Source organism: Panicum virgatum, chromosome 5K (genome assembly GCF_016808335.1).
Source record: "Panicum virgatum strain AP13 chromosome 5K, P.virgatum_v5, whole genome shotgun sequence".
NCBI lineage: Eukaryota > Viridiplantae > Streptophyta > Magnoliopsida > Poales > Poaceae > Panicum > Panicum virgatum.
Genome location: NC_053140.1, coordinates 60852186 through 60924274, shown reverse-complemented (window position 1 = coordinate 60924274; position 72089 = coordinate 60852186). Strand labels below are relative to the sequence as shown.

The window sequence follows — 72089 nt, the reverse complement described above, 5'->3', positions numbered from 1 at the left end:
TTAGCTATTCAGCTAATATTAATTTTTATCTAGTGGTAATGCTATATTTTTAATTTGATAATTCAGAATTTTCCTATTTAGTAATTGTATTCAACATGGACTATTTGATTAAGCCCTAATTTCCTTATTTTTTTAATTCCGAATTAAACTATTTACTAATAGTATTCAACATGGACTCTTTGCCATGTCTTAATTTTCCTTAATTTTTTAAATCCGAAATTAGCTATTTATTAATCGTATTTGATATGAACTCTTGAGTTAGTTTGAACCGTTAGATCTTCATAAAATCCAACGGTGCAAATTCTTCTCTTTTTTAGATTAATGTGGGAATTTCTAGACCTTCTCGGCGAACGTGGTGGCTTCTTTTAACACTCCTTTAATAATATAATAGATGCTCTAATGTTGTTAGCAAGTGTGCATTTTTGGTTCCTCACCTAGGTTACCTTTTAGCCTGTCTAGTGGATAGACACCAGATTAGCTGAACATGCATACATACTGCCTTAGAATTTCGTTGTCTCACTTTCCTTGTTGAGTTGCTAAATTCACTTTGTTTGTTAATGTTGCTCTTCTGTGTTGGGAGTATTAGTTTAGTCTGTATAACTGGATTTGTTAATTTGTCTACATATTTCATAAAGCGGAACATGGCTCTTCATTTGGTTGATTACATTGGTATTGGTAAATAGGATTGAATTAGGCGTTTGTTTTTTTTAGTTATTGCTTGTTTCCTTCTTAACTGTAAAATCTGATTGGAGATGGTTTACTACTCTGCAGTGCATATTACCATCTGTTTATTCTATAAATCTCAATTGGTTCTATCATGGAGTAACATCTTTAGTGTCCTGTGCCATTCAACTACAATTTTAAGAAATGCTATAGAATGGATCCGGTTTATCTGTATGTGCACTAGTTAATGGGTCATGTTTGTATCAATGCAGCCAAAAGAATCTACCCTTATAGCGTGAAAGAAGCGGTTTCCGTGATGTTTGATCTGAGCTACATGAACTCCTTCGCCAAGGTGTCTACCACCCTGTCTGATCAAGTGACTATCAGTCTTTCATCCAAGCTGCCCGCGGTGGTCGAGTACAAGATCGCAGAGATGGGCTACATCAGATATTATATGTTGCCAAGGGAGGAAGTTAATATGCAGAATGAGGGAGATGATGAGATGCAGAGGATCGCAAAGGAAGATAAGATGCAGAATGAGGGAGTTGAGATGCAGAAGTGATGACTAGCGGGGGCATGTATGGTCATGTTGCCTACTTTGTCTTTCCACCATCAATTGCTTGATTATTGTTTGCAAGCAAAAAAAGATGTTATGTCTCATCTGTTTAGGCCAGACAGTTTTAGCTGCTTGTATCAGTATCTGCTGTGAGGCCTTGGATTTACAGTGAATTTAGATGAGTGGATTTGTGCTTTGTGCATTGGTATATACCGTGCTGTTTGATCCGGCACAATTTATTTATTGGGAGGGCAAAAATGTGCCTTTTGTTTCTTTTACTGCCGTAAATTTGGAGAGACCGACCCGCTCGGAGGTGCTCCTGATTTCTGCGCTTCAGGGCGAAAGGATGCGCAGGCGGGACCGAACCGACGGCCTATCCCTCCCACTAAAAAGGTCTCAAGTGGCTAATTTGTTAGGTGCTGGTTAATTCGTCCCCTAATTTTAATGAAATGAATTAGATAGGACTAGAAAAACTGGCGCGGCGTCGCCACGCCTTCCTTGGAGCGTGCCAGTGCCAAGGTAGTATGCCTATATCTTAGGTCAGGGAATGAATATTATTTTTTTGGCTGCCGTGACTTCATTTATGTATACCACATCAATATTTCCTTTGCAGCATGAGAAGTAGAAATGTATCAGAAATTAAGCCGCAACAATTATTTGTTAAAGATAAGTTCAGCGGTTACTGCATTCACAATTGTGTAGTGTCATGTTTCGCAAAAAAAAAAAATTGTGTAGTGTCATGAAACTACTTTGTTACAAATAGAAATGACATGAAAATACCACTCGCATAAGGACAACATCACAGATTTACAGGTCAACGGAATTAGCGTGTCAGAACTTTCTTGATTTATTTTTTCAAATATGAATGGAATGTCCCAGGTTATTCTAAGTTTGTACTCTTGGAAACAAAAAAAATTGATACGACTCAATCCATCATAGAAGCATTTGATGACCATTTAAGGAAATGATGGATAGCATGCAGGCAGTGCGGTTGGAAGGGCAGTGTTTAGATGGACGAGGTGGGTCCATATTCCGTGATTGATTTGTAGCAACCGGTTGTATGACTGTTTTCACCTCCACCCTGAGAGCTCCTGTAGGTGCAATCATACAAAAAGTCATCAAAGTAATCTTAAGAAATCAAAATGCAAATATGTGTATTGTATGCTAAGTATAGGGAGTTATTTATAAGAAAGGTATGCTTTACTGTCAAGTTTCGGTGATTTTTTTTACTACTTAGTTTGAATGCATACCTGATACAGCATCTTGTGACCCCGTGAGGACTGGTTAAGGGCAAATTCCTGTTTTTTACGGTATGCCTTATTGTCACTACTATTACCCTAATTCAGAGATGTGCAACTAATTAAATTTTCTGCAATGGACACAAACATAATTGTAGAAAAAAAATGAATCTCTCAGTTTACAGATCATCACTAGAATCCCTACACCACATAGTACAATCTCAATGCAAGGAAAGAGTCAAATCAAGAAGCTGGGTGCCTCTGTTGTAAGCACGATGTCAGCTCTCCCTTGCAGCCAAATAAATCACACAGATGGTAAAACCTCGAGAGCCAAAATCGACTCATAATTATGCCATACTCCATGGCTGATGTAATGATGTTGCCGTATGACATTCTCATTGGCTAACTTTTTCCAGGAAATAAAAACAGGGCTCAGTACCGTACCTGAGGAAAAATAATTTGAGTGATGTTATAAGCTGCAGTGCCCTTACTAATTTCACTAGCAAGGATTTTGCAAAAAAAAAAATCACAAGCAAGGGTATAAAATTTCCTAAACAAAAGTTATAACACACTCAATAATACTGTAAAATGGTTACCTTATATTGCATTGAGAAGTGAAGGATCACGTGTAAAGATGAAGCATTATTTGTAAAAGTTTGCCTTGTTACGTGGTTATTACAAAACGTAGACCTATCGTGATTTAGTTATTTAATCTGACGAAAGATGCTAGCTATGGTATATGAAGCTACTAAGGAGAAACGAACTGCCAAACTCTTGTGGCGACCGCCAGAGGAAGGATGGATTAAAATTAATGTAGATGGAAATTATGTTGAAAGGACAGGTCAAGCCTTTGCAGGTGTGATAATCCGAGACCACAACGGATATGTCCTTGTCTCTGCATGGAAGTACCTGTTTCATTGCTCCTCTGCAGAAGAAGCAGAGCTCTTTGCATGCAGGAAAGGCTTATTGTTGGCCCATCATTGGTGTAATGGTCCAGTGATTATGGAATCTGATTGTTCTAGTTGTCTTGCTGCTCTTGGTAAGGAAGGAATTAATCGTTCAATTCATGCAAGTTTGGTACACGATGTCAAAATGATCATAACAATGTTGCAAAATGTTCGTCTTGTCAAGGTCACTAGAGAGCAAAATAGAGTAGCACATGATTTGGCACAGCATGCTAGACGTGTTTGTAGCACCGCTGTTTGGTTAGGAAGTGTTCCTAGCTGTATTGAACATGTTGTGAGTCTAGATTGTAATGTCACCTGATCATGCTTAATGAAAAATCTATTTCCTCGCAAAAAAAATGAAGCTAGTGCCGTGCTAGCGGGCGGGCAGGCTAGCGGGCGACGTGGTTCAATGAAATATTAGAGCTTGGCTCTGATTTCGTCTTGGAGAGATTTGTCAACATCTAAGTTTTGAATAATAGCTATTTTTCAGCGTCTAAGTTTTAGTCAGAGGATATATGACACTAGGCAGAGTGTGCGCCGTGCTTGGAGAGGCAGTTTGGGCCAAGTTAGTTTGCAGAGAGTCTGTTAGCGACAGGTCTCCTCCCGGAGGCCGTCGCCGAGCGATCCGCCTAGTATTGGAGGCTGCGGGTGCCATCAGAGCAACCGTTAATAAATTTGGGATATTTTTTAAATCTAAAAAATACAGTTAAATTGGGACGGAGTGAATGCTACTTTGTGGCAAGATTCACATACTCCCATGCGGGCAGCGGCAACACAAGCAGGAGAGGCATACATAGCCGTGCAGTGTTTTTTCTCACATTAAATTAGCATCTATTAATTAATAATATTTTTTTACAATAAATTAATACCAGCCACGTCTAACCAGTCGACAAGAGTGAAACGGCCAACGGTTGGTGCGGAGCCGGAAGCAACCGGGAAGCTGCCATGCGCCCGGGCCCATGCGAACAAACCAATGCCTCGGATCCTTTTACCTCTCTCTCTCTCCAGCAGTCAGCACACACTCTCTCTCCAGCAGTCAGCGCACAGGTTACACAGCGACCGCTGCGCATGGGCACAGGGCACGCGCGGACAGGAAGAGGCTCCGGCAAAAGACGATTGTACTACTCTGCAAAAGTAAGTAAAGGTCTCTCGCTCGCTATTCTGGTCTTCCCGTTGGTGATTCAGCTTGTTCAAAGAGCTAGGCTAGGCTAGGCACACCCATGCAATGCAAACAAGACATGCTTGCTAGGTGTCAAAACCTGTGCTGTTAGGTTAGGTCAAATACAAGGGTGCAGAGAGCTGTCGTCTCTTTAGAATAAATAGATAATTTAAACAGACAGCTTATACAATAAGTTATCTGTTAGCTGTCTGCAAGTTGTTTAATTTATTCTTTAGCATAAAAATTAGGGCAATCTAGTGCATACTTGATTCTTGTTGATATTTTGTTGCATACGTGAGAGAATGCACAGTACATTTAGATAATTCGCATGCCTCTTACCGATTGAAAAACTCGAGCTCCTCCATAGCTGGCGGACACAAGCTCATTGTGAGTCAAATTGCCGATAATTCAGAGTATGAGAGGATTTGGAATGTGGAGAAGAAAGAGTACGATAAGGGGTTCCGTTTTACCTCTTACTTTCTGCTGGAAATATATCATGGTAGCCGAAATCTCGCGTGGGAGAAGACGTCGGTGGTCTCCTCCATGGCTAGCGGACAGAAGCTCATTGTGAATCAAATTACCGATGATTTAGTGCATGAGAGGGCTCGAAATTTGGAGGAAAAGAAAGAGAACACGGAAAAATTCTGTCTTATTTGCATCTGGATGCATCATGGTGGCCGAAATCTCGTGAGGAGAAGGTGGTCTGCGGAAAGCAGGTGAGCAGATTGTGACGGTGCAGGATGTTGCGTGCATGGATGGGGCACTGACTTGGTCGAACCTACCGCGTAGTGGATCTTGTGCCTCCATCGTCTACCCGCATCGCGGCATACAACGGCCAGCCTCCTCGTCGCTTCGTCTAGGAGCACGGGACGCAGCCGTAGATAAACGAATCGATGCGTGGAGAGTAACTCCACGTCGTGAGGAGGTTTTGCAAAAAAAAATTGTTGCATGGCTACGACTAACAACCGCCCGTTTGACGTGCCCTTAGGGCATGTACAATGGCAATAAATTCCTCGTCTACGAACGGTTTATTTTGATTACCGATGGAGAGTTATTGCTAAACCGGGAGCTATCGTCTCACGAGAGGACGACTTCGGCTCGTGGCCCGAGCGCGAAGCAACTCCTCGGCGACCGCTGTACGAGCGCGGCGGCGACTCAGCGACGAAGGCCCTGATCCGCTGCTCCCCGTGCCGATTTTGGCGGGCAGAAGCGCGCGCGAAATCCCCATGGCGGCAAACTCTGCAGGCACGCATTCCTTTCCCCCCTTTTTTTCCATCTGTTCCCAACATATCCTCCAACAACAGCAGCAATCGGCGGATGCAGCGGGGCCATGGGGTCGGAGCAGCAACCGGCAGCCGCGGGTGCGTCCATGGCGTGCGAATAGAAGGAGCTTGCGGCACCGGCACGGGGTCGAAAGCTCGGGACAAAGGCGACGGCGGTGCGGGGCGAGAAGACTACGGCGGCTGCGATGGCGGCGCATGGGAGGAAGGCGGCAGCGGTGCGCGGCGACAAGTATGTGACTACGGCGACGATGGCGCATGGGCAGCAGCGTCCTCCCGAAGAGCCAAGGTTCGCCGGCCTTACCCTTGCCTATGGCCGATTCAGCACTAGCCCAAGCTTTGCGGCCCCTCCACACGGCGGCAGGATCTTCACGGCCACCCCAAGGTCCAACAGCGGCATCAACTTGTCCGGCAGCCCCAGCTTGACGTCCTCAACCATGGCCAGGCATGAATCACTTACTTATGTCGATCCGAGAGAATGGTAACCATATTCCTGCCCCCTCCTGTTTCTGAATGTGAGATTGTCTGATGCTTACTAGTTCTGCATGTGAGCTGAATGTGAGATTGTCAAACTATCAATGGGTGAAGCTGAATGAGATTGATTTTTTTCTAAGTGAATGTTGTTGTGGAATTTGGTCTTACTATGCAGGGATGTTTGCATGTTTGCCTGAAAGTGGGATCTAGTTAGTGTATAAATTTTGTTAGTGCCAAGTGTTAAATAGTATAATCAGTGAACTATTTTCTGAATGTTGTGTACATGACAGTAGCATGAATATTAGTGAAATTGCCTAAGATTTAGTTCATTGGTCTACATTTGGACCAATGCAAGATCTGTTTTTGTTCTGTATGCACAGAACAATATTTGGGCAGCCTGAATTTCTGGAGCTTTGCAAGGTCTTTCATGTGCATAAGCCTGAAATGTTATAGGCATTTTTGCTCTTGAACTGTTACAGACATTTTCTGGAAAAAGCTAAGAATATTGAATTTTTTCTTTGCTCCTGCATTATTATGTATAAGCAGATCCCAAGAGATATTGGACATGTGTACAATTTTTTTCCCTGAAAGCACCACTTTTCACTTAATGGTAGATCTGTATTTGAACCATGACTTCTTAAACTTTTGACTGACCTGACCTTTTTCAGGTTATATTGTTTCACCTATGGGGCTTATGTTGTTGCAAGGTCAGTATCGCCATCATCTATGCTTGACGTTTTAGTTGCATTATTTGTGCTCCTGAGCTGACAACAATTCAATGTGCCTTACAGGTACAAGAAGGAAGGCAAAATTTGAGCAAAATGATACACTGCCTGAAGAGATAGGAGGCTCTGTTGTTAGTTTGTCATTGCTAAAAAATTGAGAGTTGTTTCTGTCATTAGTCAAAAATTGAGTTGTATCTGAAAATGAGTAGTCAAGCATGTTCTATGTCAAACTGAAGCTATTTGTGAATGTGAACAGGCTATCTATTTGAATAGGTCTCTGATTTGTGAAATGTGAATAGGTAACTGCAGTGTGAATGGGGCTGTATGAATGTTAATTGCTGCATGTGGACTTTCACATTTTGAAACTAAAGTAACTCAGGCAAGTTACTTGTCACCTGTGTATATATAGAAGCACATCCTGGCGCCTATGTGTTTTATTTCTCATCGGCATCTTAAGCAAGTAACTCAAGGAAGAAAATGTCATCGGCATCTGAAAAAGATGACAAAGGTATGCATCTCAATTTGCATCCATATGTCCTGCCGCCTGGGGTTCTCCTGTTCTGTCACCTAGCACAAACATCTATACAAATTGCAGGTCGAGCCAAGGCTTAAACACTACAGTATTAGTACCAACTTACTGGTATCTGTGTTGGTTTAGTTTGAGTATTCTATTGCCGATTCTGAAATTGGACAGCCTGTTGATAGTTGCCTGTTAATTCTTGATCTTTAGCAGGGATGCAACTCGACTATGAAACAAAGATCCCAGGAAATACACTACATTCTATCAAGCACAAATGATTTATTTGCGTGTGATTTATTTTGCATATATATTATCATCTCTTAAAAATATCCATGTGATTTATTTTTTTAGATAAGGAAATATATTAAGCATATTTCAACCGCTGTATCGATTGATACATATAGATAAGGGAATATCCATGTGATTTATTTGCATTCACAAATGATTCTTCCATGTATGCCACAAACCAATACACAAAGATCCATTTCACATGTTTGATCATCACGTTTTATGTGCCTAGCCATATATTAAATAGATTGTAAACAGCCATACAGACACACCATTGTACATGTTGTCTATTCTGTCGTCTGCGTGCGCTATTCTAGACACATACAGACAGCAGCCGTCTAATCATTGTACATGCCCTTAGACATGCTTTCCTTGAGATTTGGAGGGAGCTTTTCCTAAATCCACTTGCCAGTCGCCTGCAGTTCCTGACCAATCCATCCATCCCACCCCCAACTCTAAACTAAAACGTCGCCAGGGCAGGCAGCCGCATTGGCAAGCACAGCCAAGCTCCCTACACATGCAATCACTACTACAAAACAGGCCTTTGTTCCTGGCCATTTGTCCCGGCAGCCTTTGGGCCCGGGACAATAGGTGGCTTTTGTCCCGGGTCCAACGGCTAGCCGGGCCAGCGGGGGGACGGGGGCCTTTTGTCCCGGTTGGAGACACCAACCGGGACAAAATGGGAGACTTTTGTCCCGGTTGGTGGTTCCAACCGGGACAAAAGGCCCGCGTAGCCTTTTGTCCCGGTTGGAACCACCAACCGGGACAAAAGTCCCCCCTTTTGTCCCGGTTCGTGCCTCCAACCGGGACAAAAGGCCTTCCCTTATCCCCTTCCCTCTCCCCCCGCCCGAGCCATTCAGCTCACTTGTTTTCTCTGTTCTTGGCTCGGGATAGAGGAGTTCTTGCTCATTTCTTCACCACATTTGTGAAGATCTTTGATTCCCCGTCCATCCATCTGCTCTAAAGGTTTGGGGCTTGTTTTTCTCTTCTTCCTTGGCTTGTATAGCTCATTTCATACTTTAGAAATAGAGAAAATGTGTAGCTAGCTCATTTCTTGGACATTATTTTGCTAGCTAGATTGCATATATATGTAGGCGTAATTTTCTTTTAGATTTAGATGAGTATATGGATAGTAGAAATTTTTAGAATGAGTGTAGATACTTCATGTGATGTACTTGTATATATGACCATATTGTGGATAGTTGATTTTTTTATTCGTGAATGAATTAATGAAATGAGTATATTATAGAATTTTTTGTATTATGAATGGATTATTTTGACACTCTAGTGATGTATTTAATCAGGCTCACATTGAAACCATCTAGAAGCTAAAAAAATCTTTATTTCGAAACAAGTATACGTCGTTAATCTCCATCCAACGGTGATGGCACTACCTTTCAGGGATACACGATGCGCTATAAGGACGTCGCAAATCGGTTGGTCGCATCACCAGCACTTCCGATTGATAAGAAGACAGCATTTGACGCAGTCAGCATGCCGTTGTTGTACTGAGAGCATATGAACGAGCATGCTGCCTGTGCCAAGTGCTGTGCCTATTAATCGTAAATGTTGGTGCTGCGACTAGCCGATTGGTGACATCCTTGTACCGCACCGTGTCCCCCCGAAAGGCAGTGTCATCACCGCAGGGTTGAGGTTACTGACATATACATTTTCAGAAATAAAGGTTTATTTTTCTTCTAGAGGGTTTCTGGATATTGAAAAGAGTGTACTCCTGGAACTGAAGGGTGTCAAAGTAATTAGAAGTTATAGAGATTTCTTTCAATTAATTAGAGATTTCTTGAGGATTAATGATACATTTCGTCTTTTTTTATATAATTTCATTGTTATTTGCAAGAGTTATTAATCTGATCATTGTAATTGTAATAGTAAATAATTTTTGCTTTGTAATGGTAAGAATTTATAATTTTGTGGAAAATAAAGGTATTTTTCAGTAAATTATGGCTTCAACAGCTGGAGGGAGTGGCGCCGGTGGGGGTGATCGTTGTCCTTCTGGAGAGAAGGGCACAACTCGAGTAGGTCGTCGGTCCAAAAAACCTAGTGCTTTTCATAGGGCAGCGCTCCGTTATTTGGAAAAAGAATATAGAGAATGCATGGCAAGGGGCGAGGAACCTCCGTTTGATCTTGAGGATTTATTGCGGCGTTACGGTTCGTCACCACCAAACTCGGAGGTTTCAGCTCCGCCATCTTATTCTGCGCCAGCAAGAAATCCGTTAGAACATTCTGCGTTCCAACGCAAGGACGGTTGAAAACCTATGTGTTGTTGACCGAATTTTTAAATTTCATGTATAGTACTCCTTTGTTAAGTTCTGTAATGGATTAAGTACCCCTTTTAATTAATCAAGATGTATGATAGATATTGCATATCTTTTAATTATTCATGTTATGTTACATTTAGTTTAATTTAGGTTTGATATATTTTATTTATTCGATACGTGTAAAGAATTCAAATCGATTTATTTAAAATGCAGATGGACCGGCAATGGATGTACAATGCTGACCGACGTTCGAAAGAATTCATTGATGGCCTGCATTATTTTTTGTCTGTGGCTGAGGCAAACAAGCAGAATGGTTTTATGTGCTGCCCGTGTGTTCATTGCAACAATAACAAGGATTACTCATCTTCAAGAATCCTACACAGCCACATTTTCGCAAATGGTTTCATGAAAAAGTATGTTTGTTGGACGAAGCACGGAGAACAGGGGGTTACCATGGAAGACAATGAAGAAGAAGATTTTGACGACCACTTTCCCGGGAATGCTGGAATCGGTGCATTCGATGACGATATTCCCATGGAAGAGCCCGAAGTAGATGTAGCAGAAAATGATCCCAGCGACGATCTGGGGCAAGCATTGCACAATGTGCAGGCAGACTGTGAGAGTGAAACAGAGAGGTTGAAGTTCCAGAAGTTGTTAGAGGACCACCATAAGTTGTTGTACCCAGATTGTCAAAATGGATTTAAGAAACTTGGCACCACCTTGGAGTTGCTGCAATGGAAGGCGACAAATGGTGTATCCGACAAGGGATTTGGTGAATTACTCAAACTTGTTAAAAAAATGCTTCCTAAGGACAATGAATTGCCTGCCACAACGTATGAAGCCAAACAACTTGTTTGCCCTTTGGGACTGGAAGTGCAAAAGATACATGCATGCCCCAACGACTGCATCCTCTACCGAGGCGAGTACGAGAATTTGGATGCATGTCCCGTATGCAGTGCATTGCGTTACAAGATTAGAAAAGATGATCCTGGAGATGTCGAGGGAGAGCCTCCCCGGAAGAGAGTTCCTGCGAAGGTCATGTGGTATTTGCCTATAATACCACGTTTGAAGCGTCTGTTTAGAAATAAAGATAATGCTAAGTTGATGCGATGGCACAAAGAGGAACGCAAGAAAGACTCGATGTTGAGACACCCCGCTGATGGGTCGCAGTGGAGAAAAATAGATAGAACGTACCCTAAATTTGATTTGGATGCGAGAAACATAAGGTTCGGTTTGAGTACGGATGGCATGAATCCTTTTGGTGAGATGAGCAGTGGTCATAGCACTTGGCCTGTGACTCTTTGTCTGTACAATCTTCCACCATGGCTCTGCATGAAACGAAAGTTCATCATGATGCCAGTGCTTATCCCGGGTCCAAAGCAGCCCGGAAATGACATTGATGTGTACCTAAGACCATTGGTCGAAGAACTCTTATTGCTCTGGGGCGATGAAGGTGTACGGATGTGGGATGAATACAAACAGGAAAACTTCAACCTACGAGCATTGCTGTTCGTAACGATCAATGACTGGCCTGCTCTTAGTAACTTGTCAGGACATTCGAACAAGGGATACAAAGCATGCACACACTGTTTAGATGATACCGATAATATATGGTTGACTCACTGTAAGAAGGTTGTATACATGGGTCATCGTCGGTTTCTTCCCATCAGGCATGCGGTACGAAAGAAGGGCAAGCATTTCAAAGGCCAAGCGGACCACCGAACAAAACCGATGCACCGTAGTGGTAAAGACGTCTTCAACATGGTAAAAGATCTAGAAGTTGTTTTTGGAAAGGGATCTGGTAGCCAACCTGTTCCGAACGAAAATGGAATGGCGCCCATGTGGAAGAAGATAATTGACCCGGAGAATTTGATAAAGCTGCAAAACGATGTGGTGCAATGTCTTGTTGGCTTTGAGCTGATATTTCCACCATCTTTCTTCAACATCATGACACATCTTCTAGTGCACCTTGTCAAAGAGATTGATATTCTCGGACCAGTATTTCTACACAACATGTTCCCATTCGAAAGGTTCATGGGGGTACTCAAGAAATGTGTTCGTAATAGAGCTCGTCCAGAAGGGAGCATCGCCAGTGCGTACGGAACTGAGGAGGTCATTGACTTTTGTGTTGACTTTATTGATGACCTTAAACTGATTGGAGTCCCTGAATCGCGATATGAGGGGAGACTATCTGGAAAGGGTACATTAGGAAAGAAATCTTATGTCTGCACAGATGATTTCTCATTCAAGAAAGCGCATTATACGGTTCTTCAACAATCATCCTTGGTTGACCCATATATCGAGGAACACAAGAAAATTCTGCTCTCCAATTTCCCGGAAAAGTCTGAGGCATGGATTACACGTGAGCACATGAACACTTTCTGTAGCTGGTTGCGGAAGCATCTAATGCATAACATGGATATAAGTGAACAACTGTTCTTATTGGCTAGGGGACCATCTTGGAATATCTTAACATACCAAGGGTACGAGATAAATGGAAACACATTTTATACGATAGCCCAAGATAAAAAGAGTACCAACCAAAACAGCGGTGTTCATATGGATGCCACGGACAATAATGGAAAAAAAGACACATATTACGGCTACATTGAAGAGATATGGGAGCTGGATTACGGTCCCAATTTCAAGGTGCCTCTATTTCGTTGCCAATGTGTTAAGCTATCTGGAGGAGGGGTAACAAAAGATGAGTATGGGATGACAATAGTTGATCTCAACAATCTTGGGTATAGAGACGAGCCATTTGTCCTAGCCCAGGATGTCGCTCAGGTTTTCTACATTAAGGACATGTCCAGCAAGCCAAAGAAGGGGATCAACAAGCAAAAGGATGAGCCTAAGCGACACATAGTTCTATCAGGAAAGAGAAACATCGTTGGAGTGGAGGACAAGACAGACTTTTCAGAAGAATATAATAATTTTGTTGCCATTCCAGCTTTCGAAGTAAATGCTGATCCATGCATCCTGCTAGCCAATGATGATGCTCCATACTTGCGCCGTGATCATAATCAAGGGACATTTGTGAAGAGAAAGTCTGTTACCGCTAATCCTTCATGTACTTGAATCATTTTATATTATTGTATAAAAACATAATCGCAATTCGAATACTTTTATTATATATGTACTGTACAATTATATTTTATGTGTTCTTTATATTATTTTATATATTTTTCACTTAATTACTAGACTCAATTATAATTTTCATTCAATAATGGATTACTCAACTAATTTTATTTATTTCATGAAATTACATTCACATTAACACACTATACTCTTTCACTAACACACACAATCTCACTAACACACACTATCTCTCAAACTCACACACACTACTCATTAATATCATGAAATTGCTTAATTTTATCTAAAATTCACTTTTTAAACGTTAATATCGTGATAGAATCCACTTTCTATCGAAAAGCAACAGTTTGAAAAAAAATTTCACCTAATATATTTTTGCATGGTCAAAATAACAAATATGATTTCAAAAAAGTTAGATATTTCATTGACCCAATCACTTGAATGAAAATTAATTATTTTTGTTGCGTGTATCAAGTTTATATAGAGATAATAAGAAATTTTGTTCCATAATTTTTGGAATCATAATTTTATTATCTGAATTAACATATGAAAGCCAATTTTAAATGAGAAGTAAAAAAGAAACAAAAACAAACATAACATTAGGCGGGCACGAGGGAAAACGGGCCCCTTTTGTCCCGGGTGGTAGATCCACCCGGGACTAAAGGTGGGCCGCGGGCTGGGAATTTTCCCGGCCCGCCCAAAAACCCCTTTTGTCCCGGGTGAAGCCACGACCCGGGACAAAAGGACCTTTTGTCCCGGGTCGTGGCTTCACCCGGGACAAAAGGCCCCCCCCCCATATATTTCCTTCCTCCTTCGCCCTTCTCCTAACACTTGGTTTCTCATCTCTGCGCCCGTCCTGCTCCCCCCACCGCGCGAGCCGATCGAGCACCGCCGCCATCGACGTCGCCGCCGCCCAGAGCCCCGACCTCACGCCGCCGCCCAGAGCCACCGCCGCCGCCGTCCTGCTCCCCCCACCGCGCGAGCCGAGCACCGCCGCCATCGACGTCGCCGCCGCCCAGAGCCCGCCCCGACCTCACGCCGCCGCCCAGAGCCCGCCCCGACCTCACGCCGCCGCCAAGGTGCTCAAATTTAGTGCAAAGAAGTAGTAAAACTTTTGCATCGTTAAGGGAGTTAGAGGTTCAATTTCGGCACCTCATATTTTTGTACAACAATATTCTTATGCAAAAATTTTATTGTGATTTGAGCAAGATATTAAATTCGTGACGATTTCTACTTTCATTTTGTGATGTTTTCAGATGTTTGCCACAGAAACTGGGCCCAAACTAGAGTCCATATGGATTATTTGCAAATATATAATGAAAATTTATAAATTGTCATAGATCCTGTCTATTTATGGCAGTTTTCGTAAATTTCACCAAAAATCTATCATACATTTAAGGATTTCTTGTAGCAGTAGAAATGAGTTATTTTTTGATTCGCTCCTTAAAAAAAAGGGGTGTTCCTACAAATTATTTTTGTAGTAGTGATAAAAGGGTACACTAATAAGTCTTTAGATAGATGAAGTTTGAACAGGGGTGAAAAGACATATACTTAGGGTTCCACAAATTACTACAGAATATCAACAACGGTATTATGTAAAAAAATGAATAAATTAAAAGAGAGAAACAGTAAAGATATCAGCAGAAGCAGTGATTTGACGACTAAAGTACTAATTAACCCAGTAACGGAGACTAAAGAAATACAATTATTTTGTTGCAATTGGGTTCTCCAACGGAGAGTTAAAGAAGATGATTCATTATGTCGATTCACAAAGCAAATAGCCTTCTCTCAATCTTGAGGGGAATTTCAAAATAGCATCCGTACGAGATCAATACAAACACAGGTACATCATAAACTGGCCCAGCTTAGCTGGCACATGCATGACTCTTCAACAAACGCGCACACATGCAAACAATTCTCCGTTACTTAGTCAAATGCTCGCAAATATGTGGATTATTTAGATAATTTTTTAAGGGTTTTATTTGTATTCATATTTTAGTTACGATGGACCCGCGACACACAGACGCGGAAGACGAACAGTTCTTGTTGAATATGATTGGCGAAGGTCAAGGAGATGTCGCTGAACAAGCTGATGATGGCAGCAATACCGACATATATTTGAATATGTCCGGTGATGGAATTGAGGCACCATCTATTCAGGATGACGCTGCTGCTGAACAAAGTGCTAATGTACATATCACAACTATAATTATTTGTAGTGACAATCATATTTTCATCTGAATCTATATGAATACTATGAATGTTTTTTTATAGCCGTCTGGATCATCGTCGCAGCAGAAAAAGACGAAGCGAGGCCCAACAAAAAACTGGAAGGGCGGTTCATTATAACGGAAGTTGGTCCAGATGGCGAACCGATCGCTCCAGAAGCTGCCGCCAAAAAATTCATAAGACAATCCGGATGTATTGTCAGGGACCACATCCCGATCAGCTTCAAGCTCTGGAAAGCTTCCAATCCAAGCGAGGAACGGGATGCGGTACCCGAAAGAGAAAAAGAATGGTGCTGGCGGGAGCTTAAGAAAAACTTCACGGTTCCAGCTGAATCCGAAGAGATATGCAAGCGCTGGACCCTGAGTAAGATGGCCGAACAACTGCGATCATTCAAGAAAATTTTGACGAAGAAATATATCAAGACCGGGACCACACCCGTATTTACCGGCGAGCTCGAAAAGCTCAGGGGTCACTGGGATGCATTTGTGGAATACAAGTCTTCAGAGCTTGGGCTTCAAAAGGTGCAGAAGGCCAAAGACAACGCCTCGAAGAAAGTGTACCATCACACTCTAGGCCAAGGAGGCTACAAGCTTGCAGTACCCAAATGGGAGAAGATGGAGCAGGATCTGCTTGACAGAGGCATCCGACCTGCGACCATGAACTGGCCTGAAAGGTCAAGGACCTGGTTTTATGGTCACGGGGGAAGCTTGGACCCAATGACTGGTGACTGCATCTATGGGCCAAACATCCAGCGAGCAGCCCAGAGACTACAGGAGGCCATACAAGCAGCGGCCGAGGGAACATTCCAGCCAGATAGAGAGAGGGACGAGCTGACTTACGCCCTTGGGAATCCAGAGCATCCGGGCCGCACAAGAGGCAAAGGCGTGGTTCCGTGGAAGTATGGGTTCAGGGATTACATTGATTCATATAGAAGCCGGCAAAGAAGAAAGAATGATGAGCGGGAGCACCTGCGAAGGCTAGAGGAACGGCTCATGTCACACGATCAAAGACTGGAGGAAGAGGTACAACGCCAAGTGGCCGTAGCAATGAGCCAGCAACAGCAAGCGCAAACGTTGCCTCCAGAGCCTAGTGTCGCAGCCGATCACCTGTCTCAGCGGAAAAGTAGCTGCGCTTCCACAGACGTCGCCGCTGCCGAGCCCACGGGGATCCAGGCCGCAGTTGAAGCGTCGGCCCCGCAGCGATTTCCAGTGGATGAGATCACCCACCGGACACCTTGTGACCTGCAGACTGCCGTTAAGAACTTAATGTTCACTGTTGCGTACGGTACCGCCATGCCAACCGAACCAGGCGACGTGTACCACGGGCAGCAAATTCCGCCTAGATACACAAGAGTTGGCGTGGAGCAGGTGTGCCAGGGTTGGGAGACGCTCGAGCTTGATATTCCTGGAGGCGATGGGGAGAGGACACTAGCAGAAGCCATTCATGGCTACATCCTATGGGATAAGCGCTACATTGTCCTAAAGTCGGATGATCAAACACCAAGACCGGCATCTCAGCATGCCTCTCCAAGACCGGCATCTCCGCAAAACTCCCCAAGGGCAGCACTGTCTCGGCAAGGTTCACCGGCACATTCTCCATCACCATCATCTCATGCGCCGATGAACACTCAAGCGTCACCGTCGCCTCCATGGTCACCCCCTCCGCCGCCGGCAAAGAAGCAGAAACGGCCGCCGGCAAAGAAGGTAGCTGCACCGGCTAGGGAGCCTCCAAAGAAGAAGGAAAAGAAGAAGAAAACCAAGGAGGCTCCTATTAAACCCTGGGACATGAGCCTTGAAGAATGCGATCGGATAACTCAAGAAAGAGTTAAAGAGCACTTCAAGCCGAAGCCGAAGCCGGAGCCCGAGAAAGTGATAAATCCGATAGATTTGAAATTTTTTAAGGGAATGTGCGAAGCAAATAAGAGAAAATTCATTCCGAGAGACCCCCCTTCAGACTACGAACGCACAATTATCAAAACTACTGAGAAAAAGAAGAGACAATCAAAGTCGTCGTCGTCCGACGTTCCACAGCTCGGAGCCCAAAAGAAACAATCAATAGAGCCTCTCGTAGTGGGACAGACGACGCAAGAACAAGACTTTGTTACATTTCTGAAAGAATCAAACCTGACGGCCGCTCAGATTGCAGGGGGAGAAGATATTCCAAAGGCCGATGTGGTCGTCAAATGGACGTTTGAGATCGGCAAAACTCTTGTACCCCCCGAAGTAGTGTCTGTGCTTCCAACGCAAATGTATAAGCTGCACCAGCACTACATGCGTGCGATGGCCGATTGCATCTTCATGCAGGGCGCAAAGATTAAAGATGATGATTTCTTACGGGGGAGGCCATTCTATGGATAAACTGGGAAGAAATTTACCAACTATTCCATCAGGAGGCCCTCGACATCTCTATGGTCGCCTTGTGGGTTCTGTAAGTATTTTACTCTCCTTACGTATTGTTTTGCATGATCTCAACATACTGATCTCTTGATTTATTCGGTATCATGTAGAATGGAGATACATACTTGCAGAAGAAAGGGATACTCTCACCTCGGCTTCATCGACCCAATTACTTGTAATTGGAGGCTTCTACGCGACAATACCGATGAGATATTCCAAATGTTGTTCAAGTACATAAGCGTTTATCACAACAAGCAAATGATATTGTTTCCTTACAACTTTGCGTGAGTGATTCCTTCCGTCTAACTCTTTCTATTCTGTAATCGAATTGTTTAAACCTTAACTACCAAGAACTGCCTCCGTATAATCTTGCAGTGAACACTGGATCCTAATTGTCATAATTCCCGAGAAGAGCCTACTCGTGGTTATGGACTCATTGAGGAGACCTCCAGAACAATACGAAAATCTTCTTAACATGATGAAAAAGTAAATCTACCACTACTCCGTCGGTGACTGATAATTTGAATCACTTTGTTACTTGACTATAATTGTTCTAATCATGCACAGGGTTTGGAAAGAATTCGCTAAAAATCATCCAGGCAAATTTGACAAGGAATTGAAGATCAAGACAGATTTTCCGGTACGCGCTTGGATGATTCGTTGCACGATTCATTAGTTTTATTATATATTCATGTAAATACCTGATAATTTCTTCTCTCTTAAAGTGTATGAGGCAGAAACCAGGCACTGTATTGTGCGCATACTATGTATGCGAGAACATCCATGGTCTGGTAGGTCCTCCAAAGGGCTGGACAGATTGGGAGGAGGAAGTAAGTAAAAAAACTTGTTAATATTTGAACTCGTATTTTAATTAGTCGAAATTAATTATCCCCTTTTTCCATAGGTCGGGGAGATGCGCGATAAACTCATACCGGAGGAAAAGGTTATGGCGATTCAAGAACAATTCTCCGGATTTATTGTTGAGTAAGTCCTCGATCCAAAAGGCGAATTCTACTATGATGGAATATCTAATATTGACAATCACAGTAAATATGACAATATACGCGTATATATGTAATTAAGAACGAATATAACTATGTAAATATATATGTGTGTCTATGTATTAAATTTCTATTTATGAGTATGTATGTATGTATTAAATTTCCAAAAGGCAAATTCTACTATGTAATTAAGAACGAATATACCTATGCAAATATGATGGAGTATGTATGTATTATATATATAAGCACTCCAATAATATATATGTGTATATATATATATTTATATAATATTGGTCCTAGACATTTTCATATGTAAAGGAATTCACATGTATAGATATGTGTATACATATATATATAAGTGAATTAATTTATATATGAAAACTATCTAGGACAAATATTATATAAGTAACTATATATATATGTATATATTAGTGGAGATCATACACACTGAATTCCAATACATAAGTTTAATTGAAATGCAAAAGTATAATTGAAATAGAAAAAGAATCGAGAAAAGAAAAACATGAAAAAAAAAAGAGACCTTTTGTCCCGGTTGGTAACACCAACCGGGACAAAAGGGTGCGCCAGCCACGTGGGCGCTGGCTGCACCTTTTGTCCCGGTTGGTGTTACCAACCGGGACAAAAGGTCCTCTTTTGTCCCGGTTGCCACAACCGGGACAAAAGGGCACCCCCTTTTGTCCCGGACAGGCGTTCCCGGTTGGGAAACCGGGACAACAGCGGTTTCCCAACCGGGACAAATCAACGTTTTTGTAGTAGTGAATGCAATGCAAACTTCCAGCCATGCCATGCGCAATGTCGTCGTCTCTCGTCGCCAGGGCAGGCAGGCCACATCTGCATGGCCGAGTCCATGTACCATGTCCATGTGAGAGCTCTGCTGCTCCGCGACACCACAAGGGGGGAGCGGGCGTGAGTGCTGGGACCATCCTCACGGCTCACGAGGATGCCTCACGAGGATGCAGAACCTCGCATGTGACTGCTGTGAGCAGCTCTGCTGTTGCTGTCATCTACTACTCCTACCTTTGTTGTTCGTCTCCATGGAAACGGCCGCAAAAGCTGCATGGAAACCAGCAAGAAGCTTCACTTAAATTACCTGGGGGAGTTCCCTGAGAAACAAAAAAGGACACCATAAACAATGGAAACTTTTTTTTAGGGGTAACGGGGGAGAGAGTCCCCACCAATATATTATCGGAGGCTTTGCGGCAGGCTCATTAAAACTTGAGTTTTAGCAGGTTACAAATAAAAACAAAGGGGATTGTTTCTAGAGAGTGTGACTACATATTTGAACAAAAGGAGTTACACCAGGTCTCCGTGATAGCTTGGTCGTCGCGCGGCAGTCGGCACCGCCAGAGTCGTGCTTCCGCCTTGCAGCTTAGAATCAACCGTAGATGGGAGGGGGTTTCACCTCTGAACACGACATCATGTCTATGTTTCCAAAGCTGCCAGGCGCATAGCAGCAGGTATGTCGAGTAGCGGGCCTGTGGCAATGCCGCTGGCTTCCTCAGTTGCCATAGCTGTGTAACTGACGCATTTACTGGGATGCAAAAACCCAGTTGTAGCCAAAAACGTTTGGCAAATGGGCAGTGGAGGATGAGATGGTCAGGGCTCTCCTCGGTCGTGCATAAGTTGCATGTTGCATCCTCTATGTTTTGCATCGGATCTTCTCTTGCACCGCACCAGTAGCCAGGCAAAGAAACGTACCGGGGGGGCAAACAATGGAAACTGCAGGCTAATCCCATGGGGACTCGCGACCATTGTGCAGATGCACTCGCAAATTGCCAAGGTATGACAGTACAAAGGACCTGCCACTCCCATGTACGTATGGAACAAATATTCCCTTGGGTTTATTCGGTCAAATACTGCACCACTGCCAGGCTTACTCTGCTTTGACCGGACCCCATACATACATGTGCTAGCATCCAAGGACGTGCGTGTCACAGTAAAATAGCAGTGATTTGGTGGGCAACCGCACGGCGGATTAGCTAGCCAGAAAGTTCAGAGGTTTCAGAGCAGCTAGCTGTATGTCTGTATGTTACCATGTCGGCAACATGCAGGCCTGTCGACCTGGAGGCGACGACCTTTACCATGCAATCGATGTGCAATTCCCCCCGCCCCAAATGAAGGTGGGACGACCTGGAGGCTGGAGGCCGCCGGCCAAAAGAGATGCTGTCAGCGCCTCGGGGTTCTTGGAAGAAATTCAAGGGAAATTTTACAAGTGAATCTTCAGGGCTGGAAAAGTTGCCTGCCGGGCAACTTTGCTGTCATCTGCATGCCTGTTTCTCATTCTTTGTATAGATGTTCGGATGCGTTTGATGATCCATAATCTGCAGCGCTAGATCGATAGGCCGCTGCTTATCATGATTCACCTCTGATGATGGTTGGTTGTAACTGATAAGATGTTTGCTTCAAGCACAAAAAAGGAAGGAAAAGACGGCACTGCACGCTTGGAGAATAGTATACTAATACTGAACCGAAACTTGTGAACGAAAACTTGGCTTGCAATTCTCTTTTTGGAAACTGACGGCGCCGTAGAAATGGCAGTGCTACATTTGGAATTAGTAAAATTCGAGCACACAGTTTTGGGAAAAAGGAAAAACAAAACAAAGACGGCAGCCATCTGCACTGCCTCTGAGTCTCTGAGAGATGAGAGTGATGAAAACCATGGGCTAGTGGATATGGCAATGTCATACTTCATTTCTAGAACGTCTTGTAATAGACGTTGTCATCAGAGTTACAGGTCACAATGCAAGCCTTATCTTGAATCTTGAAGAAACTCTTCTGATAAAACAATTGAACAAGAAGATAGGCATGCAGTATCGAACGGTATCATGATTTTTTTTTACAAGGCGCGGTTTGCTGTGAAACATGTTGGGTTTTTTTTCACTGCGTTCGGCAGGCTGGAGCTGGAGGCTGGAGTGGTGTGAGAGAAAAACACTGTTACCTGGCTGGTGGCTGGAGTGGTGTGAAAGGAAAATACTGTAGGGCTGGAGGCCTACCCACCAGCCGAACACGGTCATCCAGAAACCACAGCTTAACTAGCTATAAACAGTGCGGGTAAACGATAAGGAAAGTAACATGGTAGCTAGATGATGGAGAGGAACAGACAAAAACTCTCGCCCACTTTGCTCAGTCAGCAGCACGGACGTGGGCTCGCCACGTTGCCATCGCAACCACACACGTCCGCAGCCAGGCTAGATGATGGAACGAAGTATATTTACAAAAAATTTTTTTGATAATTTACTACAGTGATGCTACAGTCACTAGCACGGAGTTCTGAAATTGGTTTTATAAACTGACTATATTTGATACCGTAATAAACGGTCAAAGTATCACTATTCACTAACGCACTACAAAACCAAACGGGGCCATTCATCCTACGCAAGCAGCGAAAATTCCTCCAAATATCGACACCGCTAGCAGTTGGCAACAAATACAATCTCGACAGTATGCCCCTCTCTAGTACTAGCGGTAGGAATTCGGATTTAAATTTTGAAAAGAAAATCGAAAGAACCAAGCATTCGCCTTACCGTTATAACATACTCTCTCGCGACAAATAATTTTACAACGAGCTTGCATGCACGGCTAATCGTGCATGGATTAGCAAGCAAGCGCTTTCTCTTAATCCTACTACTAGTAGTAACAGAGCAGCCTATCATCCTGCGCGCCCAAAAGGAAAATGATCTCGCGGAGCAGATTGATGATGATACTCTGAGCGCGCATCAGGGCTGGGGCCAATCTTGTTTGGTCAGGTGAGGTTCACAAGTTCACAACAAGAAGGTTGTCGTTGGGACGGTGGTGGCGTTCATCATCATGCGCGCGAAGTCCTGGAAGCCGACGAAGCCGTCGCCGTCGGCGTCGACGCCGCCGATCATGCGGCGGCAGTCGTCGAGGCTGCAGCCCTCGGCGCCGCCGCCGAGGATGGCCTCCATGACGGCGCGGAGCTCCTCGGCGGTGATGCGGCCGTCGCCGTCGGCGTCGAAGACCCGGAACGCCTCCATGAGGTCGTCCTCCCCGCCGGGCGCGGGCGGCTGCGCGGCCATGGCGGCCACGGCGTCCAGCTCGTCGTCGGAGGGCTCCCCGTGGCCGAGGCGCCGCAGCACGGCCTCCAGCTCCCGGCGCGGGATCTCGGCGGGGGACAGCGAGAGCACGGACCGCGGCGTGGAGGAGCGCGCGAGCGTGTCGTCGTCGGAGGAGGACGACGCCGACGCGAAGGACGGCGCCTCGCTGCGCGACAGGGAGCGCTTCCCGCTGCCGTCCTTCTTGCTGCCGCTACTCCAGGACCGCTTCGGGGACGGGAGGGAGAGCTTCCTGGCCAGGGACTGGACGGAGAGCTTCATCTTCTTCTTCTTCTTGCGCTGCCGGTGCCGGTGGGGATGAAGGAATGGGCCGGGCGCAACGCAATGGGAGGGAGGCGGTGGTGGGAGGGGAATGGAGAGGATGGAGGGCCGAGCAGCCGAGATAAAAAGGCGGGGGCGGGGACGGGAGGGGAGGGAGTGAGCTTCGCGGAAGCTTCGCGGGCGCCGATTTTTCGGCTTTTGGTCCCGTCCCGTCCCGTCCCGTCCCCTCCGCTTCGCTGGTTTGTTATTACTGGGGACTGGTGCGGATTTATTTATCTTCTGCGCGTGACCCGGATCGGCTGCGCGAGCTGGAGGCTGTTGCAACGCCTGTGGCGCGCCCCATCCTCCTTCTCTGCCTTTTTAGTAGTTAGTTAGGGCTAAAAACTAGTAAAAGAGAGGTGGCCCGGCAGCCACCTTGTTCATCGAGTTGGCAGGCCAGATGGTGACGCTGTTGCCAAAAATAGCTGAGGCGTGATGTAAATGTGCTATCTTAGATGGAGCGCGCAAGGATTAGGTCAGACCTAACACTACAAGGTGGGACGCCAATCGGTCTCGCCATCGGCACCTGCTACTATATATGGAGCGGTGGTTCTACAGAGCGTCCAAAGAGGATGTATGATGAGTAGCAATCACTTCTTCATTTGCTAAGGAACATGACCATTCACTCCCTGATTTCCATGTGACAAAGGAGAAATCCTGAAACATGTCTTTAAGCGGCCAAAGGAGAACTAACTTTTCAGTAATATAACGAGTATGAGTACAAAATGGCAAGATTCTAAATTAACTAGGAGCTATAGTCTACGTTGTGAGAACAAACCTCCCATATCTGACTATAATACTTTATTGATAATATCATGATAGTGATTTTTCTAACTCTTGTTGACAAGTATATACTTCTAGAACACGAATCCCCTCCTACAAAAGATGAACCATTTTTTTTCAAAATTGCCGTTGCTATGATTTCGATCTCAAGTTGACGGGCTCAACTCTTCAATTCTTTTTTTTTCCTCTCAAAACTTCACTAGCAGGATACAATTTTTATCCCATGGTCTGAATGGAAGTGTCATATTACATACAGTGACTTCTCATATTACCTGCAGTTCTTGTAGAAAGAACGAAATACTAAAATGGAATTCATGTGTTCGTGGACACAGAGGATCCTGAGTATCATTTTGTGATGGAGAAGGTAGGTCCTCGTAGGAGTATGTTGGGCTCGGCTCCCCATCGCTTATTCTATAGCTGCCCTCCTGTCCTGTGCGTTTGGTTTCTTTATTGATGTCAAGGGCGAAGAAATAAAAAGGAGCAAAACCCTTGCTAGTTTCAAGTTAGCTTGTGCCCTTAAAAAATTCTGATACTCTGCTGGCCTCTCGTTTTTAGCTGTCGCCGAGAAGCCTGCTGGCATGGTTAGAGATCTAGGCCCCGTTTGGGGAGGGCTCCTCCAACTGGTGGAGCTGGAGGCGGAGCCGGTGAAGTCGTATTTTCGGCTCCACAGGCTCCGTCGAAATAGTTGGGAAAAGAACTGTAGCTTTCTGGAGCGCTCCCCTGGAGTCCGTCGTCAGCGTGGAGCCGCTCGTGGAGCCCTGCTAAAGGCGTCCTTATTATCAGTACGCACTAATGATATTCTTCCTACAATTTATTTAGAAAAAGTCTAAATTACTCTAAAAAACCAAAGTCTGGACAAACCCTTTAAGTATCTCTTGGTTCTATTAGACCCCTAAACTATGTTATTCGGTTTGATTTATCTTCTAATACAATTTATCTATTTTTATTTCTCCATATACAAGTGGAATCTTAATTTATAATTTGCAGTGTTGTAGTGGGCATCACAATGTATGCAAAAAAATAGTATAATTTTTTATCATTATTTTTCTATAATTTTGTATTGTAGGGGTTAATTTATTATAATATATCACATGATTCACACTGATGAAAAATTCTTGACATATTTTCTAAAATATGTTATGATGTCTGCTATCATACTGCAAATGTTAATTCAAGATCTCACTGGCGTATGGATATATAAAAAAATATATCTTATTAAGGGTTAAATTGAACTAAATAACATAGTTTAGAAGTAAATTGAATCAGGATATAATTTTGGGGATTATCAGTACTTTTACTATACTTGAGGGGGCTACTCTAGACTTTTTCTGTTTGCTTATATTTGCACTAGCACAGTGCTCGTGCATTGCTACAGGTAATATAATAGACCTATGTAATATCATCAACTTTGTTCATTCACATCATGTACCGGCTGTGTTGTGATTGTGCGAAAGTACCTGTTCCGATTGGGATTCCTATTCATTTATACGGGTTCCGATTAGGACTCAGATTGATTTGTTCAGACTACGATTAGGATTCCGATTGACGGACCAAGAAAAAATTGCTTGCTTTTTTTAGAAATAGTAGAGAGAGATAGCGATTACATTAGGCAATGCATTTGTGATTAAATCAAGCTTGTCTGTATTTGATTCCAATTTCTCGGAACCTAGCTACGTACCCAGCTGTTACTATTTCTTCCTTTTTAAAATTGTTTGATATGAAGACTGGAACGTACCATGTGCTAGAACCAAAAGGTGCACATTAATAGGCGCAATGATAGCCGATTAGCTGAAAAGGACTGTTTACCGCATCATATCGGTTGCATTATATATACTTTTTTATGCTATAGTAACTCTCTCTCTCTCTGTGTGTGTATATATAGGTACTTGCATGCATATGGTAGTTGCCTAGTAGTAGGTACGTTTGTTTACGATTTGATAATTTTGTCGATGACTCAATTAGCATTGGTGATCAGGGTTGTGATTGGTAACTGACGGCGCGGTGACTTTTATATATATGTTGGTTAGGTAGGGAGTTTCGAACTGCGGCAACTTAACAGCTAGCCGACTTGGAATATATTAGACTGGTGTTACTCCAGTTAGGAAGTGGCCAGTTTTAGTTACACTGACATTTTAAATCTCGGCTATATTAGGCCTGTTAATGTTAATGGGGCCAAACCCGCCCCTAACTCACCCCAACCCGCAACTAGCTAGTTAATTAAACCAACCCAACTCGACCCAGATATATAAATTTAGTACCCACCCCGCCCCAAAATGCGGCCATGGGTCTCATGAAGCTAGGGGTTAGCGGCTCCACCAGACAGGTCAAGGCAGGCCAGCGGCCTTGACCCGGGGCGAGGCCGCGCCCAGAACGCGCGTGCACGCCCACGGCGCAGCTGGCGCGCGTGCACGGCGCGACGCCCGCGACACGGCAGCGACGGCGGACGGCGGCGCGGCGAAGCAGAGCGGGCATGGCTGGGACAGCGCGTGCACTCCGTGGTCCAAGCAGTGGCGGACCAAGAATTGAAATCTAGGATATGCCATGTCAAAATTTCAACAAATAATTCGGTATTCGGTATAACCTAAAAAGTGGTTATACAACAAAAAAAATTCCACGAGAAATTCGATATAAAAACAATTAGATTCAATAATTGTATAGATTACAATATAAATAGTAGAAGCACATTAAATCTTAGAAATGTATATAAAATAAACTTACACACCTACAATAGGTTAGAGAGATTTACCTTATTTCTTTTTATCAAGCATATGCTTCCTAAAGTTCATGAAAATATTAATTATATCATCTTAATCCACTTGAATCCCTCAATTGTTGCATCTATTAATCTATATGTGACATCAATTATCATTTACTGATCTAATGCTTTACTAATTTATTGGCATGCACCTCAGTTTGTGGGGGGCATTTGTCATGAACCTCTATTCTTCCTCCCATCGATCCTCTTCCTTCCTGAACGCTAGCGCGGAGCTGATGGGATGGCTGCCGCGAGCTCCGCGCACCCACCAAACCAGCACGCTGCTCCGCTAGCTTGCTGCTCAGCGCACTACGCCGCTGGCATGCCTGCTGCCAGCGCGTGCTCCGCGCGCCTGCCGCGCTGCTACTTGCCGCCGGAGCGGGCTCCACGCGGTGCCGCGCTGTTGCAGACTCCGCCGAACCGCCACCGGCTGAGCCCTGTGGTGCTTCCGCTGCACCGCTGACTCTCTAAGCACCCGCAGTGTTGCTGGATTCGCCGCGCTGCTGCCCGATTCATTGCGCCGAGCCGACGCGGGCTGCCGCTCAAATCAGTCCGCCGCAGTTCAACTCATTGCGTCGCCGCCGAAATCACACGGGAGCGTGGGTGGGCCGGATCTTAGGGTATGTCATGGCATACGTGGACCACCCCGTAGGTCCGCCCCTGGGTCCAAGGTGAAGCGAAGCTCACCCGAGGCTTTAGCAGAGGAAAACGGCGGCGAAGTGGCGACGCGACGAGCTGAGGCGGCAGCGGACGGCGAGCTCCGCCGGGGGCCCTCCATGACCGGAAAGAAGGACGGGTGAGGACCAAAATCGGTCGAGGAGAGGGAGGAGAAGCTCCCCGCGCAAAGAATTGAAGGGAGTCTCACCGGAGGAGGAGAATCGACGGCGGCCGGATTTGGGGGAAGGTGATGGTGGCGGTGGCAATAGAGGTGTGGGGGCTAGGGTTTGGGACAAAGGGGGCCAGGATGGCTTTAAGGGGAGAGGGGCGGGTGACCGGTGCGACGGGGAGGGTGGCCGGCGAGGAGGGCAGTCGGCGGCGGCGGGACTGTGGAAGACAGCGGACGTGGGCGGAGTCTCGCTGCGAGGACTCGACTCGCGAGTCACCCACCGCCCAACCCGCACCGCACTTGATGCACCAGACCCAATCCGCACCAACCCGACAGTTGTTAACTTAAAACTCGTTTCCACCCATACCAATAAGATCCATCTCAGTACCTGACCCGAAAAACCCAAATGGCACCCATACCAATAAGATCCATCTCAGTACCTGACCCGAAAAACCCAAATGGATCCGCCCCACTAGCAGAGCTAGGCTATATACTACTAGCCAAGAATATATTTTTATTTTGAAAAAGACAAGTCGTCTCATTTTGCAGCCGCTGATGTGCAGCTGCTGTGTAGCAATAAATAAATGCCATAACCAGCTAAAAAAATTGGCGTGTTTTTCCTTCTTACATATCGTCTCACGACACATACGCGGTATATGCATGGAACGTAACAGGAAGGAGTGTGGCTTTCCCTGCTACTGATCCACGTACGCACGGATATGATGGCACGTACTATATACATATGGAGATTTTGCAAGCCGCACACGTCCAGTCCCCGGTCACATATATATTCTGTCTTCTGTTTTGCCGCGTATATATATAGGAGCGAGCGAGTAACACGCAAAAATCGAATAATTGCAAGATCTGGATCCAAAGTTGGGGATGTAGTCTTGACACTGACAGACCACGATAGATTGCTCATGTAAAAAAAAAAAGTTCTCTCTAGTCTGTATATCTGCAGGCCGCATATTGCACTGCGATATAAAGGTTGGAATATTGAATTATTCCTTTGCCTGAAAAATAGCTGTCCATGCATATATAGATACATACTTGTACGTACAAAACATCTCTTTCGTGTCTTGTTTTTTTGACATCAAGTTTGACCGCTCATCTTATTCGAAATTTCGTACAAAATATCACTTCTTTTGTTGTGACTTGCTTTATTAATAGAAGTTTTTTTTTCAAAAAAAAGACTTAAATTGATGATATTTGCGCAAATTTTTTGAATAAAATGAGTGGTTAAATTTGAAATAAAAATTTAAACGAACTATAATTTGAAACGGAGAGAGTATTTAGTAAGATGTGAAGATGGTGTGCAGGGCAAATTTAGCCCCTGGTATAGATATAGGCCTTGTTTGGTTAGGGGATGAAAAAGTTTTTATGAAATTTTTTTGCCTTTTGACCACTAATTAGAGGTATTAAATGAAATCTAATTATAAAATAATCTCCACAATTATGGTACTATAGCATGCGTTGTACTTAATAAGCTCTTTGACCGCATGATTAGAGAATGATTAGAGACGGTTACTGTAATATCACTGTAGCCAATCATGGTGGAACTTGGCTCATTAGATTCGTCTCGAAAAGTTATACCCATCCATAAAAAAGTTTCGCAAATAAACTTCGTTTACTACTCCATACATGCATTCGTCTATTTGTGAAAAAAATTTCAAGGTGTAAACCAAACATGGCCATAGATACTTGTGGATACATTGTTTGGCCAGCTGATGAGGGAGGGAGTTTCCAGGAAGCTTCCGGCGGCCATGTATGGTCTGGTCCTCATCATGCTCGAGGTCGATCCTAGCTCCACACGACAATGCAAGGTCGCTAGCTCCGCACGACTAGCGCGGCGCACTCCTGGTCACTGCTCGCGCACAGACAGCTCGGTAAAGCAAACGACAGGAGTGGAGGTGGGAGGTTTGTTCGGTTTTGACACGGCCTCCACCGCCCCCCAAAACCGTGTTGAAACCTGAAACCGACGTGCTTGCATTGATCTGGCTCATCCGCACTACACGCTTCTGCCTGCACGCGTCCGTCGTCCTTCTCAACCTGCTGCAGATGAGATAGACGATACTGCGTTGGATTGGATTGTCGTTCCTCATCTCGGATCGGATCATTCGATTCACAATCATTGGATAGTCAGGTCAACGACCGAAACACTGGGCTTCTTGCACGGCTCATCTTTGTGATCTGTTGCACTTCCAATCGCAACAGAACCGAATGAACCTTTTTCTTTCTTTCTTTTTTGAGAGCAACCTTTTTCTTTCTTTAGGGAGAGCAAGCTAGCTTAATTAATTATCATGCAGGTACCAACTATAGATAATAGATATGCGGGTCGTTTCTGAAATTTTGAATGAATGATTGCTAGCTGCTCCAGTAGTTTTCTGACGAATACACTATGCAATCAGGGTGACCGCGCTGGTGACGATAGATGGACAAATGTCGCACCAAGCCTTTTTTTTCTTGGAAAGAAATACGCAGCATCGTCAACCTTTTCGATCATCTATGGTGATGGTCTTATGAAAATGTTGATCGCGCGTAATGCAGCAGCACGTAGCTAGTGATGAGGACATCGCAATGCTGGAAATGCGCGAACCAGCCTCATCTCCATGTTACAAGTCGACTCCAATTCGATTTTCACGTTCATCTCGGATTCAGCCAACACTCCTGCACGGTTTCGGCGATATCTCCCTCATACAGAGTCGGAATGAGGTGATCATAATCGTGGTAACAATGATTCTTTTGCTAAAACTAAATTTACCATGATTCTTTTTGCTGGTACTGCTGATCCTGAGGCTTATTTAGATTGGGAACTCGCTGTTGAACAAAAGTTTAATTCTCATTTGGTTCCTGCAGAAAATAGAGTTAGACTTGCTACTAGTGAATTTACTAGTTTTGCTTTGTTTTGGTGGAATGATCTTTACAATGCTGGTAATGCTGCTGCTGTGCCTCAAACTTGGCCTGTTTTGAAACAACGCATGAAGTCTCGTTTTGTTCCTCCTTATTACCAGCGCGATCTACGTTTAAAATTGCAAAATTTAAAACAAGGTGATAAAGGAGTAGAGAAATATTATCAGAAATTGCTTATTGGTCTAGCACGTTGTGGTATTCGTGAGGATGACGATGATACTAGTGCTAGGTTCTTTGGTGGTTTAAATCGTGATATACAGGATATTCTTGATTACAAAGACTGGACTCGTTTTTCCCAATTGTACCATCTTGCTCTTAAGGCAGAACGGGAAGTACAGGGACGCCGCATTGTCCAACATTCTTTCAGGTCCAACACTGGGAGATCGTTTCAGCAGCATTCCGACGTTAAGAAGCCCAAGGCGCCTATTGCTAAGCTACCAGCAACACCACCAGCTCCTGCGCCAGCTTCTGAGGTAAGCAATGTGTCTACTGTGCAGGCCCAACAACACAAGAAGCATGCTACGCTTGAAAGGGGGTCTTCGAGTAGATCATCTACAAACATCGTGTGCCACCGTTGCAAGGGAATGTGACATGTCATGAAGGATTGTCCAAGTACTCGAGCTTTCATCGCTGCATCTGATGGTAATGGATATGTAAGTACTAGCGATGTTGAGAATGAATTGGTTCTTGCAGCTAACTTTGTTACAGATTCAGAGGATGAGGGTGAGGCAATTGATTCTGTGGCTGCGACAAAGGACCTTCCTAGTCTTCTTGTGCAGAGTGTGCTGACTTCTAAAGCGGAACATGAGGATGAGAAGAAAATCCAACACAAAAATTTGTTCCACATGTTTCTCTAAGTTAAGGATTGTCGTGTTCTCACCATAATTGATAGCGGAAGTTGCAGCAATTTGGTGAGTTCAGATTTGATCAAGAGGTTTGGTTTGCCCACTCGTTCTATTCCTCAGCCTTACTACCTTGAATGGTTCAACACTAGTGGTAAGACTAAGTAACTAAATCAGCACACATACACTTTTCGGTTAGTTTTTATCATGACTATGCTGATTTTGATGTTGTACCTATGCAATCATCTTCATTGTTGTTAGGACGACTATGAGAATTTGATAATGATGTTGCACACCATGGTAGAACTAATACATACACTTTTATGCATAAGAACAAAAAGATTACTTTGCTTCTTTTATCCCCAACTGATATTAGGAAACATTTTAATGAGTTTGCTGCAAATGATAGAAAACACCTCCTAGTAATGACTCTTGTGATGCTCAAAGTAATGGAATTAAATTGAAGGATGGTGTTTATATTGCTACTACATATGCTGCTGCGTTATGTGATAACTCTGATGCACCTTGTTATACAATACTTTGTCGGGATATGTGTTTTATTAACAATGATCCTATGCCACATATTTTGCATCCTGTTGTCACTAACCTTTTGTAGGAATTTGATGCTGGGATGGAGTCGAGGACGACTCCAATTCAAGAAGGGGAGGATGATGAGGACATCGCCACGCTGGACATGCACGAACCGGTCTCATCTCTAAGCTACAAGTCGACACCAACTCGGTTTTCACGTTCATCTCGGATTCAGCCAACACCACTGCACGGTTTCGGTGATATCTCCCTCATACAAAGTCAGAATGATGTGATCTTGGATGTGTTGGAATCGTGACGACGAGACGCTTCTTTTGGTTCTTGTCCCAGCTCCAGAAGCCTCGTGAATCATTCTGTGTGCCCACGGGAAGGTGCTGCGACACCTGTTTTGGGCCTTTTTCAGGCTTTGTATCGTGTCGGGCCTTAAACCCAAGTTGTGGGTGCCCCCCTGGTCGCCCCAACCCTAGGACACCCCCTTCTTCTTTAAACTCAGTAGCCGCCGCCGTTTAGACTTGGGTTTTGTTTAGTTCTTGTGTTTTCCTTCGAGAAACAGATATTGATTCGTTGTAACTGTGGCGACAAGTCCTTTTAGTGATCCAGGGCCCCCGTTCTTGATCTCCTCCACTGTGTCGATTAGTCCTTTGGAATTGAGTTCTCGAACCCCTCTTTGATTCGCTTCATTCATTTTTGCAATATCAAATTGTGTGTTTACATCTTCTTGCTTGTGTTCTTCGATTCACTTGCAGGAAAAGCCTTCTCGGCGAGGTCAATCAAATTGTGCTTGGTTGATAACCAACGGAGCAGTGGTGTAACGGTTGCTTGACTTTGAATCGTGCTGATTAGAAGCCGGATCGCCAACGTCACACACTCCACCAATCGAATTTACCTCTACCTCTCGGAAGATCGGGCCTAGTTCTCATCAGCTAGGGTTGTGGGAGATGCGTATACAGGATGAAGTGCGGGACAACAAATTAAAGGCACCAGCAGGCAACAGCTTTGGGAGCATTATTTCTGACTGTGGCTAGTATATATTAGCCTCTTTGTCCCGGGCCTGGCTTGCATGTAAGAGCCAGGGCTGCCTGTAGCCAGGCTGTGTGCATGCAAGAGGGATGTGTTTAGTTGCCTACTTCATACCAACTAGGCCAACAGGAGATGATGTTTGGTTGCCTAAATGCATAGGCAGATGCAAATTCAGATGCAAGAACTTGTTGTTTGGTTGGCTAGATACAATGTGGTTGAGTTACCTCTTGCATAGGGTGGTGAGGTTACCATCAAGCAGTACATAAGTTCTCATATCTAATTTGAAAGTAATATTACATCAATTTTGTAATTAAAAATACAATGGCCACAGTTTGAACTAGTAACATTGCACACAGGACTACTATTATGGCATCTTTACATGTAAATGGCGTCCTGTTAATGTTCGGTGCAGCAGTTGTAACATGTGTTCGGTGCAGCAGTTGTGACATGTGTTGCAGCAGTTCTATATTTTTTGTAGCAAGCACCACTGAAGCCGTCCACTTGAGCATGGAAAGCCTCCCAGCTTGAAAACACACCAGTTTGGCGACCAACACGAACTACATACCATGACATAGCTGAAAGCATGGAATCTCAGTAATTGATTTGTGCTCAGATCATGTACACATGATTCAGGTAATCATCAAGGCAATGTAGTTGTGCTAAATTTTGTACAAGTAAGAAATTATAGCCAAGCAAGGACAGAAAACAACAGAACACAGTAAACTCATGTGAGTAAAGAAAATGTAAACAACAGAATTGTGCTCAGATCATACATGCATCATTGAGATCTTCATAACAGGCAAATGAGTTGTGCTCAGATCAATCACAAATATAGAAGGTAATCATCAAGGCAATGCAGTTTTGCTCTAATTCTGTACAAGTATGAAATCAAAGCCAAGCAAGGATAATAAAACAATAGAATTGTGCTCAGATGAAGCATGGATCACTCATATCATCATAACAGGAAAATGAGTTGTGCTCAGATCATGCACAATACAAATTCAAGTGTTTATGACATCACAGTCAATGTAACTGACTGATCAAATACATCATCACAGAGCTACTGCATCATCAACTGGCACCTTCAGCTACTATCAGTGAGACCTACAACTAAACCACATCACCCAACCATGAGTTAACTACCTACAGAGGTAGGTATCCTATCTCAGAACACTGAGATAGGTACCATATCTCATACCAAAAAAATAGGAGCAAAGTGTTGCAATCTCCAGTTAGCTCTGTCCTGCACAAAAGAAGGAACTGCACAAAAGGAGGAGGAAGCAGCAAGGTGGTGGCTCCACTCCACAAAAGAGAGATCAGTCAGCAAGCATGTAGATTGATCTACATGTAGTAATGCTTGGCAAGACATGTCCTAAGCCAAAGGACATGGTGAGAGTCACTCATGTTGACAAAAGCATCACCCTGGGCTTTGTTGTCCACCAAATGGGAGAAAGCAACGATCAAAGCCTCCTCGGTGAACCCTGGCATATACATTACTGCACCATAAAGATCAGGGTTGACCACCTCAACCTTTGTCTCTCTGATTGCAGCTGCAACATCTTTAACTGCCTCAGTCATACCAGTGAAGACCACATGATCCTCCTCAGTGAGGACACACCTCTTTCTTTTGTTGGAAGGCCCATTGTTCCCCTCCTTGTTCTCCTTGCATGCTTCAGCAAAGACCTTGGCAGCATCCTCCATAACTTTTGCTGCCTTATCCTCATCACATGGTTCGGTCTTCACAAAGCCATCAGCAAAGTCAGAAGGGCTACCTAAAGCCTCATTGGAACCCATGGCATACTTGCCAGTGGCCAAACCATTCCCAAAAATGGTCTCCATCTCCTTGTAGTTTTCTATGTGCTTGTTGAGAAATTCAGCATCCTTGGGGTGAGCCTAATTTTATTGTGTAGCATAAGTTAGGGGAAGAAATAAAGATGTGTGCTTTTCTAAATAAAAGAGAAAGGAAAGAGTGATCCAGGCAGCCCACACAAACCTTGATGTGTCCCAGGTAGTGCTCCTCAACCAAACTAATCATGCACACATCATCAACCCATTGGGCACCACTGAGTTTCCTAAGCTTGGACACCCTAACCCACCTCTGTCTCCACTTCCTCAAATGGTTATAGACTTGAGTCCCAGTAACCTCATTGCCAGTAAACTCCTGCAAGTACTTGGCAACTTGGTTCAAATGGACTTCTTTGAACCCCTTGTCCGTTCTAACCCCACTCTCAATCAGCTAGCACATACGCTTCAGCAGAAACTTAGACATGGCACTAATCCAGTGCATAGCACCCCTAGTGCACTGCTCAGCACCCTCTTGAACTTGCTGAGCCCCACCAACCTGGGTGACAACCTCAGAAACCTCGTTAAGGTCAATCCTATTCACTTCCTGAGCCATCCCCTAATTGTGCCAGCCATACATTGCCTCAGTCAGCAGTAAAGTCAACATAGCATAGAATACAAGAGTAAAGATGCATAGGCTCAGCAAGAAAACAGAATTATCATAGCACAACTCATTGCCTTCATCAGTAAAGATGCATGGTTATCATCATAGCACAGAGTAAATGACAGAAAAAATGCATAGGCTCAGCAAGAAAACAGAATTATCATAGCACAACTCATTGCCTTCACCAGTAAAGATGCATGGTTATCATCATAGCACAGAGTAAAGGACAAAAAAAATCATAGCCTCAGTAACAATATTGAATCATCATAGCACATGTGCATAGCCTCAGTTACTTAAAATAGTAAGGCACAGAGGATTGAATTATTATTGCACAAAGTTCTTGGCCTCAGCTAAATTGAGTAGAGTACTACAATATTAAATCATCATTGCACATGTCCTTAGCCTTAGGTATCTAATTATTACATCATTGCACAAGTACATAGACTCAGCAAACTGGAAATAACAATTCAATACAGCAACCAACATAGCAAGACCTACACATGGTAGTGGCCCCTATTGTTCCACATGGCATCAGCTATTTCATCCCTTCTAAGACCCCATGTTGCATTATCAATTACTTCATCTACAGGTTCATTACTAGGATTTGGTACCCATGTGGCTTCATCAGGGAATACTTCATCTTGCCCATGCCCAACAATCCAGTTATGAATTATGCAGCATGCAAGAACTAATTTGACTTGTGTCTTGTATGGGTGGAAAGACTTGTTGTCAAGAATACGAAAACGATTCTTTAAAGCACCAAATGCCCTTTCAACTATGACCCTTAGGCTTGAATGCCTCAAGTTGAACAACTCTTTCTTGTTGGTAGGATAATTCCTTCCACCATATTCTTTCAAGTGGTACCTAGTGGCTCTGTATGGTGGCAGAAACCCAGGGCGACAAGCATAGCCAGCATCCACTAGGTAGAATTTACCTATACAATTAATTAGGTAGGCAACAATTAGTCATAGGACCTATGTGCAAGTCCAATTGTTGAATCTGGTTACAAGTACCTGGTGGAACCCTCAATCCATCATCTCTCTCTGTAGCATCACCCAGAATAAGGGCATCGTGTGCAGATTCCTCCCATCCAGCTAGCACATAGGTGAATCTCAGATTAAAGTCAACTGCAGCAAGCACATTTTGAGTAGAATAGTGCTTCCTACCCCTAAATGCTGCTGATATCTTTGCAGGCACTCTAGCATGAACATGGGTACCACCTATAGCACCAATACAGTCCTACAGATTATGAAGATGTGTGATTTCAGTTTGGTCAAAACTATAACAAACTAATGGTCAACCTTACAATGAATTAATTACCTTCAAGTATGGAAACTATCTTGCGCTATTTCTGATTTTAAGCGTTGTCTCCCCGGATGGTGCCCTAATCAACTCCTTCCTAAGCTCACCAACAGCATACAACACCTCTCTAAAATACTTACTGACTGTTTCAATGGACCTCCTAAAGTTTTGGTGGATCACTCTAAATCTCTGATTGTGTCCCACTACATGGAGGAACATTGCAACTTATTCCTCCACAGAACTGTGTATGGTGTCCCTCAACAAGTTCCTCTCCCTAAACAGGTTACACAGATTGAAAAAGGGAGCTCTACGCATGCGAAGCATGTCAACACATTATGTGTCATTGCAGTTATATATTTTGTTTAGGTTGGCTTGGCGTTCCTCGTCCATGGCACTCATTGGGGCATAAGTAATCCGAGGCTGTGAACTACGTCGCACCCTCAGCCTACTCATGAAGTATGCATAAATGACATAGACAAAAGCAGCTGCTTTTATCACAAGCATGCGTCTCTCCTCAAAAGGATTCATCTATACCAGTATAAATTGCAAAAACATGACTCAGTAACAAGTACCAGTAGTGCAACAATAAATTTGCAACAATCATAAGGTGCTCAGAAAAGGATTTGCATCATCGCCTACTGCACAAGTGCTCAAAACTACTTCCATTCATATTAAAAATCAACATCATATACTAAGAACATGTGCTCAGATTAATATTTACAAGGTACTATCATAGGCCAAGAATTTGTGCTCACTTTCAGAATACATATGACAGTAAATAAGCATGCATCATCGGCTAAGAACATGTGCTTCAAATCACAGTATCATAAACATCATAGGCTAAAAACAAGGGCTGGGTAAAACATTTTTTACCGCAAAATCCGAGCACACAAGCGTCACAGGGAAGCCTGAATCACACGATGCGAGCCAAGGTGAAGTAGGATCTACACAGTAACATTGTCATTAGTACCAAACCCTAGCATAAAACCAAGAACAAATGAAAGATGTAGGCCAGGCATGAACAAATGTAAACCCTAGGGGAGGGGACTTGCCTTTTTCACCTCGAACAAGAACAAGCAACACGGATCCGACCCTAATAATGCTCAAATACATAAGCAAATCAACAGAAACGGAGAGGGACATGGAGGAAATCACTAGATCTGAGGCGGATTTGAGTTTACCTTACAAGATCTGAGGCGGGTGAGAGGGGGAACACCGAAATCAGCAACCGAACACCATGGATCCGAATCGAGAGGGGGAACACACAGATCAGCAACCGAACACCATGGATCCGAATCGAGAGGGAGGAAGGTTTTCTTTACCTGCTACTACGAACAGGATCTCGGCGACCAGGCAGCAGGAAACAACAGAGAAGGCGGAGAGGAAGAAGGCGAGCACGAGCGAAAGAATGGGGGAGAGGGACGGCAATGGTGAGCATATAATGAGGAGCGATGATGGGAAAGGGAGGGCGGTAACCCTAGGATTCCTGCGCGCGCCTCCCCATCTCCCGCCTGCACGCGCGGAGCCAAAATTTCTGGCCGCCATCGCCCGCGCTTGCAGCTCGCGCGCCTGGCTCCCAAGAAACAAAGTTCATGGGTGTTTCTCCAAATGCAGGCGGAGGGGGTGAAAATGCATGAGGGGGCCAGGCCCTGGACGCGGTGCGGGCAACCAAAAGTCCAAGTGCTGCACCCAGTGAGCCTGGTTGGGCCAAATGCAGCGAACCAAACACGCTCTAAATAACTGTCGTTGTTGGTATATGAGTCACAAATTTAACTTAATTTGTAGAAAATACATACAACAGTTGTATTTCTAAATAAATTTATTAAAAATTTTGATTCAAAAATCTTTCTAACGATAATGATCATGTACCATAATATTAATATTTTTTTAAAAAATATTTGATTAAAGTTATTTCTCAAAAAATGAAAACTATAGATATTTAGAGACAAGAGAGTAGACAGATGAATGAATGGACGGATGGATAGATTGGATACATGAAGCCAAGCCACCCAGGCACCCACCCATGTGAGGTGCCGTTGGAGAGCTAGCTGGTTTGGTGGGTGTAGCAAGTGCGAGCTACCAGTGGTTCAGTAATCTTCCTGGCTCCCTCAACCTCAACCATCGAAGACAGACTGCTGGGCTCGCCCTCCGCCCAGCTAGCGTCTGAACAACTAACCGAAGACGGGGTGTTTTCTTTTTCTTTTTTGTTGCTAATAATTAGATTGGCATTTTACCATGCAGCAGCGTCGCGTCTGCTACGCTTGCAGAAACAATACTGCTGAACAAAGAGGCAGCAGCTTATTACAGTAGCAGTCGAATCTAAGTACTCTGTTCGTTTTAAATTATAGGTTGTTTGATTTTTTTTTACTTCAAGTCTAACCACTCGTCTTATTCGAAAATTTGTATAAAATATCACCTTTTTATTGTATCCTGCTTTATCAATAAAAGTTCTTCAAAAATAATTTAAATTTAACTCTGTCTGCGTGACGAACTGGCCACCCGTGTGCGCGCCGCGCCGCACCGCACGGCACGTTTGTCTCGCACTCGCCGCTTTCTCGATCGCATTCGCATCGACTCAACCAAAGACAAGGATCGGAACGACCCTGACGTACGTGGCCATGCGCTTGTCTTGTCTAAACCAGCAGCTAGTAGTAGCAGAACGAAGCAGGTGGGTGGCTGTCGTGTGCCACGCGCTGCAAATGGATCGCCGCCGCCGGCTGGCTGCCCGGTGCCCGCTTCCTACCCCTTGCTAGCAGTCGGGCGTCGCGCGCGTGGTGGTCAGAGCACGCTTCTTCTCTACTCCATCTGCCCGGCCCGGCCGCTTCATTGGTGCCGACCGAGCTCACATGCAGACGACAGTGTCCGGCCGGAGCAAACGTCGCAGTTGGCACGCCACGCCCTGCTACTACGTAGCTACAATTCCACACAAGCCAAAACGTGCTTTCTTAAGTTCGCTCAGGCTGTCTTGCTTTGGGCCCGAAATCAGTTCAGGTTCCGGCCCGGCCCGGCCCGGCCCAGTAGGTTCGTCCGCCAGATTGTGACACCTTTTTCGTCAAGTAAATAAATGTTTTCCATCTGAGACTCTCTCTCTCTCTCTCTTGTCTGATGATCCGAAGGCGAGTTGAGCTAGCGTTGGACGAAAGACAGAAAAAGAGAAGAAGCTACTATTTTGGAGCTCCATGAACGAACAACTTGCCTGTAGTGTAGTAGGTGGGGATCTTTCAGTTTCAGAGTTTTCCTGAATGAATGAAAGAATTTCAGATAGAAATGGTCAGTCGCTTCCCATCTGCTCTTTCCTCCAACCCCACAAAGCCACCGTTCAAGAAAGAGCCATCCTCCGGGACAAAAGAAAAGAAAAGGAAAAAACGCACGCCCATGGGCCACACAGCCCGGCCCACCCCGACCGTTAACCATCACCCGGCGGGCCCACTGCACCCTCACCTCCCACCGGCCCACCATCAAACCCGCCTCCTTCCTTCCTTTGCTCCCCCAATTCCAATTCCACCCCGGGGGGCTTCCATTTCTTCCTCCTCGCCTCCTCTCCTGCCGGCAGCCTGCTAGGGTTCAGGGTTTTGCGGCCACCATGCACCACCACCTGTCGCGCCTCCTCAGGCGCCGCCTCCTCCACCCCGCCGCCTCCGCACCCTCCGCCGCTGCCTTCTCCACGTCCTCCAAGAAAACCTACGCGCGCCGGGCCAAGCCGCCGCCACCGGAGCCCGCAAGCGCCGGGGACGATGTGCCGGCCGCCTCTCCCGTAGCGGAAGCGGCGGCCGCGGAGGCGGAGGCGAAGGCCGCGTGGCAGAGGGAGAAGCTCCCGGGCGAGCTCCCGCGGCCGCCCACCATCCCGTTCCAGCCCAAAGTGGCCAACACCGTGCGCCTCGTCGGCACCGTCGGCGCCCCGGTGCACTTGCAGCGCACGGCCGACGGCCGCTTCTCCGCGGTCTCCGTGCTCGTGCAGGACCGCCGCCTCGACTTCCCCAGATTCTGGTGCGACGATTGCTTCCTTTCCCTTGCTGCTTTTCTGTACTGCCTGCTGGTCATCTCTTGCCACAGTTAGCTAGTGTTTGTAGCTGGAGAGAGGGCGTACATGTTCCGACGTGAGAGGCATTTCGTCACCTGGGGTGCTCCCATGTCGCAGGTTTCGGTTTTGATTATGGGAGTAACTAAATGGATTGATGCTTTATCTGTACAATTGCGAGGTGAACCGACCTGTCTGACTACAATAATATCACAAATTGTGGACTTATGGTCTGTTGAAAATTAGATTTTGCCCTGATCTTTGACTATTTAGTGGACGGCTGTATATATACAGTCAGGAATAGTTAGTTAAATGATAAAAATCTAGAATTATTTCGGTATTGTTTGAGCAGTCTTGTCCAAAAATCTCGGCCAGAGGAAGTATCGCTTTTGTTGATTCTGCTGGAGTCTAGGTTTTTTTTTTGGCATGTCTTGTAATGTCGTTTGAATATTTGTCTCATTTCATAGAATATTCATGTGCATGCTTTTTCATTCTTCTTGTGCATTTATGTATTCCGATGTCACGGTTGCTTTCATCTTCAGGGTTCCCATAGTTTTCAAAGACGACTTGGCACAAATAGCTGCTTCCCACTTGAAAGAAAATGATCTTGTCTATGTGTCTGGGCAATTAACTTGTGATGTTCCACCTCTCAAGCTTGATGATGGCCAAGCAAACATTCAGGCATGTACTTCTTTCACACAACCTTTTTTTTTATGTTAGTCTGTTCTTTGTAAAATAGCATGAAGGAGTAACTGGATGCTCTGCTCATATCTTAGGACCTATGTTTGGATTTTATCTATTATACTTTGCTTTGCATTTGGCAATAAAGAAAAATTGAGCAATTTTAACTCTCTCTCTCTCTCTCTCTCCGCGTGATTAATGAATGGAGCCAACAGTAAAACTGACTACATGGTAATCTCTAGGTTTTAGCACACTTACTGTCATTTGTTGATAGTAAAGTTGTTGAAACGGATGTCGTAATCGATGAGGAAGAAGGATTTACGGAAGTCGTCGAGGCTGAAAAGAAAGTTGAAGAAAAAAGAGTCAGCTCTAAATATCCACCGGGCAAAGTTTCAGGTACTATATATATTTATCTTAACCACACACCCCTGTCCAAGAGCCCTGATCCAATGTGATAGGTTCACTTTGTTTAGACCCTCTCAAGGGATTTTTGCATCTAATAATAGCTGAAATTAATAAAACTGAACCATTCAAGCAGTTGGTTATGCATCTTTGGTATGTCATGACACTTTGTTGGTTATCCGTGATGGGCATTAATAACAAGAGATATCTTTCTGGCACTTTTGTTGGCATGTGCATTGGTTTAGTCTCTAATTGATGAATTTGTTTGCATAAAAAATGTGATTACTAATTTGTTTGCAAATGGGTTATGACTCTCAAGAACAAACTTGATTCCTAAAATAGTAATTATGATGTAAGGTTGTGAGGAATGAATGCTTGAAAGAGGAGGTATGAGATGTTTTTGGCATTTGGACTGGAGTCTAGACCCCAGGTGTATCAGATGCTAGCTACTTTTTCCTTGAGTCGGAGCGAGTTGAAGCTCTACTGGCCATGGGCCCGCCTGCTGCAAGTCTTTTGAATAAAAGAGGAAGATGCTGGCGAGAGCTAAGGAGGACGGAGAGAGGGTGGGCCCCATGGTTGGAGAGAATAATTTGTTTTTTTATTGTTAGTGGGACCATGTTTTAGAGCTAATTTTAGAACCTAGCCTGAAAACCTCCGAGTGACATTTAGGTGAAAGGAAAGAAGTTAGCCTCTCTACTATTGCTCATGCCCTAACACAGGAAGCGTCTAACGGTACACTTTCACTGCACTTGTTGTTCCTGATTACTGATGCATGGTTTCATTTACTACATATAAAGTGGGCAAGCAGTTATCTGTCTTAAGATCATTGCAATACACAAAACTATTATGTGAATGTGGGACATTTATTTTTAGGATATCGTGTATGTTTGTTGCACTTGTAAAGTACATTACAGGGGTATGCAAAATTATTAGGATATTGTTTGGATAAGAAGAATTTTGAATCTTAAGGATTTTGTGCAATTTCAGATTATTTTTTTGTAAAAAATTCCAAATGTTTCTCCTCCTCCAAACGTGATGGAAATATTCTTATTTTTTTCATAACTAGTTCCTGTAATGTGATTTCAGTTGTAAATTATAGATAACTTCTGCAGTTTCTGATGAGGACATGATATTGGATTCTCAGGTTACAAAAGCAAGTGGGATAAGTTCAATAAGCTGTGGAATGATGTTATAACTAGACCACAAGATTGGACTGATAACCGGCCACAAAAGAAGAATGGATCTGTGAGCATATTACTTATAGAAGTTCATTCTCGTCAAACAAATACAGTTTGTAAGCTACTAATACTCTATTAAATGCAGATAAGTGCAAAATATCCTGATTTTAAGAACGAGGTTTCAAAAGAGGCACTCTGGCTCGACAGTGCACCAACCGCAGTGCTTCAAAAGCTGGATGATTTGGTCTTCAGTAGTGGTTATGCTGCAAGCAAAGAAGATAAACCTTACAGTAATGGCACACAAAAAGGGAAAATTTAACCCTTTTTTCACCTTCCCTTGTTTATCGAAGTTTTTTGTGTATTGCAGGTACCGGTACAAATTGGTCGAAATTTAGGAAGAGCCCAGATGCTTCTGCTGTGTCAAAACTAAAACCTGGAGAGGGTATGGAATCTGTTCTTTGTTCCCTGCTATTACATCCCTCACAATGCATATCTGCATGTTCAATTGTCCGAAATCTATCTTGAGAGCCTCTGGCTATTCTTTTGGTTCCCTTACAATGCATAGTGCTTTTTTTTTGGCAAGTGGTATGTTCTCCATTGCTGTGGGTTTTCACATATAGATTGGTGTTGCATGTTGATGGCTATAAAATTACTACGGCATAGCAAATCTCTTTTCCCCAGTCATTAAACTTGATAAATTACACTTTCTCCAATAACGTCTGCTAATTTCTTAAGCAAAACATTCCCTTTTTCTTGGCCACAGAAATAGGTAGTTTGTCACATATAATCTGTTTCACTGATGTAACATCATTTTGCTTTTAGAGGAGTTGTGGCGAGACCTCCTGGACAATCCAGCGAATTGGTGGGACAACAGAGCAGACAAGGTGTGTATAAAAGGGTAGAAAACACATTTCAGTTTTACTTTTCTTGGTCGGATCTGTGCGAAACATTGAGGTATCTGGTTCGGACATGCAGCCCACACCAAAATATCCTGATTTCAAGCACAAGGACTCGGGCAAAGCTCTGTGGATAGGAACCAAGTCACCTCAATGGGCTATCGATGCCCTTCCACCCTTGAAATTTAAGGGAGGCAGCATGGGTGCAAGAAAGCAAGAGACCTTGCTGTCATGAATCATGATGGATATAAGAGCTTGGCCTAAGTGTAAGCCCTTATCTGTGCTATATGCACATCTCCATTACTAAATATTGGGGCTGTCTTTGCGTAAAGGCGTGTGGAAATTATCTTATAATTATACATACTAACACCTGATTCGGGTAGAGTACTAAACAAAATTCAGGTTGAGCCATTTCGTGTCAGGATCAGGATGTAAATAGTTTCCAAATTGATGCTAATGCGTATTGTCACATCCTGTCGGCGTAATTCATATACCTTTGAAGCCCCCGTTTTGCGGTTTTGGATATTACCCTTTGCTTTTGGCTCGCGTTTGTTGCTGCAAAATTATCTTGGGTTGTATCGGGGGACCGACACAGCTTGCGAGATGCATGGGTGGATTATGATGGTTACTGCTGTAGGCCCATTAAGAGTCTGTTTGGGTGGGTGGCTCCAACCTTAGCCCATAGGAACGTTACTTGATCCCGGGCCTGCGTGCACATCTGACCTTAATGGCCATAGATATGGAGTTATTGTTTTCTTTGATTTTTTTTGCTTAAATCTTCGATTGAGTTATGCTGAGCATCTTAAGGTCAAACAATATATGCTGGGCGTACCAAGAGTTACTAGGGTTATTGTACTGAATTAGTGTGTTTTCTTCACCTGTTCAACCTGTGTTACTTACTGTTCGTCAATCATGCATGACAATCTGTCCGCTCACGTTGCGTCGGTGCTACGAATTATCAATGACCTTATCATCAGAGTAATGATTGGGCCCTAGGTGACGACTCCCATGATTGTTCGTCCTAACTCTTTGGTTTCTGAACCAGTCAGGATCTTCCAAACCTAACCTGTGCTTGGAAATTTAACTCCAGACATGTTCCTGGAGCCGTATTCTGAATCCCGGCCAAGGGAGCTACCAGTGCCTCTACACCCCTAAGTCGATTTCCAAGACAAAAGCAAAGCACCTTTCAAGTTCAACCATCACTTATTGGTGTGCCAACAATCTTATCTCTGAAGATGACTCAATGCAATATTCCCAGGACAAGCACACCAAGGAGAAGGAACCCCAGCCCAAAGATGTGAGTAGTAGATGCTAGGACTCCCTAGTTGAGGAGAGGCGAGTATCCTGAAAAGACTCGACCAGAAATGCAGGCCTCTCCAATGCTCTGCTTTCCAAGGCCATTCCCGGCCCCTCCCTCCCTAGGCGCACCCACTCGCACAACACCATCAGCCTGTGTCCCCTCGGTGCGTTGACCCCCAAAGCCGTCTTCCTCCTCCCATCACGGGCTCATCATCGATCACCTCTCCATCTCTCATCTCATCAATCCAAAGACGACGGCGGCCTCCAAAATGCGATATCTTTGCCGCCTCCCTTAAAATGGCCTTTCGCCTTCGCCGCCCATAGTGTAACACCTCATGGTCGATCTTGCTTTTCCTTGCTTCCTTTTTCGAGGATTCCATGTCTAATCCATATCTCTGATCTGGTGAGGGATAGGTAGCCTTCTTTGATGGGAAAAGATGCAGCATTGGTGAGGGATAATGGAAAATTTTAAGAAGCATCCCAACATTACAAGGTCCAGCCAATATTTTTGGTGGTGCTTTTGTGTTGGTGCATACCGGTTGGGCGGCCATCCTATACGTTACAGAGTGGAGACCTTTTAGAAGGAAGGGATGGATGATGGATGGAGACGGAGAAGCACTCATGATTTTTGGAATTGGGGCTTGTGCGGATGGATCGATCTCTTGCGTCGTCTCCTCTACCCATCCCATCAGGTCGTCGTCTTTATTTCTTTTCCGTGTACGGGGAAGAGACCTAATTCTCTCCATCTGGTTGCGCAACCGAGGGAGTTGATATCTAACAATGCAAGGTGTCAATGAGCCCATCATGTGGGTAACTATTTCCACGAGAAAAAGTGGCCAAGGATGTGATGCGCGGTGTGACATGTTGGGCTCATCTTGGCGTTGCCAGTTTGGGCCTTCCATTTGCGCCAGCTGCTGCCTGCAAAAGTGCCCCATGCCGGTGAATCCGATCTCGACTACTAGCTTTGTATTACCAGTAGTCCGGTAGACCGGTACTGGAGCTAGCTTTGTGAAGCAATGTGTCACGACTACTGTAGTGTGATTAGGCCCAGATACTTGTATAGCATTTCACCTTTGGGCCATGGGCCAGCTGTATGTTTGGGCCTGGGAGGCTGAGTCGGAACAAGGCTTACCAGCCTGTGACTGGGAGTTGTATAAATACCCAACGAGGGTGAACCGGCAGAGGCATGAATGAATCAGGGAAAACATTCCGTCCCCAACTCCTCCCTGTTCTTCTCCTAATTCTAGCCGAATCCCCCTGAATCTCCTTCTCCTCCTACCTCGAACCATAACATTTGGTACCAGAGCCCTCAATCCCCCTAACCATCCACAGATTCCGCCCAAAAAATTTTCCCCACCGCCCTGGCGCCGTCGCGCAAGCCGACCAAGTTCGAGTCGCACGTGACCGCTGCCATGGACGACATCACGACGAAGCTTGCCGGATTCGAGACCATGATGACGAAGATGTTGGACACGCTCACGGGTCTTGAGGCATGGAGGCGAACCGCAGACACCGCCATGGACAAGTTGCTGGCGCAGTCATCCTCCACCTCGTCGCGCCTCCTCCGCCTCGAGTCAACACCGCCCCCAGCACCGGCTATGGCGCCGCCCCTGCCTACTCGCCCAGGCACGGCCCCTCCTGTTCCGATCGGGCGGTGGCGCAACCCGTTCGACCTCAACGTGGCTCCCTAATCGGAGATGCGCCCATCTGCATCGTCCGCGGAGCGGCCCAGCGGGCACGGCATTGTCAACGACCACCGGGACGATGGCGGTGGGCTCCTCGGACCCCATCCACCACGCCCGGTCAATGGTACGTTCATGAACCACCCTCCCCACCCGCCTCCACCTGTCTTCCCTGAGTTCGCATCCGGTTCTCAGAGCCTTGTCCCTAGATCGAGTCCCCTTCCCAAGCTTGACTTCCCTAAATTTGATGGTGAGAATCCCAAGTTGTGGAGAGATCGTTGTGAGATGTTCTTTGAGGTGTATGGGGTGAGCGATTCCTTGAAAACCCGCTTCGCAGCACTTAACTTCTCTGGCACAGCAGCATCTTGGCTCCATTCCGTTGAATGCAAGGGGCGTGTAACGGATTGGGAGCAGCTTTGCGTCTTAGTTTGCGAGCGCTTTGACCGAAACCAATATAAAACCCACATGAAACAGCTAGACTCTCTTAGGCAGACAGGCTCTGTAGATGAGTACTACAACCAATTCGTCGAACTCGCACACCAGCTGTTGTTGTACAACCCTGCTTATGATCATGTGTTCTTTATCACCCGATTCTTATATGGACTCTGAGATGAAATTCGTTCTTATGCAAGTGAATTTTCTAGTCTCTGATTACGATTGACGAAGACCCAGAAGAGATGGAAGAAGCTAGGCGGCGGCCGGCGTACGTGCCATCTTAATGGCAGGTAGAGATGATGAAGAATGACCAATACGTTTCAACAACCAGCTGTGCGGCTGCAATTGATCTGGCGTTCAATCTCTAAGCCTGACAATATCAAATCACCATAAAAACCGTCTTGGATCTTTGCTCCGCCGTGTCACCGTCGTGCCGGCATTTCTCCAGCTTTACTCACACTAGCTGCTTGCTTGCAGTGTGTGACAGCAACGCTGGATCCATCAATTTGCGTTTGGAGGATACGAGTCCATATCCTGGAAAGGACACAGACAGGTTGTCACCTATCCCTAGATCTCTCAAACAAATAATAAAGCGGCGGATGCCCTGGTCCGGGGCATCACCAAGGCGCAGCGGCAGCCACCCAGTTCACGAGTTCATACCCTTGATGGAACGTCGGAACAAACTGATAAAATTATCTGGATGCCTTGTGCAACACCTGATCCATCGTTTTCAATCCCTAGCTTAGCTAGATAGATAGCTCTTATATCCTGCCTCTTTCTCGATCATCTCACACTTAGTCATCGTCGTCTCAGTGTCTTCTTTTTTGTGTGTGCTTTTTTTTTTCCTTGCCTGGGGGAATCTGTGGTTACTGGTTAGAGCTAGCTGATGAGTTGTTTTCTCTGTGAAATGCGAAGAGAAAATAGTGTGCATGGGACCTCCACTGGTCGTAGAGACCGGCCGGAACTATATATTTCCCTTTCCTAAAAAAGTGGACCTCAGCTCACGTGAATGGAACATGTATACTCCACTCCATTAGGTATGGTCCACGCAGCAACAATCACAGTATCCTAGTATCCACTAATTAAGGCCATGTTTGGTTCCAAACTTTTTTCAGAAGTCTCTATCACATCAAAAGAAATCTTACTATTTTATAGTATTAAATAAAATCTGTTTATAAATGTTTTTTTGACAGCTGAGTGCTAATTCGCGAGACGAATCTAATGAGCCTAATTAATTCATAATTTGCTACAGTGGTGCTACAGTACCGTCCGCTAATCATAGATTAATATACATCATTAGATTCGTCTTGCAATTTAGCCCCAAGATTCTGCAGTTAGTTTTATAATTAATTTTTATGTAATACTTCTAAATACTAAAAAGTTCCAGGGACTTAAAAAAAGTCCCTGGAACTAAACCACCCCTAAACACTATAAATCATGCTGGACCAGCTAGCGCCAACGACACTAGACAAGAGCTCCAGCTGGTTTATTTCCAGAAATGGAAACTAGCGGAGCAAACTGGTTTATATATAGTAATGGCAAAAATTAAGCTCCTACTAAACATTGTCATTGTATGATTACATCAGCTTAGGATCTATTTGGAGAGACTAGTGCTAATATACAAAAATGCTAAACTTTAGCATTAGAACCTCCAAACAGGAGTGCTAATGAGAGTGCTAGTTTAGCAAACCTCAAAAAATATGGGCAAAATATTAGATGGGGGGAGAAGAAGCTAATAGGTTCCCATTAATAGGATGTGATTAGCACACATGGCTCCAAACAGGATAGTGCTACTAGTACTAGCTAAAGTTTAGCACTTGATCATTAGCTCCTCCAAACATAGCCTTAATCTATCACCTTATGGATAAAGAAAAGGTGATCAATGCAGGCTAATCTATTCTAATCCCAACTTGCATGCATCACGACCCTGTCTGTCTCCAGCAACCACGGACGGTTATATGGCGCCAAAGCAATCATTTGCTGCGCGCACTATGAGTGCACAGCGATCTAGAGCTCGGGTTCTCTGCGCCGAGGCGGCATAATAGCAAAGATTTTGACAAGCTACCTCTGTGGGCGGGATTGTGCTCTTTCTTGTGAAGGTTGCCGCCCTGTTTGGTTCCCTAGAACAAATTGTGCTAGAAAATTTGGATTGTTAATTACTGATATAAAATGAAGTCAGTTTGCAAAATTAACTCCACAACCCTTGTGCTACTTTACGAGAGGAATCTAATGAGGCCTTTGATCGCATGATTAGAGATTTGTTACTGTAATATTACTGTAGCCAATCATAGACTAATTACTTTCGTTAGATTCGTCGCGAGAAGTTACACTCATCCATAAAAAGAATTTTACAAATAAACTATGTTTTGTAGCGCTAGCTGCGCTAGCTATACATGCGCATGCCTGTACTATATATATAAGTAACTAATTTGATGATATTTAATGTTCCGAGCAACAACCGAAACTGTTACCGATCGGTTCCAAAGTACGATAAAGCTGGAAAAGGTAGAAACTAAAGCAAATTAAGTAAAGAAAGTGTCACTTTTGCGCCTAACACACATCTGACACGTTGATCTGGGGATGAAAAGAGCAAACCCTCTCTTTGTGGGAGAGATCGTCCATATATTGGCCTTATTTAGTTCGCGAAAATTTTTGGGTTTTGGCACTGTAGCACTTTCGTTGTTATTTGGCAATTAATGTTCAATTATGAACTAATTAGACTTAAAAGATTTGTCTCGTGCTAATCAGTTAGACTGTATAATTAGTTATTTTTTAACTACATTTAGTGCTCTATGCATGTGTCCAAAGATTCGATGCGATAGGTACTGTAGAAATTTTTTTAAAAACTAAACAGGGCATTAATCGGCCTCTATATCCATCTTATGGATATATACGGCCAGTAGAATAGGAAAATTGGCTCTCTCTTTTCTTCAAGCCTCAAATTAATAATCTATCATTAGGCTAATTAAGGACCATCAGAGATTTCATGCCAATTATGTGTGTACATCAATCTTATTGGCCGTTTGTCGGGGGTGGGGTGGAGGGTGGGGGGCACTACGGGAGGCCGGCAGTTTGCCGTGTGCCAAACGCACACGGCAAATGGTGAAAAACTCACGGCAAAGGGTTTGCCGTGTGCTGCACACGGCAAACAACACACGGCAAATAGATGTCGGCAAAAAGGTCATTTGCCGTGTGCTATTTATCAGGCACACGGCAAACTCTTTGCCGTGTGGTTTGTAGTACTCGGCAAACAAATTTTGAAGGAATAAAAAAATAGTCACGTGTGGCGCCGCCGCCGGCACCACTGTCCGCCGCCGCCGGCCCCACTGTCCAGCATCGCCGCTCGGAGGAGCCTTAGCGGCCGCCGTCGTGGTCCCTGCCGTCGCCGCTTAGAGGAGCCTCCGCCACCGCCGCGCTCTTGGTCCCCACCACCGCCGTCGTGGTCCCAGTCGTCGCCGCTGCACGAGGGGGGCAGGCGCCTCCTGGTCCGCGGGGGCGCCAGAGGGGAGGGACGACCGCCGCTGGTGGTCCTTGTTGGCCGGGAGCGCCAGCCGGGGCGAGTCATAGCAGGGGTACCTCGGCTCCTCCGCCGCGCGCGCCTCTCGCCGCCACAGCCCGCCCACGAGTGTAACACCCCAGGTGTTTCATTAGCTAAACCAGGGTCTTTAGCACCAAATCTTGTACCTTAACCAAGAAATGTCAAAACAAATGCATGTGTGTATGTGTATGTGTGCCTAGGTCAGGAAACTCAATTAACTTTCAAACCAAAGCAAGTAGGTTTATGAAAATGAATAGACATGTTCACCATGAAAAGCTTTGTAAATGTCTAGTTGAACGCTAGGGGTACAAATGATAAAAATCACATGAAATGATAAGTTATTTGAATTATAGTTTTAGGAAATTTAAAATAACTTTTAAACCTTTGCTCGAATAAACTTTTTCCTGAAATAAAAGTTGTAGGTTTTTAAATTCTCTGCAACTTTCGTATTCAGAGTTTTCTTTGTTTCAAAAGGAATTCTTGAGAAAAATTTGATTTTTGAATAAATCAATTCACTTCTCTCTCTTTTTCCCTCTTTCCTCCCCTGTTCCTGCCGACCGAGCAGAGCCGATGGCCGTGTGCCGTTTCCCGGCCACGCGCCGCTTCCTCACCGCGCCCCCAGTCCGCTCCACCTCGGCTGCTCCCGTAGCTTCTCGGATTCTCCACGCGGCACTCTTTCCTAGCGCGCACGCCGAGGACGACCGTCGGTGCGCCACGGCGACGAACGGGCCGATGCAGTGCCGTGAACCAATTCCCCAGCCGCTCGCGCCCTCGCCTGGCTTTCCTCCCTCCCTTTGCTTCGCAAATGAGCCTCCTTCCTCCCCCTCTACTTCACTCCCTGCTCCAGGCTCCCGGCCGAGCTGCCTACGGTGTCCAGGGCCGCCATTAGCGCCGCCGCTCCTAGGCTTCCGCAGAGCCCATCCTTCCGCTCTTCCTCGCGCCCCACAGACCCCTCAGCCAGCTCCACCTCGCCGCCCTGAACCTCCTGCACCCGGCCACCCCCTCCTTTTCCCTCTGGAGCGCCGCCGCCGCCGGTTCAGTCCGCCTCCGGCCGCCCTCTTCGCGGCGAGCCCACCACGGTCCACATCCACGAGCTCCAAGCCCCTCCAAAGGTAGCTCTTGTGCCCCTCTCTCTTTTCCCCTTCGAATCCCCTACCGTCGGAGACCCTGTACGCCGGAAATGGTGCCGCCCTTGCTCCCCTGTTTCGCGGCCAGGGACTTTCCCTGAGAAGAAGCCAAAGTCCAGGGGGCCAAGTGCAAAAACGCCTTGAACTCAAAACAGCAAACTTTGAAAATTCCTAGAAATTCGTAGAAAAATCGGAAAAATGCAAATCCAATTGTTTTGGAATACTTGCAACAATATCTACAACTTTCTTTACATGCACATATTTAATTTCTGTCGGTATTTTAATCTAGGAAAAAGATTAGATTTCATAGACTATAATTGTTCTAGGAGTTCTACTTAGAATCTATAGGTGATTTTTGGCTGGTAGGTAGTGCAGTCCATGATTAGTGTTGTGTAAAAATTTGAGCACCATTTGACCTTTGTAACTAGATGAAACCCTAGTCTTGGCTAGATCTAATAAAATGTTTTGCTTTTTATTTCTGGATGTTATGACTTAGATATATGTATGAAACTTTTTCTGTGTACTTCCAATACTAAATTAGAACCTCTATCTAAGTTTCAATATTTTTAGATTTGTGTAGCTATTTATTTGATTTAATGCTTGTTTAGTAGCTAGTAATTATGATAAATAGTTTATGTTGATAATAAATCATGAAAATATTTCTGAGTTTTCTTTTTGAATAGTTTAGCTTGTCCATGGAGTTTGAGCCCTAGTTCATGACCAGAACAGGGTCTAAAAATTAATCTTGTTAAACTAATGTATGTTTTGTTTATTTTCTCCTATTTAGTTATGTGCATAATAAATCCTGAAAAATTCACAGTAGCTAATTCATTCCTTTTTAGACCTACTGTTAAAGTTTGAGTTTCTTTTATACTCTAGTCTAACCTGTGTAATTCAATCTTGTTCTAGGAGTTGTCTGATTACATGAATTGTTCTGGTTATTTGGCTACAAGTGTTGGGATGATTTTTTGCAGGATAGTTAGTTTTGTTTATCTTATGTTTGATGTAATTTTTTTGTTGAATTTGTTGCTAATTATGTGTTGAGTTGTTGATTTATTAGCAAACCGTGATTTACGTGTTATAGGAAACCACTTCAACATGCTTGGTGAAGTTAGTATAGTTCTTTTGTGAGGTTGATCATGTTGTCTTGCGTAGTTAGAAATGTTGAGTTACTACTCTATAAACGATTGCCCAGTAAAATATGAGTGGAAGTGTTTCACTCTTAAACTTCGGGTTTTACCCGAATTACAACTTTTTAGTGAAGCAAGTTATAAGTTGTTATCGTCACACAACTCATACATGTGCATTTCATATAGATTCGACTACTCTTGCTGACGGAACATACGAGCTGGTGCCCGAGTCCGAGAGTGAGCAGCGTGAAGCTCAAGTGAACCTAACTGAAGCTACTGAAGACCCGAACCCGATTTCGGAAGAGCCCAGAACTAGTTACGCCCAGGAAGGCAAGCCCCGGAGCATGTCCTTCTATTTTAAATTATGTAACTTATTATTGTTCCTATCTACTTGTGCATTTAAGTTACAGGATTTGACTGAAACCTTAGTTGCATGATCCTAGGTACCGATGCTTGAACACTAGTATGTGTAGGTCGCTAGTTAGCTATGCTAATGGTTCGGTAGAAGTCGAGTGATTTCCGGTCACTCGCGAGAAATTATAGGAATTGGTTGTTTACTACTTGCTACCACTATAAGGTCTACGGGCGGGGTCGTGATACTCTGGATGCCCCGTCTGTTTAGTGAAAAGTGATAAGGCCGCAGTGTGTGGTAGTGGTGGTTAAGCGTTTGAACGTACTAATCACATGCCGAGAATATGGTAATCGGTAAGCTTAAGTACTGGATTGAACCGCAGCCGGAATATACTCCCCACCGTCTTGAACTCGTTCACATCTAGCTAATGGCGAGTACAGAGTCGTCGTACTGCTGTACTTGAGGGCGGTGGGCCTGTTCCGTGAAGCGGGAATTGAAGGGAAGAGTTGCACGTGTGACTCTGTGAGTAACCACGTGACGTGTGTTTAGGTCTGCCTGGCCAGGTTAACAAATTCGATTCGAATCGTCCGCTTCTCACGGTTTGGGACTGCTTAACCCTTCTGCTACATAGAGTAAGAAGTGAAAGATGTTGATGATGAATATGGTTGATTGATGAAAAATAATTGTTTCCACCATGTATGCTATTGGATAGATGCTCACCTAGAGTGGTTAATTGAACTAGAACCAGAAAGCTAAAACCTAAGATTAAGGATCTACTCTGTACTGCTTTTCGGCAAAACAAACCCCTCAAGCCAAAAGCCTTGCATGTCTAGTTAAAGGGCTAAGTATACCCTCAGTCGGGTAAGCCTTGCTGAGTATTAGAATACTCAGCCTTGCTTGTGGCTCATTTTGTTTCAGGAAATACTTTGGAGGACATGTTTGCCAGTTTAACCTGGCCTTGCACCCTTCCGCCTGGTTGGTCCGTGGAGTGGGATCCGTCCCCGGCCAACGATGACAAGAGCGAGTGATGTCACGAACCGGGCTTCATCGTGACACCCCTTTCGTCGTTAGTTCTCGTGTGTACTTCCCGCTAAAGTAAAGGACTCTGTCGAACTTCTTATGTGTTAGCTTTGAAAAGTACTTCGTTAAATTGGAACTTGGTTTGTAATCCTGAAGTCATGTTAACTCTATGTGTTGTAATATATTGTGAGCTGTTGTAATCTCTGGACTCGCCTTCGTGTGAGTTATGCTGCTTTGTTCGATCCAGGTTTAAGTGGTTTTATCGGGATTTTACCCGACAGCACTGCCGGATTGCTCCGTTTTAAGTGCGTGTTAACCCTGACTGTCGGTTTGTTGGTGGTTAGCGCACTTAAGCCGGTTTATGTCGGGCGGGGCTGCCACAGCTGGTATCAGAGCCGAACAAAGCGTGCACCAGAGGTTGTGACGAGTTTTTGAAGGATTTTCATTAAATTTTGGCCATAACAATTGCGTTTGCAAAATACGTTGGTTCGTTAAAGATGGTGCCTAGTTCGTAAAGCCCTAGGGAAATTATGGGAAGTTATTAGGTGGCTATCTAACTTATGTCTGTGTGTACCTGACTTCCAGCACTTTACCTTCTGTCAGACCTTATTTTGTGCACAATCAACCCTTGAATTCTGTAACGACGCACCTACGCTAAGGTAAGGAGGTAAGGATCCTCAGTCAGCTGAGGGAGTCTGACCTTCCCGTCGGTGATGCGAGCCGAACGTTGCCCTCAAGCAATGGCATACTTAAGGTGCTGCCAATATACCAACTATCAGTTGACTATATTGGGAGTAAAGTATACTCAGTCAGCTGAGGGAGTCTGACCTTCCCGTCGGAGATGCGAACCGAACGCTGTGCTCAAGCAGTGGCCTACTTGAGCTGCTGCCAATATATCGACCATCAGTCGATTATATTGGGAGTAAAGAAACTCGTGAATACGCTATCTCGGTAGCGTATGTTAACGTTGGCCATACGGCGGAAAATTGTATGGCTGCCGTTTCTATAGTGAATGGCAATGTATGGGTGAATATGTGGGCAACTGCATGTGCGTTACCCATGTGGCGTAGGACACATGGGGGCCGTTCGTGAGTGCTGGCACGAAGGGTCCAGTCGTGAATATTCATATATATACATGCTATGCATCTTTTGCAGGTACACAAACCGCGATTTCGCTAAGATAAGAACGGTTAGAATTCGGCTAGACATATATAGGGAGAGACGTAATTTTGTGCTATGCTACCGGCGCTAACCCCGTAAGTCCAAAATTATTTGGCAGTTGTTTGTTTTGTGAGGACGAATAGGTCGTGCATGCATCATGATCTTAATCTGGAAATCAATAAAAGTACATGTGGTAATAGGAAAATACTGAGGTTTGCACCTGAGCACATGTTATTTTTGTTCACGATTAAGGTCTATCTAGGCTCTGTTCTGTCTGTCGTGTCTGGATATAGGAAGTTACCGAACTCAGCAAAGGACTTTATTTGCCGAAGTGCTTGAGTAGAATGTTAAAATATCCCTCTGCTGTCAAGAGCTGATCTTGAAACGAACAACCTTTTGTCCATGATGTTATATAATTCATGCAAGTTTCATTTATCTGCATTACTCTTTTGTATTTTGGGGCATTGTATATTACTTGCTCACAAAAGAGTTTTTGCATGTTCCAGATGGTGGGATCTACGCGTGGCAATCCGGAGGGTTTCGTGAACGCGAGTGGTAGCGGATCGCAGCAGCCGCCACCCCCACCACCAGGCATTGCGGAAGTCCTGGCCGCCCAGACTGAGTTGCTTCGCCAACTTGTCCAAGGGCAGCAGCGAGGTGGACACCACGCCCATCAACCTCAAGCTGCTGGTTATCAGGATTTCTTTGCAACCCAGCCTCCTCTGTTCCACAAGACAGAAGAACCACTAGATGCGGATGCTTGGATTCGCACAATCGAGTCCAAGTTTGCACTACTTCCAGTGCCATGTTCGGAGGGAAATAAGACTCTCTTTGCCGCACAACAGCTTCGCGGTTCTGCGCGTCTTTGGTGGGATAACTACCATGGCATGCTCCCGGCTGATCATATTGTCACTTGGAATGAATTCAAGGATGCATTTAGGGGTCACCATATTCCAGAAGTTCTTATGGAAAGGAAACTGAATGAGTTCCTGGCTCTTACTCAAGGGACTCGTACGGTTATCCAATATGCCCAAGCTTTCAATGGTCTTTGTCAGTACGCGGGCTATCACGCTGACACAGATATTAAGAAGCGTGACCGCTTCCGTAGAGGACTCAATACTAAACTCAAAGAACGTCTGAACCCCATTAAAGTCGATACATACAATGAGTTGGTTAATCTGGCCATTACCCAAGAGGATTGCATTGTGGCTCATCGTGCTGAGAAGAAGCGGAAGGCTCCACCTGGACCCTCGAGTGCTCAGTCACCGAGGTATCGTTTCGTGCAGAATGTTTCTCCTACAATTCCTCAGAAGGCCCCTCAGCCAGGGCGTTGGGTTTTTAGGCCGCCGCAACAACAGGGTGAGATGCGACCTCCTGTTCCTCAGCTAACTGGTCCTAGACCATTTGCCCCACCACCAGCCCGTCTAGGCGATAAAAATCGTTGCTTCAACTGTGGGAGTTCAACTCATTTTGCCCGAGAGTGTCCACAGCCTAAGAAACAAAACCAGGGTCAAGGCTCTACTCAAAGCAACCAGAACAAGGGAAGAAGGCAGACTATTCAGGTCAAGCAAGGTCGGGTCAACTTCACCACTCTTGCAGAACTGCCGGAAGGAGCGCCAGTAATGACGGGTACATTTTCTATCCATCACAAGCCTGCAGTGATATTATTTGATACCGGTGCATCACATAGTTTCATTAGTGCAAAATTTGGTGCAAAAATGGGATTTGATTTCTGTCATACGAAGGGGTCATACATGATATCAACACCCGGTGGTAAAGTTGCTTCTAATCAAATGATACGCCTTGTGCCAATCAAGCTGGGTAGTAAAATCATCAACAGTGATCTTGTCATCTTAGGACTGGAAGGTTTGGATGTTATTTTGGGAATGGATTGGATGACTCGACACGGAGTAACCCTAGACATTCCTTCCCGAGCCGTTGAAATAAACTCTCCAACCCAAGGAGCGACTAATCTTTATTTACCCTCCCCAGAGTGCACAAATTCTTGTGCATATGCCATGAGCGGATCCAGATTAGAAGAAATCCCAGTGGTATGCGAGTTTGCCGATGTTTTTCCGGATGACTTGCCAGGAATGCCACCGGATAGGGACATAGAGTTTGTTATTGAATTGCAGCCAGGCACTGCACCTATTTCAAAGAGGTCCTATAGAATGCCACCTAAGGAATTGGCCGAATTAAAGATTCAACTTCAAGAACTTTTTGACAAAGGTTTTATTCGCCCTAGTGCATCACCTTGGGGTTGTCCGGCCCTATTTGTGAAGAAAAAGGATGATAGTTTGAGGTTGTGTGTGGACTACCGGCCTCTCAATGCGGTGACAATCAAAAATAAATATCCTCTCCCCCGCATTGATGTTTTATTTGATCAGTTGGCTGGAGCTAGGGTGTTTTCCAAGTTGGATCTTCGTTCTGGATATCATCAGATCAAAATCCGACCCTGTGACATTCCTAAAACCGCCTTCTCTACAAGATATGGACTATATGAATATTTAGTCATGTCCTTTGGCCTCACAAATGCACCTGCCTATTTCATGTACCTTATGAATTCGGTGTTCATGCCTGATCTTGACAAGTTTGTCGTGGTTTTCATTGACGACATCCTTGTTTATTCCAAGAATGAAGAGGAACATGCCCAACATTTGCGCATTGTTCTTCAACGCCTCAGAGATCATAAATTATATGCTAAGTTTTCCAAATGTGAATTCTGGTTAGACAGGGTGAAATTTTTGGGGCATACTATATCCAGTGAAGGCATAGCCGTTGATCCTAGTAAGGTGCAAGAAGTGATGGACTGGAAATCTCCTGCTTCCGTTCATCAAATTCGCAGTTTTCTTGGTCTAGCTGGATATTATCGTCGATTCATTCCGGACTTCTCAAAAATTGCTAAGCCTATGACCGAACTATTGAAGAAAGGAATAAAATTTGTCTGGGATGAAAGATGTGAGAAAGCTTTCCACACTCTAAGGGAGTTGCTGACTAAGGCCCCTGTCCTGGCTCAACCTGATAATACCAAGCCCTTTGACGTGTATTGTGACGCGTCGGGTACGGGTCTTGGTTGTGTGCTCATGCAAGACAATAGAGTCATTGCCTATGCTTCACGATCTCTTCGGCCACATGAGCAGAACTATCCTACTCATGACCTCGAGTTAGCAGCCGTCATTCATGCTCTAAAGATTTGGAGACACTATCTTATGGGTACTCATTGCAATATCTACACAGATCATAAGAGTCTCAAATATATCTTCACTCAAGCCGATCTAAATATGAGACAAAGAAGATGGTTGGAATTAATCAAAGACTACGATCTCGAGGTGCACTACCATCCGGGCAAGGCCAATGTAGTCGCGGATGCACTAAGCCGCAAAACTCATTGTAATTGCCTAGCTGTGGAATCTTATGACCAGACACTGTGTTCTGAAATGAGAAGACTAAATTTGGAAATGATTCCCCAAGGCACTTTAAACCACATTTCCATTGAACCAACCCTCCACGATCAAGTTATCATGGCGCAACTACATGATGAAGGTATTAACATCATCAAGCAGAAGCTCTCTCAAGGGGAAGAAAAATATAAATGTTTTCGCCAAGATCACAATGGAATTCTATGGTTCGAGAGCCGCATAGTCGTTCCAAAGAATCATGATCTCCGAAAACAAATCCTCGATGAGGCACACCTTTCCAAGTTCTCCATTCATCCCGGCAGTAACAAAATGTATCAAGATCTTAGACAAAACTTCTGGTGGACTAGGATGAAAAGGGAGATTGCTAAATATGTTTCTGAATGTGATACCTGTCGGAGAGTAAAAGCCAGCCACTTGAAAGTAGCCGGCCCTCTTCAACCTTTATCTATCCCATCGTGGAAATGGGAAGACATAAGTATGGATTTCATTGTTGGATTGCCAAACACATCCCAGAAGCACGACTCCATTTGGGTTATCGTGGATAGACTTACAAAGACGGCCCATTTCATCCCAGTGCACACCACCTATAATGCCAAGAGATATGCCGAGATTTATCTCGATCGCATTGTGTGCCTACATGGCGTACCTAAAACGATCATTTCTGATCGTGGTACCCAATTCACAGCACGCTTTTGGGAACAATTGCAAGCTTCTCTTGGTACCAAACTGATTCGAAGCTCAGCTTATCATCCACAAACCGATGGACAAACAGAGAGAGTAAACCAAATCCTAGAAGACATGTTGAGGGCTTGTGTCATTCACTTTGACAAGAGTTGGGATAAGTGCTTATCACTAGCAGAATTTTCGTACAACAATAGCTATCAAGAGAGTTTGAAAATGGCACCATTTGAGGCCTTGTATGGTCGAAGGTGTCGTACTCCTTTGAGCTGGTCGCAAGTCGGAGAACGAGTAGTATTTGGACCTGATCTTGTAACTGAGGCAGAAGAAAAAGTGAGGGTAATCCAAGCAAATCTTAAAGCGGCACAATCTAGGCAAAAGAGCTATTTCGACAAAAGAAGAGATCCCTTGCAATTCGAAGTTGGAAATCATGTATACCTTCGGGTTTCTCCAACCAGGGGTGTACAAAGATTTGGGGTGAAAGGAAAACTAGCTCCCCGGTATGTTGGTCCCTATGAAATCATCGAAGCTTGTGGACCCGTGGCCTATAGATTGAGACTTCCTCCACAACTATCCGCCATACACGACATATTCCATGTTTCTCAGCTTAAGAAATGTGTCCGAGTTCCCACGGAGATTGTCGAACAAGAGGATATACGGGTAGAACCGGACCTTTCCTATGTGGAATACCCTATCAATGTTCTGGATCGGAAAGAAAGGGTAACAAGAAGAAAAGTAGTTAAAATGTACAAAATTCAGTGGAGTCATCACACTGAAGAAGAAGCCACTTGGGAGACTGAGACCTATCTAAATGAACATTACCGTGGTTTTCTAGCTTCCCTCCAAGGTATACACACCTTCCACACTTAGCCTAGTTACTCGAATCTCGGGTCGAGATTCTTTTTAAGGGGGGTAGGCTGTAACACCCCAGGTGTTTCATTAGCTAAACCAGGGTCTTTAGCACCAAATCTTGTACCTTAACCAAGAAATGTCAAAACAAATGCATGTGTGTATGTGTATGTGTGCCTAGGTCAGGAAACTCAATTAACTTTCAAACCAAAGCAAGTAGGTTTATGAAAATGAATAGACATGTTCACCATGAAAAGCTTTGTAAATGTCTAGTTGAACACTAGGGGTACAAATGATAAAAATCACATGAAATGATAAGTTATTTGAATTATAGTTTTCGGAAATTTAAAATAACTTTTAAACCTTTGCTCGAATAAACTTTTTCCTGAAATAAAAGTTGTAGGTTTTTAAATTCTCTGCAACTTTCGTATTCAGAGTTTTCTTTGTTTCAAAAGGAATTCTTGAGAAAAATTTGATTTTTGAATCAATCAATTCACTTCTCTCTCTTTTTCCCTCTTTCCTCCCCTGTTCCTGCCGACCGAGCAGAGCCGATGGCCGTGTGCCGTTTCCCGGCCACGCGCCGCTTCCTCACCGCGCCCCCAGTCCGCTCCACCTCGGCTGCTCCCGTAGCTTCTCGGATTCTCCACGCGGCACTCTTTCCTAGCGCGCACGCCGAGGACGACCGTCGGTGCGCCACGGCGACGAACGGGCCGATGCAGTGCCGTGAACCAATTCCCCAGCCGCTCGCGCCCTCGCCTGGCTTTCCTCCCTCCCTTTGCTTCGCAAATGAGCCTCCTTCCTCCCCCTCTACTTCACTCCCTGCTCCAGGCTCCCGGCCGAGCTGCCTACGGTGTCCAGGGCCGCCATTAGCGCCGCCGCTCCTAGGCTTCCGCGGAGCCCATCCTTCCGCTCTTCCTCGCGCCCCACAGACCCCTCAGCCAGCTCCACCTCGCCGCCCTGAACCTCCTGCACCCGGCCACCCCCTCCTTTTCCCTCTGGAGCGCCGCCGCCGCCGGTTCAGTCCGCCTCCGGCCGCCCTCTTCGCGGCGAGCCCACCACGGTCCACATCCACGAGCTCCAAGCCCCTCCAAAGGTAGCTCTTGTGCCCCTCTCTCTTTTCCCCTTCGAATCCCCTACCGTCGGAGACCCTGTACGCCGGAAATGGTGCCGCCCTTGCTCCCCTGTTTCGCGGCCAGGGACTTTCCCTGAGAAGAAGCCAAAGTCCAGGGGGCCAAGTGCAAAAACGCCTTGAACTCAAAACAGCAAACTTTGAAAATTCCTAGAAATTCGTAGAAAAATCGGAAAAATGCAAATCCAATTGTTTTGGAATCCTTGCAACAATATCTACAACTTTCTTTACATGCACATATTTAATTTCTGTCGGTATTTTAATCTAGGAAAAAGATTAGATTTCATAGACTATAATTGTTCTAGGAGTTCTACTTAGAATCTATAGGTGATTTTTTGCTGGTAGGTAGTGCAGTCCATGATTAGTGTTGTGTAAAAATTTGAGCACCATTTGACCTTTGTAACTAGATGAAACCCTAGTCTTGGCTAGATCTAATAAAATGTTTTGCTTTTTATTTCTGGATGTTATGACTTAGATATATGTATGAAACTTTTTCTGTGTACTTCCAATACTAAATTAGAACCTCTATCTAAGTTTCAATATTTTTAGATTTGTGTAGCTATTTATTTGATTTAATGCTTGTTTAGTAGCTAGTAATTATGATAAATAGTTTATGTTGATAATAAATCATGAAAATATTTCTGAGTTTTCTTTTTGAATAGTTTAGCTTGTCCATGGAGTTTGAGCCCTAGTTCATGACCAGAACAGGGTCTAAAAATTAATCTTGTTAAACTAATGTATGTTTTGTTTATTTTCTCCTATTTAGTTATGTGCATAATAAATCCTGAAAAATTCACAGTAGCTAATTCATTCCTTTTTAGACCTACTGTTAAAGTTTGAGTTTCTTTTATACTCTAGTCTAACCTGTGTAATTCAATCTTGTTCTAGGAGTTGTCTGATTACATGAATTGTTCTGGTTATTTGGCTACAAGTGTTGGGATGATTTTTTGCAGGATAGTTAGTTTTGTTTATCTTATGTTTGATGTAATTTTTTTGTTGAATTTGTTGCTAATTATGTGTTGAGTTGTTGATTTATTAGCAAACCGTGATTTACGTGTTATAGGAAACCACTTCAACATGCTTGGTGAAGTTAGTATAGTTCTTTTGTGAGGTTGATCATGTTGTCTTGCGTAGTTAGAAATGTTGAGTTACTACTCTATAAACGATTGCCCAGTAAAATATGAGTGGAAGTGTTTCACTCTTAAACTTCGGGTTTTACCCGAATTACAACTTTTTAGTGAAGCAAGTTATAAGTTGTTATCGTCACACAACTCATACATGTGCATTTCATATAGATTCGACTACTCTTGCTGACGGAACATACGAGCTGGTGCCCGAGTCCGAGAGTGAGCAGCGTGAAGCTCAAGTGAACCTAACTGAAGCTACTGAAGACCCGAACCCGATTTCGGAAGAGCCCAGAACTAGTTACGCCCAGGAAGGCAAGCCCCGGAGCATGTCCTTCTATTTTAAATTATGTAACTTATTATTGTTCCTATCTACTTGTGCATTTAAGTTACAGGATTTGACTGAAACCTTAGTTGCATGATCCTAGGTACCGATGCTTGAACACTAGTATGTGTAGGTCGCTAGTTAGCTATGCTAATGGTTCGGTAGAAGTCGAGTGATTTCCGGTCACTCGCGAGAAATTATAGGAATTGGTTGTTTACTACTTGCTACCACTATAAGGTCTACGGGCGGGGTCGTGATACTCTGGATGCCCCGTCTGTTTAGTGAAAAGTGATAAGGCCGCAGTGTGTGGTAGTGGTGGTTAAGCGTTTGAACGTACTAATCACATGCCGAGAATATGGTAATCGGTAAGCTTAAGTACTGGATTGAACCGCAGCCGGAATATACTCCCCACCGTCTTGAACTCGTTCACATCTAGCTAATGGCGAGTACAGAGTCGTCGTACTGCTGTACTTGAGGGCGGTGGGCCTGTTCCGTGAAGCGGGAATTGAAGGGAAGAGTTGCACGTGTGACTCTGTGAGTAACCACGTGACGTGTGTTTAGGTCTGCCTGGCCAGGTTAACAAATTCGATTCGAATCGTCCGCTTCTCACGGTTTGGGACTGCTTAACCCTTCTGCTACATAGAGTAAGAAGTGAAAGATGTTGATGATGAATATGGTTGATTGATGAAAAATAATTGTTTCCACCATGTATGCTATTGGATAGATGCTCACCTAGAGTGGTTAATTGAACTAGAACCAGAAAGCTAAAACCTAAGATTAAGGATCTACTCTGTACTGCTTTTCGGCAAAACAAACCCCTCAAGCCAAAAGCCTTGCATGTCTAGTTAAAGGGCTAAGTATACCCTCAGTCGGGTAAGCCTTGCTGAGTATTAGAATACTCAGCCTTGCTTGTGGCTCATTTTGTTTCAGGAAATACTTTGGAGGACATGTTTGCCAGTTTAACCTGGCCTTGCACCCTTCCGCCTGGTTGGTCCGTGGAGTGGGATCCGTCCCCGGCCAACGATGACAAGAGCGAGTGATGTCACGAACCGGGCTTCATCGTGACACCCCTTTCGTCGTTAGTTCTCGTGTGTACTTCCCGCTAAAGTAAAGGACTCTGTCGAACTTCTTATGTGTTAGCTTTGAAAAGTACTTCGTTAAATTGGAACTTGGTTTGTAATCCTGAAGTCATGTTAAACTCTATGTGTTGTAATATATTGTGAGCTGTTGTAATCTCTGGACTCGCCTTCGTGTGAGTTATGCTGCTTTGTTCGATCCAGGTTTAAGTGGTTTTATCGGGATTTTACCCGACAGCACTGCCGGATTGCTCCGTTTTAAGTGCGTGTTAACCCTGACTGTCGGTTTGTTGGTGGTTAGCGCACTTAAGCCGGTTTATGTCGGGCGGGGCTGCCACAACGAGCCTCACCGCCGGGAAAAGGAGGGGCCCGCCCCGCCGCGCGCGCCTCTCGCCGCCGCAGCCTGCCCGCGAGCCTCGCAGCCGGGAGGAGGGGCCCGCCCCGCCGCGCCCGCCTCTCGCCGCTGCAGCCCGCCCGATAAAAAGCACACGGCAAAGGCATAGGCACATGGCATTCTAGCGATTTCCGGTAGGGAGGGGGGTGGGGCAGATGATTGATCATAGACACAGTAGACGGTAGATACTGAGTATGAAGTAGCGAAAGCTAGCTAGCGCAAAGCCACGGAACGCAAATTAATAAAGCGAAGCAACAAAAGCCAAATAAAAGGTTGAACACAGGTACATATAGCAGTCAGCATGCATGCAGGTAGAGGAGTTGAGGAGAGTACACTAGTGCAGTGGAGACAGGGCACAAAGCGAGGGGCCCCACCGATATGATCGTCTCGCTGACAAAAATCAATTCATCAGCAACGTCATGGCGTGGAATGGCTTGGGATTGGCGCTACTGTATTTGATGGGACTTGTCATCAGAACTGACCTGCACCTGCCCAAATAACCAGAACCAGAACATATATGGATTCGATATATATGAATGATATATATATATCCTTTTTAAAAGGAAAATGCATTTATATTTATCTGCCTGCAAATGGCTGGAGAAATGCATGAGCAGTTGCCAGTTGTTATTATCGTCTGCCCGCCAGATGCAGCAATACGTTGCCAACAGTCTGGGAATTTCTCCAGCCGCATGTCTGTACGTGTGCGTCTCCTTACTACTGTAGTGGTAACATAAAATTAAAGATCTAGCACAGTGCGTGCTTGACATAAAATATTGTCATGATGCACGGGTCAAGGTACTAGTAGCACTGTTAGAACATGACTTTTATTCATTCACATTTTTTTTGGGGGGAGGGGTACGACCTTGTCGCTGTTATACTATGCCATTTCTGAAAGCATGGGCACTACTTATTTGGCCTCTCTTGATCCGACTGGAACACCGGCTGGATTCTCAAAAACAGAGAGGCCGGGGACAAAGGTAGAATTGAAATAAATGTCCTAAATTCTGGAAAGTTGAAAGAACTTAAGAAGAAATGCAGGAAAACGGTAGGAAGCAAAACAATGAGGTTGGATACATCAAAGGTCATTTTGTTTTATTCTTCCCAGAATTAATTTGAAAAGTCCCGTCCATAGGAATTTGAAAAAAAATCACTAGGAAGCATTAAATTTGTTCCAAAGAATTTTATAGAATTTTTTTATCCAAAGTTATTTTATTTCCCTTGCTTCGGAAGAAGGCCGGCGATATTGGTGGGCCTGCAACCAAAGGCAATGGGTTTGTGTGTGTGTGGGGGGGGGGGGGGGGGTATGTGCGTTAGAAGTCATCACGAGAATTTAAAAAAAAAAGTAATTTCATATTAAGAGCTTTAACTTGCACGAGAAACGTACTACTTTCTCCATTCCAAATTGTAATTAGTTTGACTTTTTCGGTCCTAAGTTTGACGACTCATTTTATTCAAAAAAATTGTGCAAGCATATATAGTCAAATTTAGGACATTTTTGAAGAAATTGTACTAATAAAGCAAACTACAATAAAAAATAATATTTTGTATAATTTTTTAAATAAGACGAGTAGTCAAATTTAAAGTTGAAAAATTTAAATGAGGCCTTGTTTAGTTCCCTTCAAAATTCCAAAACTTTACAAGATTCCCCGTCACATCGAATCTTTAATGTAGCTAAACAAAATAACTAATTACACAGTTTGTCTATAATTTGCGAGATGAATCTTTTGAGTCTAGTTAACCCATGACGGGACAATAATTATCAAATACAAATGAAAATACTACAGTGTTTTACACCTCAAAATTTTATGCATCTAAACAAGACCTAAATTATAATTTGAAACGGATGGAGCAGAAAATATGATACGTACGCAAGCAAGCTCTTGGAGGAAGGAGGGAATGCCCGGGCCAGCTGGAGCTGCCAGTTAGCTGCCCGTAGCAGCAAGCAGTAGTGTAGGCACACGCCTAGTCGAGCAGTACGGTCGTGTTTAGCACTCCATGTATGTATTCATTTTTTTTTTGAAATTTTTTTTATGGTGTAAACCAAAGAAACGCGCATGTGGGAGCGCACAGTGCGGCCGATCGACACGTGCAACATCGGACGCCGACATTATCTCGCCGGTGTCACAGAGCGAGCTCGCTGCACTGTAGTATTTTTCGTTTGTTTGTGGTAAATGTTGTCCTATCATAGGCTAACTAGGCTCAAAAGATTCGTCTTGCAACGTACATCAAAACTATGCAATTAGTTTTTTTATTAACTTACATTTAGTACTCCATGCATGAGACAAAAAATTTGATGTGATAGATGAATAGTGAAGTTTGGAGTGAGAGATTTTGCAACAAAAAACAGCCCTTGTCATTTTGCTCCATTGGCTGCTCCGACGACCCAATGCAAGCTTTTTCCGGCCTCGAGTGTGCTTCCGTACTGCATTGCAGGGCGGCATCAGTAGCTGCTACAGCCTACAGGAGCGGGCGTCCCTCTGGCTCGATCTATCCGCTGCACTGCACTGTTGCTTGCTCCATCCCCCGGCCGCCCACTTCCCTTCCCCATCTATCAACGACGGATCACGTTCCTACACGCCGGCCGGCCCTGCTGCTTATTTACACCGGCCGGCAACTACTCCTCGTGTCAATGTCATATCGTGTGCGTGCGCCGTATCCTTCTAGAGATCCGTGTGTCGTCCTAGTATTTATGTACGCGTGCGTGCGTGCGGCCGGATCGAGTCATTCATGTCACGTCGTCGTTGCGTACATGTGGGCTGTTGGGGGCGGGCGGGCGACGACTAGTGTGACGTCGTCGATCATGTACCTTGGACCTTGGCCCCCATTCCCGGCATGCCCTGGGGTACGCATTGGGATGTGATCGATCGATTTGACGGGTGCTCCATTCAGTCCCGGCCCGGGCGGGCGTGTGTGCATGTGCGGCCTCATCATGCCCTTGCCCTACCTGTCTGTCCTGCCCCCAATCCATCAAGGGAGGATCGAGCGGACGATGATTAAAGTGAATCGATCATTACCGTGCGCCGCGCCTGAGGGTACGGTCGCCTCGATGGATGGAGATGCATGGATCGGAATTAGCGGGCCGTGCCGCTTGCACGCGCTTGCGGGTCGACACGGATGGTCGTGGCTCCATCCGACGATGGTGATGGAAGCACCACAAGCCTAGCTGCCTGCCTGCCTGCCTTGGACCGGAAGTCAGCATGCACAAGTGACTTGACAATGAGATATCGATCCAGCAGCAGTGGACCCACCAGCAGCACAAATGGCCGGCTTTGGTTCCATGCATAGCCGGATGCATGATCCCGGGTCGTGCACGCAAAAGGCTCCGTGCGGAAAGCTGCTGGGTCGGCATGGCGCCGCGGGAGACGGACGGCTTGCTGCTGTGCTGTGCTGTGGTGTCTGTCCCGTCGATGATCGATAGCCTCCTTCCCGCTCGCACCTGCAGCCGGCACTGTGCCATCTTTCCGGGTCCTGTTTGGTTTGTAGTAGCACAAGTAGTACAAAAATTTTGACTAATAATTAGGGGTATTAAATAAAGGCAATTTACAAAACTAACTCCACAACCCTGCACTACTTCGTGAGACGAACCTAATGAGGCCTTTGACCGCACGATTAGAGCATGGTCACTGTAGCATTACTGTAGCCAATCGTCGATTAATTACTGTTATTAGATTCGTCGTGAAAAATTACACTCATCCGAGAAAAGGTTTTGCAAATAAATTTTGTTTAGTACTCCATGCATATACGATTTTTTTCTCGAGAATTGTGCGTGCTACTCGTGGTAGGAGTGCCACAACCACAATCTGTTGCAGCGTAGCGTGCGACCAAGCAGAGCATATTGATGGGATGGTTCATTGGTTCAAGTCCCTGACATGCGGGGCATCACCATTGGTCCTCCTAAGCATTCAGCATTGGACGACGACGTACGAACGTACGGAGCCTTGCACTTGGAATACGATTGCTAATCCCTCCCAAGCACGGGGCGGGCGGGCATACGATACGAGCTGCGTCAGTGGCGCAGGCAGCGCTCGGCCTTGGCAACTGGCAAGACGCAACGCAGGCGCAGGGGCGGCAGGGCAGGCAGGCAACAACTTTTCCCGCGCTACAGGCTGACAGGACGTGAAACTAGGAAAGGGGAAGAGATGTGTCATAAAGATGATGGAGGAGACTGCCTCTGCGCAGGCCTCTGCTTGGTCTGTACTTTGCACCCAGTTCCAGCGCATGCGTGGTCTCGTCTCTAGCTGCTGCCTCTCTGCGCGCGGAGCCGACCACTGTGTGCTCGCCGGCCGGCCGCCGCATGTGATGCACGCTAGAGTACTTGCATTGCTTGCTGGGGCAGCGTAGGGAACATGGCACCATTTATGTCATTTCAAGTGATTTTGGTGATCGAATAACAACACAACACTTGGACTAATATGATTGTTAAGATGACCATTCTCAGGCTTTTAGTTTCTAGTGATGACAAAGAGAAAGAAAAGATAGGCGTAGCAAGGCCCGAAGGGCCGCCCCTACGGGGGTTCCGCTACCCGGTTAGCGGACGGGGGTCGAGGGGGAGCCGCCCCTCGCGGGTCTCAGGGCAGCGCCCCGAAAGCTCTTCAGTCAGTAGCACCGGAAGAACCGACGCTATGGAATTCTGGTGCAAAAGGGAATCGAAGCCAAGTCAGCCTATAGGCACCGGTTGAACCGACGGGTCAAAAAGGGGCATCGGTGCATTGGGCGTCCTATGTTCCAGAGACGATGTCAAGAGCCCAGGAGAAGATTCTTCAGCACCGGTTCAACCGACGGTGCATCGGAGAATTGCGTCGGTGCAATGACGTCAACGCCCAGGATAAGATTCTTAAGCACCGGATTAACCGGAGATCACTGCATCAGCTGTCAGGACTTCAACGGCCACTTCGGTTTATGAGTGACCGGAAGAACCGACGCTACCCCTGCCAGAGGCATCGGTTTTTCCGGTGATACGCAGATTTTCAGCTAACCGTTGGAACAACGGCTACAAGACTTGGTGGCCTATATATATGCCTCACCCCGGCCATTTGAAGATTGCTGGAGTTGCTGGACATCCCACACACACCCAAGAACATCTCCAAGGCATACAAAAGCATCAAGATCATATCCTTAGCCCTTAGCACACTTTGAGAGTGTTGTGTAAAGGATTAGCTCTTAGTGAGTGAGATTGCAAGGCCTTGAGCCTTTGTGCTGTGGTTCTCTAGTGAACCAAAACAAGAGCTTGGTGCGCCGGCACCTTGGAGCGTGAAGCTCGCCGGCAACGTCATCGACCCTCCGACTTGGTGTGGAGCGGCGACGACATCTTTGTGCGGGGGACGTGGAGACCCCATCCTTTGTGGAGAAGCTCCTTAGTGGAACCCGGGGCCAAGGTGACCGTGATTGTGTTCACGGAAAAGACTTGGTGGCCGAGTATCAATACTCTTAGTGAGTGCTACAACAACGTGGATGTAGGTGTGCCTTTGTGGCTAACCGAACCACGGGATAAACACCCGCGTCAAGAGTTTGCTATCTCCTATCATGCTCTTTAACCTTCCGCATTTATTACTTGCAACATTTGTGTCTTTACTTTCATAGAGTAGTTTCTTGTTAGGAAAGGCTATATGGTGCATAACTCTTGGGATAGAGGTTTCATACTAGAACAACCAGTTGCATATCTAGACAGCTTGTTTTAGTTTAAGTTTTGTGCAAACTAGTTGGAGCCATAGGTCTAAATTTTTATTAGTGACTAATACACTCCCTCCCCCTCTTAGGCTAGAGCACCCGATCCTTACATGCAGGCGTCCTGCATATATGTGTTTCCATTTCTTTTTATTTGTTTGCATTTCTTCGTTCTACTGTACTACTACTCTACTAGTAGCTGCTTGATTCATCCATGATTGGTCCTGAATCCGATCCTGACGGCAATAATAGCCTCTCCAAGTGATTGGGTCTGATTGCACATGAACTACTTCTGAGTGCTTGCACAAACAATGGGCGGGCAACAATTATTGGTCCGGCCGTCTAGACGCTGGCTCGAGTCGACGCCAGAGAGAGAGAGAGAGAGAGATGGCAAAAAGGAAGGAATGGCGGCTACGTCCGTGTCAAGGGATGAAGGAAGAGTCATGCAATGGTTGATGGCTCATGGCTGACTCAGTACGTACGTACGTACACGACGTGCGCACGGCGACACAGACACGCACGTACTGTCACTGACAATACATACGGGGGAATTGAAGGGGGCGTACGGCCGCCAGCCGAGTAAAAAGCTACCCGGGCTGGCAGCCTGGGGCTCGTACGTAGAGGACATGGGGAAAGGGCCGGACAGTTCGCTTGATAGCTATAGTGAGTGACGGATCATTGGATCGGGGAGCCGGTGAGCCATCGACGTGATGCGCGGGATATACGCCGCGGCGGCATGCGCTCAAGATCGGGAGGCGTGCGCGACCGCGCGGCCGCTCGCTGCTGGCGCCTGGCCAAGTGAAGAAACAGCAGGAGGAGGAGGCCCGGCCGCCCGGGGATCCTAGACGGAGCAGTCAAACGTCACATCCTCGGCCGCAAATCATAAGACGGGCAGTGACGCGTCTATCAGTGGCTTCAATTAATATTCCTAATTATTGGTCAAAATTTGTACTAGATATGCTACGGGCCAAACCAATCAAACGAGATAGCGCGCGCCTGCGACTCCACTTCGCTCAGAACCAGGCATAAAGGCCCTGTTTGGTTCCCTGGCACAAGTTGTGTTAGGAAACTTTGATCGATAATTACTGGTATTAAATGAAGGTGGTTTGCAAAACTAACTCCGCAATCCTTGCACTACTTCGCGAGACAAATCTAATGAGGCATTTGACCGCATGATTAGAAGATAGTTACTGTAGTATTACTGTAGCCAATCATGGATTAATTACCATCATTAGCGTCGCGAAAAGTTACACCCATCCGTGAAATTTTTTTGCAAATAAACTTCATTTAGGAGCTTATGCATACAAGATTTCCTTCGTAGCGTAAATCATGGTAGCCAACCAAACAAGGCAGCAGTATCGAAAACCATTTGCACGGGAGCAGGAGGGCTCAGGCAAAATTATCTGAAAGCCATATGGATAACTCAATTTTAAGTCGAAATGAAATTCGCTTTGGATCAAATATTGGAAATATAAATTATAAATTACTTTTAAGTTGTTGAGTTTTAAAATACAAAAAGTATATGAATAGATTTATATTGAAAAATAGTTCCATAAAAATATAAATATATTATTTTGTGATAAATATTTTATAAAAATATAGGAAATTAAAGTTAAATTTTGGAGACCATTGTCTAAAACTATTTTCTTTTCGAATATGGAGCGAGTACATAGGGAGTATATACGGTAGCAAAAGAGAGATGCGAGATACTTGTGCAGTTGTGCGACTCCTCTTGGTTGGGGGCTGCCGCCGGCCGGGGCCCTGCATGCCGCTGCGACTGCGGCAACTGTTTTGGTGCAGTAGTATGTGTGGCCCGGCCGGCCCGGAGTCCGGA

At 45.0% G+C, this 72089-nt stretch overlaps 2 protein-coding genes, 1 long non-coding RNA gene and 2 pseudogenes across 3 annotated transcripts; 2 read left to right on the top strand and 3 right to left on the bottom strand.

The window, feature by feature from the left end:
• Positions 1-1225, top strand: part of LOC120710324 — a 5894-nt pseudogene extending 4669 nt beyond the window's left edge.
• Positions 1226-22163: 20938 nt separating this feature from the next.
• On the bottom strand, positions 22164-23308 carry LOC120709240 (probable calcium-binding protein CML35). The gene has a single exon (XM_039994789.1). The coding sequence runs from the start codon at positions 23201-23203 to the stop codon at positions 22631-22633; it is 573 nt and encodes a 190-aa protein (XP_039850723.1). The 5' UTR covers positions 23204-23308; the 3' UTR covers positions 22164-22630.
• A 3326-nt stretch (positions 23309-26634) lies between these two features.
• Positions 26635-28204, bottom strand: LOC120709239. The gene is made up of 2 exons (XR_005689603.1): positions 27646-28204; positions 26635-27552 (listed from the first exon to the last, which is right to left on the bottom strand). It is a non-coding gene; the product is annotated as an uncharacterized LOC120709239 (long non-coding RNA).
• A 6064-nt stretch (positions 28205-34268) lies between these two features.
• On the bottom strand, positions 34269-35325 carry LOC120710323 (annotated as a pseudogene).
• Positions 35326-40146: 4821 nt separating this feature from the next.
• On the top strand, positions 40147-44356 carry LOC120709238 (protein OSB4, chloroplastic-like). Its single transcript, XM_039994788.1, has 8 exons — positions 40147-40662; positions 41236-41374; positions 41617-41770; positions 42921-43021; positions 43100-43244; positions 43322-43396; positions 43777-43838; positions 43930-44356. The coding sequence occupies exons 1-8, from the start codon at positions 40259-40261 to the stop codon at positions 44083-44085; spliced, it is 1236 nt and encodes a 411-aa protein (XP_039850722.1). The 5' UTR covers positions 40147-40258; the 3' UTR covers positions 44086-44356.
• Positions 44357-72089: the final 27733 nt, after the last annotated feature.

What these genes read in the sequence shown, in the direction of transcription:
- LOC120709240 (XM_039994789.1), bottom strand. Translation starts at nt 23,203, where the DNA reads ATGAAGCTCTCCGTCCAGTCCCTGGCCAGGAAGCTCTCCCTCCCGTCC.
- LOC120709238 (XM_039994788.1), top strand. Translation starts at nt 40,259, where the DNA reads ATGCACCACCACCTGTCGCGCCTCCTCAGGCGCCGCCTCCTCCACCCC. An exon ending in TCCACCGGGCAAAGTTTCAG is followed by an intron (nt 41,771 to 42,920) that starts GTACTATATATA and finishes TTGGATTCTCAG; the next exon opens with GTTACAAAAGCAAGTGGGAT. An exon ending in GGGACAACAGAGCAGACAAG is followed by an intron (nt 43,839 to 43,929) that starts GTGTGTATAAAA and finishes TCGGACATGCAG; the next exon opens with CCCACACCAAAATATCCTGA.